General features: G+C 39.0%; 3 protein-coding genes across 5 annotated transcripts; all 3 read left to right on the forward strand.

The window, feature by feature from the left end:
- Positions 1-20,422: 20,422 nt before the first annotated feature.
- Positions 20,423-23,597, forward strand: LOC117830311 (bone morphogenetic protein 2-like). Of its 3 annotated transcripts, none has more exons than XM_034708373.1 (6): positions 20,423-20,487; positions 21,238-21,632; positions 21,917-22,056; positions 22,291-22,407; positions 22,534-22,720; positions 23,050-23,597. In XM_034708373.1, the coding sequence occupies exons 2-6, from the start codon at positions 21,317-21,319 to the stop codon at positions 23,463-23,465; spliced, it is 1,176 nt and encodes a 391-aa protein (XP_034564264.1). In that variant the 5' UTR covers positions 20,423-20,487; positions 21,238-21,316; the 3' UTR covers positions 23,466-23,597. The 3 variants fall into 3 exon arrangements, with proteins under 3 accessions (XP_034564264.1, XP_034564262.1, XP_034564263.1); XM_034708371.1 differs by lacking the exon at positions 20,423-20,487 and adding an exon at positions 20,598-20,717 and having other exon boundaries at positions 21,146-21,632; XM_034708372.1 differs by lacking the exon at positions 20,423-20,487 and adding an exon at positions 20,598-20,717.
- A 5,241-nt stretch (positions 23,598-28,838) lies between these two features.
- On the forward strand, positions 28,839-29,882 carry lrrc18b (leucine rich repeat containing 18b). Its single transcript, XM_034708227.1, has one exon. The coding sequence runs from the start codon at positions 28,981-28,983 to the stop codon at positions 29,290-29,292; it is 312 nt and encodes a 103-aa protein (XP_034564118.1). The 5' UTR covers positions 28,839-28,980; the 3' UTR covers positions 29,293-29,882.
- Positions 29,883-43,280: 13,398 nt separating this feature from the next.
- Positions 43,281-59,827, forward strand: LOC117830485 (rho GTPase-activating protein 22-like). The gene is made up of 3 exons (XM_034708624.1): positions 43,281-43,336; positions 53,508-53,707; positions 59,708-59,827. Exons 1-3 carry the CDS (start codon positions 43,294-43,296, stop codon positions 59,825-59,827), a joined length of 363 nt encoding a protein of 120 aa, XP_034564515.1. The 5' UTR covers positions 43,281-43,293.
- The last annotated feature ends 1,121 nt before the right edge of the window (positions 59,828-60,948 follow it).

The following is a 60,948-nucleotide window of genomic DNA, read 5'->3' on the forward strand; positions in this document are numbered from 1 at the left end:
AGTCTCAGGCCTGCTGTGCTGGTTGCAGTGATATTTCACTTTGCGAAAACAGTCTGGACTTAAGTATCTTTACATAATGTCACTTTAAAGCTGACAGTGGGGGATTTTGCAGCAGTTTTACAGCTCAAAGAAGAAACAAAATTATCTTTAATCTAAAGGAATAAAGTAAGGGTACTGCACAATTATCTAGACACAAACATCGTTAGCCAAGTCAACAAAAACACTGATCATACATCATATGATCACACATACTGGCCTCATTTCACCCATAACTGCTGCATGAACTTGCTGCCCTGTTTGCCTCTCGCAGTTTGAACGTTTATTTTGTAAATTTTTGATTCTTGACATTATATTGCTTTCTCAGGTCCCCTCTAGTTCAGGTACTCATAATCCTGCTCTTTCTCTTTACAAAGAATGTTTTGGCAAACTTTTGTAAAAGTTTGTTCCCTCCCTTATAGTTTGCTTTCATGTGCATCCTACATGTTGCAGCATTACTTTGCCATTCACTTTACTTCTGCATATAGAGCCTTGAGTCCCTTTCTTTCCACTTCTGAGGCCTTCCACTGCTGTTTTCTGAACTGTCTTCTGCCTTATAAAAGTATTTACATTTTCTGGACTGGGCTGATGGTTCTTGCTATGTCCTTTTTCTTCACCTCTCTGCCCCATAGTGAGATATATTGTGCCCCACTTGTTAAGATGTCTTCTGCACATCCCTCCAGCAGGTGGACAAGCTCAAGTGTTGCTGGGGTCTCAATCTTTCCTCTGGCAGGATTTAGGCCATGCTTTCTAGGGCTTCCATTCTTCTGCCGTATTCCCAGTCAGTGGCAATGGTTGTTTGGGCTCTTATCTTATATCCTTTGTTGGGTCTGTACTTGATGGAGCTGTTCTGAGGGTGCTGATACCTTGTGGACTGTAGTGGTTCTTATGTAACTGATTTTCTCTCGATTGACAGTAACTGTGTGGCCCCTCTCTGAGCTCCCTCAAGCTCTTTTTCCTGCCCTTGGTCTTATCTGTATTCAACAACAGATGCGATGTTGCTAGTCTGTCAATTGCTTGCTGGGAGTCTGATTCATAGTTGTTTCCATGTCTTGGTATGTTACTGCGTGGTCTGTGGTTGAATTATGTTGTGCCCTGCTATCAAATGGTATGGGTAGCCATTACCAGTCCACAGTTTGGGTCTGTTCCCTGCAACCTGGTCTTCTGAAGGTATCAACCTAGTTGCTAAAAAATATTTCACAGAGGTCAATGTTTTCACCAGGTCATTAGAACGATAAGTAAGATGGGTTGTTACTATCCCAGAGGTTATTGCGCTGCAATAAACATGCAAATAATTGTTCTTGTAGATGAACTTTAGGTGGATTACTTGATGGCCTATCTGCTATGGAGAAATAAAGCTAGCCATTAATAGTTTGGTGTCCTTGGAGTCCTTCTCTGTAATAAATTCAGGGTGAACCATTTCATATTTGCCGAATTTGGGCCTTGACACTAAAAAGAATACAAATCAAGTTGGAAATGTTTTGGGTTTTTCATGACTGGATGTCACACTCTAAGGTTTCTGCTCTGGTTGTTCTCAGAGATAACCATGAGCTGATACTGTTACCATTATGATTAAACATGTTGGGATGCTCAGCTGTGATAGTTGCTTATCGGCATGAAGCAAGCCAGATGAGCCAGGTTTGAATATATGTGATATTAGAAAGTTTCACAGGGTTGACTGTTACATTGTTTGATTTATTGGTATTGAGCCTTTAAATTTCAAATTGTCGTCAATCCGAGCACCAAAGTAATCTTTTAACCAGTGTTGTCAGTAAAGAATCTTCGAAAAGTAAACCATCATGAAAACCATATTCAGTGTTTGAACACGTTTTCTTCTGTTAAAATAAGCAAATGATAATTACTCATATTATTGTCAACACAGGAGGAACTTGATGTACCCTGGCCAGTAAGCCAAGTGGTAATGAACATTCCTACAATGCAATTATACATTAATGGAGTCAAACAGCAGTAGCTGCCGAGGCCAAAGCCAAGCCTCACACCTCACCCTGACTCACTGATGTCTATGCATGTGCATTTCTATAAAAAAAAGTGGGCTTGGCAGAGCCAGAGAGATTTTGGTCATTAATTAGATGTAATTTCAGTCAAGCCAAACTGTTATCAGCTTCTCCTCACACAACCATTTTGGTTGAAACTCAAGATCCTTGGCTCATTTGGCGCCAATTATTCTGCTTGCACTTTATATAAACACTTTATAAATCCTTTCAACCAACAGATTACACACACACACACTCACACACACATGCACACACATGCACACACACACAAAGTATCTTTTAGTTCCAAGCAATTGAGGCACTTATTTATAAATGAGGCCTGTCTCAGATTGTTTTTGGGTCTTTGCAAAAAAACTACAATCTGCCCAAAGTGAAAACCAAAAATGTTAAGAGCCTCAGCCGTGTTTTTTTTTTCTTTTAAGCCTTTGTCAATGAGGGGAGACCTTGCATTGAGTAAAATTTAATTCATTTTTTTATATTCTAGCATTAAACCAACAGTAGTTATTAAAGTGTAAATCAACAACCTTAACTTTTGCCCTATACAGGCCAGTTACCTTAAAGGCTGAATGGTCTTCAAGAAATCATTACTATAAATGGTCATATTGTTCTAGCAATTTTACTTTAAGGACCTTTGAGGCACTCCTGTGTTGTGTTGACTCTGGTGACCTCTGTGGACAAAAAGGTAGTGTTTTTCCTGAATGAAGACTGCATTTCCCATGAGCACCATTACCCACTGTCAAACATTGTGGCTCTTTCCAAATGTGCATTTGTTGTAGAAGAAAATGAAGAGAATACAGATCTACTTTTTAATGCTACTTTTCTTTGTTAAGGACATTTTTTTGCAGGATGCAGAGTGACGAGGTAATGTGTCTGTACTTGCACAAAATGATTAACCGTAAACTCAGATTTATGTCCACTAGTCAGCTTACAAAAGGTGACGAGACGAACCGGTTTAATATTACCTGTCACAGCCCCAGTGTCATGATGTGTGCCACGTTGTCCCAATAAACGTATGACTAATGTTATTATTTACACAGTTTAACTCCTTGAATAAATTCAGTATAAAGGAATAATCTTGTTTCGGGTGGTCTCAATTTACCATGTAGGTCATGTAGAGGCATCAGTATAAGAATGGAAGTATTTAAAGCAGTATTTAAAAAACAGGTAAAAGCTCCTTGAAGTCCCTTAAACCTGGCAAACATTTTGTGAACTGTAGAACTATGTGGTCAAGTGGTAAAACAGAGACATATAGTTTATCTACAAAGTAAGTGTAATTTGTTTAAGTATTACATGTCTGTTAATTTGAGTTATGGCATAAAAGATTAACTGGTCATGTGTAATGCACTGTCAGAACAAGCTTTGTGTTTTGTAGCTGTGACAATGTTTAACCTCTGCTTTTAGTTTTGGGGAGGCCACTTCATTTAAATGTTTGCATGTTGGTAACACGTGTGATTTGAGGAGATTAATGAGGATTTAGAAACCAGGTTTATCCATAACATACAGACATATACAGCTTCATTTACGCAGAGAGCTGGATGGTAACTTAAACATAAATACCTCCTCTTGTGGGGTTTGTCTTGGATTGTTTATCTGGGTGATGCCTCACTAAATGGTTTCAGAGATTTGCAGTATATACCTCAGTGTCACACATCTTGCATAGGTCCCTGCTTTGGCCCAGTTCTTTTCAGTCCTAAAGGTTCATGCTTTAAGGTTTATTGGTGCCTTCAATGGAACAGGCAAAGGTAGTAAAAGATCAACTTTGGGGTTTTATGAATCTATTTGTTATTGTTAAAATAAAAATATATTTGAATTGGAAATCTTTTTTTTTTACCCAGCTCTATAAAAAACGAACGCTCCAAATGCTGCAGCAATGAGGATAAAACAGTGCAGAGCATTTGGCATAAATAGGCCCACCATTCAACCAGAGTTCCAGTAGGAACTTAGCACAACAATGTAGGAAAGCGAGGAGGGCGATGATGAAAAATGGATGAATGTGGTAGATGCATTCCATATGCCGCTCTCCTCTCAGACAGGGGCAACAGGCCTGGATCAGGTTCCCCTTCCTAAATCGCAAATCCCAATCCTCGACCATCAGCAGAGCAGGAAAAACTCACCACAAATCAGCATCTGGGGTTTCTTTATCCTCTGCCATCCAGCTTTTATGAATTGCATTTTTACATTGACTTTATACTTTTATTCAATTTGACATCACAAGGAGTCTCAGTGCATAGAGCATTTTTCCCAAGGACAACCTGATGCTGTTAACTACGAGACCTTGTAACCCCAGGCAGAGAAGCAACCATCAAGCTTTATAAAATACTTATAGAAGCTATCTACTTAAATGTAGAGTTTAAATCTACTTAAGTAAGACATCACACTGAGTTAAGTGGGGCACAAATCAGTTGTCTCTTTGTTAATGGAGCACATAACAAATAACAACCACAGCAAATCCAAGACTATCTGGTGGGAGGAATCTGTTAATCTTCATCGACTGATAATAGCATGCTGTACGAGTATCTGTGTGAGTTGGAAAGCAAGAAAAGCCCAGTCTTACTAATGACAGGTGCACTTCCAGTAAGATTTATTTATTGATGCAACAAAGTCCACACTTTTCTTGCTGTGACATGTCAAGCTCTCTATCTCAGGAAAGGTCTGTTGAAAGCTCACTGAAGGCCATCACGCATAGTAGCTGTTACATGCCATCTAATAGTAAGGATTGTGATAAGAATGAAAGTCATCTAACACAGAAATGTCAGGTGTGTGTGTGTTTTTGTCCGTCTTGTTGGGACTTCAACTGGACCTGTATGAGGAATATTTGATCTTGATTAGAGGCATGAGTTTCCCCTTCCTTGTTTGCCTGTAGTCCTTTATAATCCTCTAACCTACACATTATCACAGCCTGAAAGTTTGCTCCACTGTGAGTTTGGTCAGCTTTTGGGTTGCAGCAATCAGACTGCTGAAAGACAGAAACGGACTTACTTTTTCCCTGTGTTTTTCTTCAGACTGAAGTCTCAGATATTGCAGTATCAGGGTAAAGAAAGTGGAAATTAGAGCAGATAGGCAAAGCTCCAGCTTTTCCTCGCACCATTTGTGCTCACTATTTTTCAAACCAGTGACCAGTTTATGCAAATAAAGAATACAAAAAAGGGAGCAGGAGATGTGTGGTTCAGATAGCTGTGTAATAAGTGGCTGGTAGCATGATGTATGAGCCAATTTAAATAACATAAACTCCCGCTTCATCTGGAAATCTGACACACACATGCATTCACATAATAATCATGTATCTGCAAAAAGCTGTACAGCACATCTGTATTCCACGTGCCTTTTTCCCTGGAGCCACTGGAGCCATTGCTACAACAACTTGGCTACTTCAGTCTATTTGGCCAGTCCACCCCAATCTGGATCAGTCGAGCCGCAGGAGCCAAAAGGATGTTGGCACACAATGAAAAAGACAAAGAGAAGTGCAGAAAATTTCCCTCTTTCTAACCGTCCTTTCAACACCTCATTTCTCCACTTTTGTTTAACATGTCTCCATGTGTTTCTCCAAGAAACAGTATGTCTCTATTCTGGTTTAAAGCTGCATATGTTCATTTATTTGTTCTGAACATGTTGGCGCTGGGAATAGCTGAAAACACTCCACTGAGATGTCGTCGTCTCCCTGATATGTCTGCAGCTAACTGTTGCTCATTGAAAATCCAGCATGCAATGTGCAATAATAGCATTATTTTATAGTACGTTTCTGGCCATCTGAAAAATGTATGTGAAAGATAGACTCAGTTAGCACTTCTAGTTAGCTACATGCTAGCATAATCTGCTGTTAATCAAAACTGTTTGCAAAAACAACCCAAGGCTGGAAAAACAGACACATGCAAAGATGTTTTATGTTGAATTGTATACTTTAGCATTATACACATATCCATCCAACCCTTTGTCTGATGAAAAAACAAACGTATTCCTTCAGTTATGAAGTTATAATGAAATTATAATGGCTTTATTAGTGTCACGCTAGCCACAAATGTTTGAAATTATTATTATTTTTTAAGTTAACCATCTCCTTCTTTTTCTGTTTGTTACTGTCAAACTGTATTTGTTATTCCTTTAATAACTTTTATAGTCATTTAATTGGTGTTTTTTTCTTTTTTGCATGAAATATATCAATCCAGTCACTGCCTCCTCTTTTTCCTAAAATGTACCAGAAATGTATCAAATTATACAATTAATTCAGTCAAATCTGATCATTGTTATAACCTGTGACATCAGACTTCCACCAGATCCATGTCCGGTTAGTCTCCGATCCACTGCAGTCCGGCTCAGTGCTCTCTCTTCCGTCAACACCCATAGGTTGCACTTTTCAGAAGGCAGCCCGGAGCAGATCCAGTGACACATTGACTCGAGTAGAAACCTATCAACTCCGGTGCTGTGACGGATCAGCGATGGACCGGATCCTGTGGAATTTGGCCGTAAGGTCTTATTCTAATTATATTTGCTTTGCGATGTACTTTAACTTTCTTTAACTCTTTCATATCCAGCCATCCATCTGTACTGCTTATAGCGTTTGAGTCTGCAGGAGGCTAGAGCCAATCCCAGCTGACATTGTGCGGGGGACATCCTGGACAGGTCTCCAGTCCTTCACAGAACTAACATATAGGCAGACAACCAGACACACTCACACTCACACCTAAGGGCAATTTAGAATCACAAATTAACCTAACAAGCATGTCTTTGGACCAGAGGGAGTTGGAGTACCCACAGGGAACCCACACATGCAAAGTGAACAGGAACATGCAAACTCCACACAGAAGGGCCGCGGCCTGGATTCAAACCAGGAACTCTCTTGCTGTGAGGCAACAACACTAACTGTTTATGTCATTTATGGTTTGAATCTACATGAAGACTACATTAAAATAAGTATTTCATCAGTATTTTCTCTCTGGCTTCTTGCATATAGACTCCGAGGCTGTTGTGATGGTTGAAAGAAAACTTGCAGACTCTTCATGTTTGGAGACCGACAGTTCCACCAGGCTTTAACTTCTCCTTTCTGCCTTTAATCTTACCCTCACTCTTTGCTTTCACCCTCCTGCCATCAATTCACACATCAGCAGCCTGTATTGCTCCATAGCTGGCACCAAACTGGCTGAACCCATTGGCACTGAATTATTTGCTCTTACAAACACTCTGGTTTTGTTTGTTGGTAGAAAAAAATCATATAAACTGGATGTTCTTCCTTCTAAAACTATCAAACTAAAAGGAGCTGCAGTGCAAAAATGAAACTACAGTGATGCCCAGCAACAAATATGAGAACTTAATAAAATCCTCAAGAAGGTCCAGACTACCACTATGACAAGCTAATACAAGCAAACTCTCTCTTACACATACACAAACCATGCAGGTGGCCGACCATGAAAACAAACAGCATAACTATGAACAGGTGAGCATTATGAGCCAATATTGGACAAATGAACACGGAGCAATGAGGGACACAAGTGTGTTTCAGCGATCAGGAATATCATCTAAACTGCAACAATTTGCCAGATGAAGTAGCGTCTGGCTGACTTAATGACAGAAAGGTGAGGTCGCTGCGCTGAACAAGGAGGAAATGGGATCTAGAAGTAAAAAAAAGAAAAGAAAATTGGTAAAGAGCCACATATAATACCACTGCCTCTGGAGCTCCAGCCAAGACTAAATGTTCTTTCTGTTTCTCCAAATTAAAGCTGCCAATTGAATGAGATGAAAGATTGAATTCAGATACTCTAAAAGCAAACTAAACAGTGCAAGACCTGAGAACAAAAGGCTTAAACTAAGGAACGAGAGGGAGAAGTTATTCACTATAATGTTTTACATTCTTGTCAACACATCTTGTACTTCAGAATTTTGGGAAATCAAGTAACGATAAGATATAAAGTTAATCTTACTGAAGGAAATTTGTCTTGGAAACATATAGTGAGTGCAGTTAAGTTATTCAATAAGTAATTTATTTTACTCTTTAGTATGAACATTAAACAAAATTAAGATTTATGTCAACAACTACATGTAGGTATTGGCTGATATGATGTCTTATATGTGATTCTTTATTCCTATTATTGCTGCAACGACTGTCATTTTTATCATAATGGGAAAGTAAGACAGGAAACCAGAACTGTCATCCAGCATTTTAGAAGCATAGACGGAGTTTGTTGCATGATGCAATATATCTCAAAAGGAGCAACAGAAGAGTACATTGAATCACAGGATCAGTCAGTAAACTTTGACTACAGCTAAGATACCAACCCTGAAATCTAAGTTCATGTCAGGCTGCTAAGCTTGCACCAGAGGAGACCTTGTTTTCAAAGAACCAGTTTGATCAAATGGAATATAAAAGATAGACCTAATGCCAACAGCTGTCTCCCAGTAGATTGCAAAGACTTGGTTTACTTTCATACTGTTAAAGAGGTACATTTTGAAGAAACCTCAACATCACAAACAAACTGTTCACAGAAAGTAACAGCTGCAGGTATGTTAAAGTATAAGTGCATTGCAAAATGATGGGGAGGATCACTGAAGATTTCAAAGCAGCTGACTTTTTTGGTGAACACAACCTGACCCCATGTATGGGAAAGTCCATTGCATGTCTGAGGATTGACGCCTTAAGACAACTGTACTGAAATATGGCTTATTCAAGAAAACAATACTGCAGAGAAACTGGCTTAGAATGAGACAGAGGCCCTGAAACTTGGACAAATAACAGTGAAAGCTCATGCCTTAACACTCACATAAGGGCCATGTAGTGGCATAGTGGCACGATCAGAGATAGTCAAAGTGACAGAGTGCCATGGATCTGCCACTATGTTAAGTGTTCCTTTACTCACAGATGGAAACATTGACAATTCAACAGCCAGCGACAACTTCCTCAAATTGCAATGTAGGATTTTGCTGACTGCTCTGCAGGGATCGTGGTTTTCCCAGTAAATACTTTAAAATGTGTCTAATTAGCCTGGATAATGTGCAATGTGTGATTTTCAACATTTCTTTTAGGTCAGTGTTTGAAATAAAGTTGCCCTGACTTTCATTTTTAAATGATTAAAAGCGAGAAATTAAGTATGTTTGCCGAAAATTTAAGAAATATAACCCTCAAGGATCAGATGCCCAAGATTGCTTTTACAACAGAGATAATTTCATTTTACCAAAAAGTTGGGATGCTACATACAATGTTAATAAAAAGCAGAATTTGATGGTTTGAAAATCATTTATATTATTGAAACTAGAGCAAACACAATATATCAAATGTTGAAACAGAAAAACCCCAAAAATATACACACATTTTGAATTTGTTGCTATCATCATGTTTTTAAAAAGTTCAGACAGGGGATGATTATTATGTTGCATCACCTCTTCTTGTAACACGTTTTTTTAAATGTTTGGGAACCTATAGGAAACTAGTTTCTAGAGTTTTGAAAGTGAAATGTTGTCCCATCCTCTCCTGATTTTCGTTTTATGATACATCATAGGTTTTCAGTGGCTGACAAGTCAGGACTTTAAACAGGCCAGTTTAGCACCTGGGCTCTTCTACTACAGAGCCAAACTGTTGTAATGTGTGCAGAATGTGGTTTGGAATTGTATTAGTGAAACATGTAAGCTCTTCCCTGAAAAAGGCATTGTCTGGATGGCAGCATCTGTTGCTCAAAAACCTGTTGATAATGTTCAGCATTAATGGAATCCCTAACACGGATGTTGGGCTTCTGAACTGTGTGCTTGGTGGTCCCTCTCTCTAATTAGGCCTGAGGATGTAGCGTCCATGGTTTCCAAAAGGAATGCCAAATTTTGATTCATCAGACCAGAGGACAGTTTTCTCAAAGCATGTCGATCATAAGTTCTGGATTGTGTTTATATATGGTTTCCTCTTCGCAGGGTGCAGTTTAAGCTGATTTTGTGGTGACTAAATGTGTTCACAGACAATGGTTTTTGGGAATGATTTTGTGCCTATGTGATGACTACCACTACAGAGTCATGTCTGGTTTTTAATGCAGTGCTGTCTGAGGTCCTGAAGATTATGGTCATCCAGTTTTTGGTCCTTGTCATTTTTGTACAATGATGTCTCCAGATTCTCTGAATCTTTTAATGATATTATGTACTGTAGATGATGCAATCTCAAAGTTCTCTGTCGTTTTATTCTGAGGAACCTCATTCAGAAAATGCTTACCTATCTGCCTACGCAGTGCGTCACATATTGGTGAGCCTCTTCACAATTTTACGTCTGAGAGACTCAAACACTCTCATTTCTTTCTTTAAATTTTGTTTTTTTTAGCATAAAAAATAATCCATTTCTCCATGTTATCGGTCAAGGTTTCATGATCTGCACTGTGCAAATTTTTGCTTTCATGGTTGTTGTACGCAGAACTTTTCAGTTTTTTTGTTTTGTATGTTTGTTTCATTGAAAACAATGATTTCAAACATCAGTTGAGTCAACTTCATTCTGTTTTTTTTAATCTAAGTTTATAGGCTTTATCAGCACAGCAGCTGATTCAGTTGTGCTTACATATAATCAGGAATGCTTTATGGAGCACATAGAGATACGTTTTGGGAGTTTCTCCAAGATGAAAATGGAATATCTGAAGGCCAGCCAATTCTCCATGAACAGACAGATTTAAAAGGAAATCTTGTAGTCTCTACCTGACCAGCACACACTCCTGCTCTCATCAGCTTTATTGAAGCTGAGGAGGATATCCTCTACTCATCCTAATGGCTCCAGTGAGTATTAATCTAATACTCCTGTCTCAAGTAGAGCGATGTAGGCTTACAGAAACCTGACTGATTTCATCTAAATCTTCAGTTTTCAAAGCCCAGCTCTGTTTTGTTTTTTTTAAACAGTCTTTCTATATCTTTTTTGTCATCCCCTATTGATGTCTGTAATCTCGCTCCGTAGTTTATTCCCAATGTATCTTTCTCTTAACACCTTAATTTCAGCTCAATCTGACTGAAAAATGTACTTGAACTATCTTAGGTCATTTTCATGATGCAGGGATTAAGGAGAAGGCATTACTGCTGAGACTGATCTTAAATGAATAAATACAGCAGAGGGGAAAGGATGAAAGGGATGACCAAAACTGACCTGTATTGAAAAAAATTCACATTCATACAATCTATGTAATCGCAATGCTCCGTTTGAATGTACTTTCAATATAAAAGTGAAACCAGAGGATACTAAGTGCTGGCAGGTGACACAGCAGAGCTGTGTGACCTCAGTATTTAAAGAGGAAAAAGGTGTGGTGTGGCAAAACAAGTTTTGTTCATTCAGGTGCAAACATTAAATCGAAAGTAAAGAGACACCAAGGAGGATGAAGCATCATGTAAGCTCTGTTTATTGTATTTATCTTCATTTTTTTTTTTTTTACTAACTTTCTTGATTTGGCGAAGTTACTTGATGTTTTAAACGTCTGTTCAACCATTCATCATTATTTCTATTTGATTGTGTTATTTATTCTGTTTTCTTCTACATGTCTTCTTTAAGACTAGAGCATCCTCTTTGTCTGTAGTCTGTTCCCTAAAGCTAGACATTTACAGGATTTATAGGAATTGATCAGTTTTAAACTACTTCCTATCCTGATTTCAAGAATACAGGTTTTTTTTATGAAATTGAGAGAAATGGAAACATGTTTTGAAATAGTACCTTTAAATGTTAATATGTGAGTATAAAATTTATTTGTTTTAAACCTCATACTGAAACAAAAGAGTGAGTGGCTTGTCATGACTCTTTTGAGAAAACACGGCTGCTCAAAACAATATTCCTGATTTGTGGGTTACCAGTTTCAGATTGAAGCAAGTGTTAGTCTCAGTTTCTTATTTGGGGTTAGGGTTAGGGTCAGTCCTGTGGGGGGAAAAAGCATGCTTTCTTACCTCTATGCTTGCTCCATCCTTAAATTCACTCCGTTTTAAAAAATGGTTTCCTGTGAGGAGGTTTTAACTCTTTATCAAACATGTAATATAAATTCTGAAGTGTCTTCATTACAAGAGCAAACAATACCTCAGTGAGAATACTGCCTTTTAGTTAACTTGCCAGTCACCAATGCCAGTGGGTAGGTGTTTCCATGAAAAACATTCATTTGAGTCACATGCTTGACTGTAAACAGAAAGCAAGATGGGATTTCCATCAGGAAGCACTACTTGTGCATGTACAGGACGAGTTAAGCAAAGCAAAAATGGGTTGAAAGGATAGACAAAAAACTTCCTCACAGTATTTTTTTTTTTAAAGTCATATTTTTGTTTATTCTTTCATTGACAGGACAGCTGAAAAGTGACAGGAAATGTGTGGAGTAGAGAGAGTGGGGGAAGACAGTCAATTGTCTAGGGTGGAATAGAACCTACGAACTCTGCGACAAGGACTATAGCCTCTGTGTATGGGGGCGCCACTTGGACTGCCAGGCCAATTGGTGAACCTTCCTCACAGTAGCTTTATCTTGTGATGTAAACCACACAACTTAAAATAGATCAATGTTGACTTTTGTTTCATCCAAAGGACAAATACACTGGTCTCCTGCCAAAAGAATTATAATTGACCCGCCCATCCATCCTGACCTCCTTTTCCTTGGCAGGCTCTCTCTCTCTCTCTCTCTCTCTCTCTCTCTCTCTCTCTCTCTCTCTCTCTCTCTCTCTCTCTCTCTCTCTCTCTCTCTCTCTCTCTCTCTCCATACCTCACCTGACTTCCTCCTTTGTTCCTGTGATTATTACTTAGTCCACAAGAGGGGGCTATAGTAATGCGGCCTAGCAATACATTTAAAAAATAAGTAAATAGATAAATACAAAACAAGACAAAAAAAGAAACCATTGGTAACATTAATCTGAGTGATTGGTTTAGTCCACCCATCTTGATGTGCCTGTATGAGGTCATTTTCAGTGTTAAACCTCTTGGGGGTGCTGATGTTTGATAACATACATTGTGCCTTTTATATTTGTTTGATGAATTAAGTGTCCAGAATCAATTTACAAAGTCAAAAGTAAAAATTGAATTTGTTTTTGTTGTTTTACAGAAACAAATTTGGTAAAACAACGAATTCAACTCATCTCATTTTATTTATATATCACCTTTCATACATCCAATTATAATGATAATAATTCATAAACATTCTTTCAGGTTGTGTCCAATGACGCAGTTTTTGTTTGTTTGTTTTTTGCTGGCTGCAACCATTTCCTGTTCAAACCAAATATTCAATGTTTTCAGCACTCAGTGTCCTCAGTGCAAAAATGCACACAGCTCCTCTCAGAGCTGGAGATATTGAGCTATAATTAGCTGATAAAACTGTAAAACAGGTGGCTGAAATAAGTCATTACGTTTTGGATATATGGTCTGATTTTGTGTTTAAATTGAAGGATGCATTTTTGATCTTGGATAAGGAAGAACAGGTTAAGTTTAGGATTTATATTTTACTAAATATGGTTAACTATAAGGTAATATCTGTGTTTTATTCGCTGCATCTTCTTAGGTTGTCTAGGTGTTCCTTTCAAGTCAACTGACTCCTGCACTGATGACATTAAGATACAAACATACTAAAGGTAAGGTGTAAAAATGTTTGTCTGCTTTGGATTTGTCACCATTTTAAAATGCCATGTTTCTATCTTCTTCTGTCTGATCTGTTCTTCATCTTTTAGAGTTGCTGTAAAAAAAACGACGTCTGAAGCAGCGAGTATCTCATCCAAGACTTTTCCGCGTGAGTGTGAGCTCACTCCTTCTGTAAACACACACAGTTCATAATGCATGTTTTGTTGCTGACTGTCATTTTTGTTGCTGTTGATTTAGGTGATGTATTGTATAAAACTGTATGTGAAAAGTATAAAAAAGTATTCCTAGAAGAAACTAACTTTGTTTTTGTTTTTCAAAATTGCAGGCCTTTACAGAGACTCTGATTGACAATCAATACAAAATACACCACACACCGGCCTCTGTCACCGGCAAGTCACCAAGTACAGCCATTCTTTGACAATACACTCCAACTTTTCTTTGACAGACGTGATCATCTGTTTAGAAATGGCAAAAAGAGATGGCGGAATCCCTCCTCATTTGTTAGCACTTCTCAACCGACTCTGTGAAACTGGGATGTTATTTATTGAAGTGCATAAATCAAAGGAAGAAAGAATGCAAGCTATTGCATGTGATCTTGCAGAGATATCTGAAGTAGTGGAAGAAATGCAAAAAGACACAAACACAACAAAACAGCTCTGGTTGGCTTTAGGGGGATTAGGATTAGCTGTGGGAGTGGGTGCAGCTTTCTTACAAGGTGAGGGGGGTGCAAAAATGGCAGTGCTAGGAACAGCTGCGGCATTAGTCGGAGGTGCAGGTGTTGTCAAAGAAAATGTAACCAAAGCAAACACAGAGAAAGTAAGTGTAGCAACAGTTGAAATGTTGGGGAAGGAGTTCATGACAATCATTGAACTACTCATGGATTTTGTCAAAGAAATCAAAGTGGCAGCAGCAGAGCTGGCGGAAAAATCATCCTGCCTCAGAGTAACTACCGGAGCTCAGGCAAAAGCTATTCTGTCGACAACAAAACATCTGCAGAAGCTTCTCAAGCTAACAGCTGATCTGGCCGAAAAGAGCAAACATGTTATGGATGTGAGTCAAACCACCATGAGGCAAGTGATGGAACTGTTAGCCTACATCATCAGTATGACCCAAATCATGCCGACCCCAAAAGCAGATGCAAAGCTAAGAAACTTTATCAAAGGTTCAGCCGTGCAGTGTGAGAAAACTGTGAGTGAGTTTGCAAAGATGAGGGAAATGCTCGCAGACTTTGAGGAGCATCGTACATTCTAGAAATGTGCAGACTTTAGTGGGGAAAGAAGCTGAAAATTACTATGGCTGTAAGTTCTCCATCTACTTCAAGCAGACTCTGCCACCTCTGTATGAATAGGGTGTGAATGAATGAATGTGACTTCATTTAAAAAAAGCACTTTGAGTGGTCAGAAGACTTCAGAAAGCTCTAAATGAGTCTATCTACCAATACTATGGGAATTAGGTTTTATCTTTATGAAAAATAAGTCGTGATTACAGTCTATGGTCAATCTTTACGTGGGTTGAAAATACATATCGGAGGATATAAGAAGAGCAGCCAGCCGTCTGCATTAAAATGAGGAGCGTGGATCATCTTGTGAAGTTAAACTCAAGAGCTCAGGACAAACAAGGGGTTATAGAAACCAGCATGAGCTGCCTGTTAGCTTGTCTTTATTTAACTCATTCTGTTGCACAATTGGTTCATTATCATACTTATGACAACATCATTCTTCATTTTAGGTCAGGTGGCTGCAGGCTGCTCTTCTGATCAATTTCTTAATATAGCATGTAGGCTAACCATAGCCTAGGTTAAGACTTTTCTCATATATTCAAAACTTTATTTTTGTAATATCACAAGTTTGTCTTATGAATTTTCTGAATTTTTACTTTTAAGACTTTAATCTCGAAATGTTCATTTGTTTTCTATGTTAGTTAGTTAGTTTGTTTTTGTGGGGCATCATAGACAGAACACGTTTGATGTTGCACTAAAGACTAAACTTTGATGTTATCTTGAGTTTGTGTCCTGTAATATACTTTGGTTATTGGTTTGAACACAGAACAGTACCTCTTACATTTGTTCTAGTTCGAAAAGTGCTTTATGATTTTTCCATCGTTTTTTCCATTGTATGTTTGGGTTTGATTACAGCATATCAATGTTTTATTGCATATGAGTTTTGGTCAGAAATCTGTTAATCAGCGGACTATTAACAATACATTACTACGAACAAGGCTGTTACACCCAATAAAAGTATGCTTGCTACGTCTTACAAGAGTACAATGATTAGTTTCATTTTTGTTTATGCCTCATTTTGCTTTTGTTTCGTTCCTTTTCCCATCCATGTGTCAGAAATACTTTTGAAAATTAATGCAACTAAAACTATTTTGAATTAGCCTTTTCTCTCTTTAAAAGCTTCAAGCCCCAAATGACTGAATTATAAATAAAGATATTAATATTAATAATATTATTATTATTAGTATTAATAATAATAATAATAATAATAATAATAATAATAATAATAATACCAATAATAATACCAATAATAATACCAATAATAATACCAATAATAATAACATAAATAACAAAAATATGAATAAAGTATTCTTCTTCTTCTTTTCTTCTTCTTCTTCTTCTTCTTTTCTTCTTCTTCTTCTTCTTCTTTTCTTCTTCTTCTTTTCTTCTTCTTCTTCTTCTTCTTCTTCTTATTGTTATTATTATTTATATAGCACTTTTCAAAACAGGGTTACAAAGTGCTTTACAAATGAGAAAGAAACTAAAAGACAACAAAAGAGAAATTAGAGGAAGACAAATAAAAGGACATAAAACAATGTTGGATGAATAAAATCAACAAAAGAAAAAAAATTTAAACAGATAAATTAAATAAAAATATAGAATTATAAAATTATAAAATAAAATTATAAAATCCTGCCAGTAATACTGCTTAAAAAATAACAAAAACCTCATGATTGAAACACGCTCAGGTGACATGTCCTGTAAAAGATATATACTGATTTAAAAAGGTTCTGCCTGAGGTATCAATGCACCTGCAAAACACAAAGCAACAGTGACAACCATTTTGGTCTTGATAGCCACTATCATCCATGCATACGGCCTCCATTTATTGCAGTTCAGCCCAACCAGCAGCCATTTATATGCCCAAAGCATGCTGAGAGACAGAGCTGTGCCACTTTTTCACATCTTTTCTCCCTCATTAGGTCAAAATCATGCATTCCAAGAAAACAGTGGTATCATACAAAGTAAATAAACCTTGTGGAGAGCTGGTTTGAAAAGACTTCTCAATTCAAGACAACAAGTGACCAGCCGAGTAAGGGGTCATAAGTGGTCACAGGCAGTGTGATCCATACCTCACGGTTATCAGTATGACTGTAGGCAGAGCCCAACTACTGTACCAGTGGCAGGCAGAGCTGCAAACTCCACATGCGTAACATAAAGGAGGATGATAACCCATAACATGCCAGAGTTATGTGGGTTAAGTTTGATAACCTGCAGCCAGAGCTTATAACCACTGAATGCACCGCTACAAGAAACCCTTCATGACTGAGCAGCACACGTCAACACAACAGGTGACACAACATAGCAACCACTGCTTTACAGAGAAATGCAACAGCAAATTACATTTAAACTCATGTTTAATGCCGCTGTTTTTAAACGTTACATTAGCCTAACAAGCTAGTAGTAGCTTAATTTGTTCCATTTTCTGACTGAGAGGTGGTCTCACGTAGAAAGCTCCTCTATAACTTGTTTTATATCTCTAATATTTTCAGTTACCAGATTTTTTTCACGGCTTGAATCCCTGAGAAAGACTTTGTTGCCGAGCTTTCAGACTCAATAGAGATGTATTTTTTAAACCCTGTTACATTGTGGTTGACTTCAACACCCCTGTCATGTGTTTCCACTTTGGCTGTGATTGTATTCCTCTTCATTATTCATTCAAACAGAGTTGCAGCAGTGGCCAGCACTTGTAGTAAATGCTTTCCATGTGTCTCTAATTGCCTCAGTAGAGGTATTTAACACAAGGTGAAGTCATTAACACATGGACACACTGTCAGAAGTGGAGCCAGGCGGCCCTGGGTGAAAGAGCAGACAACAGCACACCACGCTTTAACCAACGCACCATCCATAGTGCCAAAGGAGGAAATATAAGGGAGGAGGAAACATCATTGACATGCTGAGCAGAATTTTTTAGAGTAAGAAGCATTTATAAAAAGTGGTGGAGAGATTAAACATTAGACCGTCTTTGAAAGTCTAAACTTTTGATTTAAAGTGAGAGAGGCCGCAAATCTGAAAACAAGAAATTGAAAACGAGCTTTTATTTTCTACTTAGGAACTTGGCATACATTAATAATTTCAAATTCAACATCTGTTTCGTTTATTTGTGATTGGGTCAAGTATGATGTTACTGAACATCACTTAAATGTTAAAAAAAGGAGAATAAAATCAGAAAAAATACCAGCCAGTTGTCAAAACTAACCTCAGTCAATCATGAGCTTCAGGGTTTATCCTTCACAACTTTCTTGAAGATGCCATCAGGTCTGAGAGAGTCAAATCCTAAAACTGAAATGAGAGCAAATGAAGTCAAACAGGTTGTATTCATAAGGGTTTCAGGAGAGAATAAACAATAAACTGGGGATCCAGCTCTTATTTTCATCATCCCTTGGCCAATTGCTCCACCTGCTGTTAACATGAAAACACTGCATCCACCCGACAGCAACACAGAGAAAGTTTAGTCTTTGTCAAAACAGAGTAAGTTATAGTACAGAAAATAATACTGTGACGCTTGAACAGAACATGGCTGTGAGCTGTCAGTGAGTCTTGCTGGGCATTTGGCCGCTGCTGAAGAGTGAGGTTGTGTTTCTGATAAGACAGTCTAATAAGAAATGAAAATGTTGTTCAGATGGAGGAGTCATGTCTTTGAGGACTTGTCAGACACAGAGATACTCAATCCAGATTTTTCTACCTTTTTGGTGAGTGATGCTGCTCTACCATTTTTTTTGTCAAATTGAGACGTAACAATATCAGCCTCTCAATATGTGAGCTTTCTGACAGCAAAGTAAAGCGCAAACAATTTTCCAAATATTGCTTATACTGTACTTAGACCAATATTGGTGTTTGGGTTGGAGTTACTTAAAATTAGCTAAATTATGTGATAGAGTTGACCCAGTCTGCAGCTAGATAGCCGCGCTTCCATTCAGTTCTCCGGATGCTTTCACAAAGGGGCCAAACTGACCAGCATCCCCTGCAGCCAGTCCACACTAAAAATACAAACTATCCCTTTAAGTCTAGATAACGAAACTGATTTATGGCTCTTTTGAGAACAACCCTACCCAAGTTATTACTGCTTTTTGTTAGCAACAGGTGTAATTCTAGTCCCCTGCCTTCATTTTTGACAGCTGACTTTTATTCTGAAGACAGCCAATTGATGTGAAGAAGTATTCCACTCTTCCAAGAACAGCCAGAAGCCACCTTAGATTAGCACAAAGAATAGCAGGTGGAAACAATCAGCCATTTTTGTCAATTGGTAACAAAACAAAACCAAACAATTTACTGTTTAATTCCCCTATAGAACAACGGAGTATAAAAGCACTCAATTTCTTTGTTTTCAGATGTTAGGACGCAACAAATTATTGGAGTCATTTCTTTAAGGCTACCACCATAGCCTGCAGGAGGTCTCTGCTCTCAGTCATCTTACTCCAGGATACAGGCCCAAATAATAACTTGTCATTATGGAACTTCTATGTTTTTGTTTTGCGATTTGGAGTTGAATGCAGAAAGATGTTTTAGGTATCATCAGAGCAAAGCTAGTTATTTCCCTATGATACCATTCCTTATGCTAAACTAGGCTAACCGTGCCCTGCTGTAGCTTTGTATTTCACCAACAAGCAGGTTTAATCTTGTAATATGAAAGGAACAAAGTTCACTTGCAAAACTAACAACTAACAACCTTTTAGTCACATCAAAATCATAGTGAATCTTTCTCAAGAAATATTAGCAAAGAACTTATATCCGCTGCTCCAAGCTTCAAGTATCTTTAGATTTACAAATGTGCAAATGAATGCCTGTCCTTAGCCAGTTACGTGAAGCTCTGTACAGATCTACGTCAGAGGGCTTCCCTTTAAGTCTATCTGGGATCAGCACATGGTCAGTGTAAACATTTGAGGACATCCCACACTCACCAGCTGTCTCATATATGTTCATGGGCCTGATGTCACCAAGAAACACACACATGGTACACTTGAAAATAATTACAATCACATACAACACAAGGATATGCATTAAGCTTCACTCATGACTGAAAGTGCGCTTTACTTCACTTTAAGGGATGGTTTGACTGGAGTCTTGTCTCGTTTGTGTAGCAGTGAACTAAGAATTAAGAAAAAACAAAACATCAGGTTAACTGCTTCCCCTTGATATTGATATTTACTTTGAATTTGTCTTTAGATTTTTAAGGAAAATTACTTCACAATGTCTTAACTACTTGATAAAAGTGTGATTGACTTTTTGATTATAAAAAATACTTGAGATAGCATAAAATACAAAATAAAACATTAAAGTTTTATAGCAAATCTAATCATCATTTGATCCTCTGGTATCTTGTTGTTTACACTGTTTATTGCTGTAATCTATCCTGAGGCTTATCTGACAGCGTGGCTATTAAGTGATACAAGAGAGATCAGAAAAAAGAGGCATTTTCACGATGGGGTCTTAAACGTGAGTAATGGCCCCTAAATGAGAGGATCATCATTCTCCATCCAATGAATTGATTAACACCAGAGGAGAAACTGGACCATTGATCAGCATGGTGATCTTGGGAATTTGATCCCTTTTGTTTGACCCGATTGATTAGAGATCATCCCGGATTCATCTTAACGGAGGAATAAACATGTCATACTGAATTCTCTGTGAGTCACTCTCCAAACAGTAACGGAGCAGGGGATCAGGGGGGGACACTGTGACCGGCTTGCGTTTTGTTGAAATGTGCGCATTAACAAGCAGCTTTTGAAAACGCGCTTCATTTGCGTCACGGCTCGGCTGTTCGTTTGCTCTCTCGCAACTGGCCTCATACTGATAACAGACAAGTGGGCCGAGAAACACACGATGTGGAGCCCCCGCGACTAAACATCATAACAGGGTAACTTTGTTTGGTGTGACCGAAAACTGCTCCCTGAATAAAACATTATAGTAATGCTAATAAGAGCATGTTTCTTATCCACTATAATAGTTAAATTTGGTACCGTATACTTTATGATTTTACTGTATCCACTTATGATTTCCAACGTTTGTACACGTTTTATTGGTTTATATGCTATATTCATTTTCATAATTTCAATAATTTTAATAAATGTTAATTCTGCTTACTGGTTTTCCATAAAGACTTTAAACGATGATAGTTTTAAATATAAGATTTCAAATTTTCAAATGTGACACAAATTCAATTACTGATAAAAACCTTACAACATATCTCTGCTTTCTATGACCCACGGCCTCTAACACATCGGAACCTATAGACCATGAATAAAGGGAACTTAGTCATTTTTTTCATTTTTGTTATCTTTACAGATGACTCTCGGGTCATTTTCACCTTTCTATTGTGTTTCTTTCCACCATCACTAATCACGACCCAATCATCCCCTGGTGTTAACTGAATACAGGGATAGCCTGTCATCAAAGGGAGTGGGTTGCCCTTATCACCCCCGTCCCACCGGTCTTTGGCTCAGTACACTCAAGACAATGACATCAGGAGCAGGGGCTCTGTACCTCTGGGTCTTCCTCGTGCTCCAGCTGAGATGCGTCAACCCGCTCGCAATCCCGTGGGACAGAGGAACAGCAGGGCGACAAGAAAGTTTGGATGAGACGACTGTAAAGGAAAAGCTGGACAGGTCGGGGTATTTCAAGAATTTGCCACGAGGTCCAGCTGTGGCTCCCCACAAGAAGGCGCCTCAATTCATGCTGGATCTTTTTAACGCCGTTACGGTCTCTGATGGGACCCCGAAAAGCCAGAAGGATATCCTGGATGGAAACATAGTACGAAGTTTCGAGGATAAAGGTGCGTAAAACTGGCAAACAAATTTACATTTACGCAGGGACTACATTTATTTTCATTAACGTTTCTAAGGATTGTGTGTTAGTAACTCATATGTTCTTGATTTAAGTCAAAATGCAGCCATGTTATAGCGCTGAATAGTATGAATCAGACTGCGTAATAGTTGTATAGAACAACAGCGCACGATTACGCGCGGCTCGGCATCCCTTTAAATTGATACATTGCAAATATGTCTATATCTAAAACATTTTGAAAGTTTTAATACATTTTTATCATTTTGCCTGCAGGTCACCCTGGAGAGAGATTTCATTTCTTCAACCTGTCGTCTCTCGGCCGCGAGGAGAGAATGATTAAAGCGGAGTTTCGTTGGTTCAGAAAGAAACAGAAGTTTTACCTCGGGAAGTCAAATAGAGCACATTTCTACAAGGTAATACTTTTGGGGACAATTATCGAATATGTCTTGATGCAGATATCAAAGTCCTACCTAGATATTTGACATCATTATAATTAGTTGTATTCAGGAGTGTAATACATCTAATAAATCATGTTTTAATGTCTGCAAAAATGAATCCAATATAAGCCATCGAAGAAGTCTGATGAGAACAAGACATTCTTCATGCTCACTGAATAGTGAACTAACAGCTTCACTGTGACTGTTAAGGTGGATCTGTATGAGGTGTTGGACAGCCGAGTGAAGCCATGGAGAGGAAACCTCATCACCTCCAGACTGGTGCCTTTCTACACACAGGGATGGGAAGTTTTCAATGTCACTCAAACGGTAAAAAAAACGAAAAAAAACTCCTTATCTTTTGTTTTATTTGTTTTATTTGGGTTGATGTTTTCTTTCTTATCATAAAACTTTTTTACGATGCAGTTTTGATTCCGTGTTTAAATTGTTTGTCAGGTGTCAAAGTGGATCTGCAACAGCCAGGAGAATAACGGCATCCTGGTGGTGACTACACTTCCCTCTGGTAACTGGATGGAGTCAGTGGTGTCATCGAAACAGAACGGAGAGCTGGCAGACACCAGTGCCTACCTGGTCATATTCTCAGATGATGGCAAGACAGGGGCATCAAACCAGTCGTACCTGGGTAAAATAATCATAATGTTTGTCATATATTAAGTTTAGTTTCAAGAGGGTCTGTTTACTTAATCATATGCATACAGGTTTTATAATGTATCTGAAAATATTTGCTAATATATAATCAAGGAAATCAAGAAAAAATGTGCTCATAATTGTAGAGTGAAGTGTCATCATCCAGCATTACAATAGAATATCCTTTTTACAGACAGAAGACCTGCATGGTTGTTGACTTACGTACATGGTTCCTGTTTCAAAATGACTTAAAGAGTTGACATTTTGTTTGAATACAGCATATTAATAATCTAACCATATGTGATCTTCTTTCTTTTTCTGTAGGACAAACCAAAGCTGCAGCCGCATCACATGAGCTCCATGACCATCCCAGCAGAAGAAGACGTGCATCTCCAAGCATCTTGACACACAGCCGCCCTCAGTCCTGCCAGCGGGTCCCCCTATTTGTTGACTTTGAGGAGATCGGCTGGTCCGGCTGGATCATCTCTCCCCGAGGATACAACGCCTACCACTGCAAAGGCTCCTGCCCGTTCCCCCTGGGGGGAAACCTCAGAGCGACCAACCATGCCACGGTGCGCTCCATCATGCATGCACTCAAGCTGTCGAGTGATGAAGTGGGAGCGCCATGCTGTGTTCCTGACAAACTCCAGTCCATCAGTTTGTTATATTTCGATGATGAAGAGAACGTGGTTCTGAAGCAGTATGATGATATGGTGGCACTGAGCTGTGGCTGCCACTGAGTGGCACTGACTTTTTATCACTAGGACAATGAAGGATGGAGACAGATGATGTTTGCTTGAATTGACTAAAACACTGTATTTTTGTGCATATGTTTAAATGTTGTACTATTTTGTGAAATAAAACCATTACTCTTCAACCACTAAAGTGTGCTTTTGTTTAGTTTAGGGGTTCTCATAATTTAAAAAAAACAACACTGATAAATGATTACAAATTTAAAAAATACTGTCTACAACTAACTTAATAGCCAGGTATGCTCAGGTAGGGAAGTCATTATGTATATATGTATGTATTATGAAAGTGCATCTTTAGGTCAGTCTTCTTATCCAGAAAAAAAGTGAAAAAATGTAAATGCCACATGACAGACATTGCTTTGTAGGAATAAATATCGTTCATATGTTGATATGTTGAGAAGCATATAGCACCCTCTGCTGGCATATTTGGAAAGAGGCAGATGTGTGAGTGAGCAGCACACTGCAGATTATCTAGCTGTAAAAGTACCCTAGTTACCCTGATAGTAACAAAAGAAAAACAGAAACAAATTCTCAATGTGAGAAATTGAAACAGCCGCCCAGTGCTTCTGTGAAGGTTGATGAGAAAGTGAATCACACAGCCATCATTGAGCGGTCAAGTGTGTCTCAGGGGTGAGCATGTTGATTTTTCATGTGGTGGCTGCTAACCAAAAAACATTGTAGCACTTGAATTTGCTATTATATTAGTTAGTATTTTTTATTATGTTTTAATAAAAAACAGTCTTAATACTCTAAAAATGAAAATACCTGGAAGGGAGAAGTGAATAGCTATTTACACTTCATGATGAATTTTACTGGTAATATCAAGTGGCAGCTATAAGCTAGCAGGTGGAATGCCATGGTATTTTTAGACTTTTTCCTGTGCTTTCTTGTCCAAAAAATAATCCAAGAAGTTTCCTCTTTTATTTTTTGACATACTGTATGTTTAGTATGCTGGGAATTTTTTTTTAATTTCATGATACTGCTTATGGGATGGGGCTGATCTAGGAGTGACAGAAAAAGGGAAGTTCCTAGCATAACTCTTGATACCACCTACCATAGTTCCCACAGACATCAATACAGACTGAACTATCCATTATGCATGCACTACAAAAATAGCCATTAGTTCCTTGTCCTACCTTTCTCCAGTGTCACACCGGTCACACCACAACATCACTTTTTTTTTCTGATTACAGTTTTAAGCTTTTTGGGATATCAATACTTTACTTTCAATACATCTGATTATTGTGTAAAAATTGTTTAGAGTTCTTGTCTAATATTGTGGTTCATAAAAATTCGATCAGATTATGGTTTCTAAACATTTTAAAGTTTAGAAGCGCAAATGAGAGAAGTTGGGATTTAACAAGTCAAAAATGTGGAAGGTGAAATTAAAAAGAAAAAGAAGGAGCCACTTACATCTGCCAATATCTTTTGACAAACAGAAGGAAGGAGAAAACATAGAATATTCTGATTTCACTCTGACAACAATTGAATCAGAATCGTGTGACCTGCGTTTGTTGAGGAAATTGAATGTCTCATCCAGACAGAAAAGAATATTTAAACAAAGCATTTAGTTTTCAATTCTTACATGTGTTTGTGCTGATTTGTGAAGAAAAGCTACTTACAGATTCTTACTCACTTTTTTCCTTTACTTATGAAGTTACCATCTGACATGTTTTTAGAAATTGGGGTAAAATACAAAATAATTTTAAGTAATATTTAAAGACATTTGTTCATGAGCCTTTGATAAAAAACGGTGTTAAAGTAAAAACAACAACTATACAACAGAGATCTGTAACAACAGTTGTTTTTTTATTGGAATGGATCACAGACACAAACAGCCCTGCAATAGACTAGTTTAGAAAATTCCAATGCAACTAACTTGGCCAAACCAATTCCTCTGTCATGTCTCCTGCACATTAAAAAACAATTGAAGCAAAATTGCCTCTTAAAGCTTTTACACTGTAGAAATGAAAGTTGTGTCTTGTAAAATATACACACAAGTGTTTGCAGATTTAATTTTGGCATGCAAATTGTTTTTTAAAAATCAACTGTTTGGACATCTCAGTTTCAATCAACATTATAATCAAAGACACATTTTTGAATTTTCTTTCTTTCAAGTACTCAAAGCTCTAGTGATACAACAAACTCTGGTAAAAATAAAATCCTGGGCTACACATTCTTCAGGTAATAAAGTCATCATCCAAAAAACAATGAAGACCCCAATAACACTGCAGTTGTGTATAATAAACTCTGAGTGTACAATAAATATTCCTCATTTACATTCAAGCTTGCCCTCTCTCTCCACAACTAAATACATTATATACATGGATTGTCCATGTCTCTGAACTCTTCAGCATTGCACATTATCTTACATAAATCTGTAACAATTAAAAAACAGCATTTAACACCTATCATTTATTCCCAAGTCAGTTATCTTCTGCCAGTTACACGTCAGTCAAACTCATTCCTCAAAACACGTCCAGGACGCAATATCATCACATAATCAGCTTTCCTGTCTAGTTTAAGTTTAATTAAATAAAGAAGGAAGAGATACCAAACCTTGAAGAACCAAAGAAAATCCCCAATCAAACACTTGAAACACTTTTTCCACAAAGAGAAAAACAGGTGTAGTAGGTGTAGATGTACCTTGCACTGTTGGTCAATTTTGTTGCTCATGCTATTTTTTTCCTTTTTATGTAAAGGCCAAACATCACTTTTAAAATATCCCCATGTTTAGAAAACTGAGGGCCTATTCCTGTCTTTTCAAAATCAGAATTCATCAATCCAACATGGGAGAATTCATCTATAAAATGTTGCCCTTCTAAAATGTGTATTGCAAAAGTAGGAAGTCACTGACCAGAAAGTTAGTCAGTACACAAAAACAGAAACTGAAACACTTGATCAGAAATAATCCCTGAAAACACAATGAAAGAAATATTTTGATGGCAAAACTAAGCAAAAGCAGACAGGGAGTTCTTGTGTTATGTCCTATCAGCTAGGACAGTCTAGCTCTTCAGTGCCTAAAAACTCCCCCAACATGTGGTCGTGTTGGCCATAGACAGGCTCCAAATATTGCTGTCTGTCTGTATAGTGCATTTGCCTCGACCTTTCCAAGAGTCTCTGATCAAACTCCTCTGGTGCCATGTGAGGGGCTTGGATTGGAGCTTTTTGAGCCAATGGAGACAAACGAACTGGGACAAATCCATGGTAAAGAACCATAGGTGGGGTCAAAACCTCAAAGGGAGAGGCCTGAGGAACAGCACCCTCAGGTGGCTGGACTGGCAGCTGCAAATAACTCCCTGTTTCTGGGTCAAAGAAAGTTTTTGTCTTGACTTGTACTGGCATGTCCACAAAGAAGTACTGTCCAGAATCTGGATCCTGAAGGAGCTTTCGCTGGGTCATTGGGAAGGACTGTGTTACAATGGCATGCTCGATGCTTGACTGGCGAGAAAGCTGACTGCTGTGGCTAGTGTGACTTGACTGACGGGATAGGGTTGAAGGATGAGGAACTTCAGTGTTGCCAGAACTGATGCTGTATGCATCAATACTGTGACTCCTTCTCAATGGGTTGTCTCTGCGTGTCTTGTCTCTGGCTCGGCCTCTGTGCTGAAGCTCATCCATGATTGATTTCTCAATGCGCTGGGACCTCGGATCAGGCCTCTCATTGGCTACCATATCAGCGCTTAGCCTTCGTTCCAATCTATCTCCTAAGCATCTATCACTGCTTATTGACCTTTGGAATGGCCTCTCCGGTGTTGGTCTGTCACCAACAAAGGATTTGTACACTGGTACGTTACTGATGACCCGGTCACTGCTGTAGTGTCTCTGCAGTGGCTTCTCTCGAGTATGTCTGTTGTTGCTGCGACCTTGCCTTTCCATTGCAGGACTCGGTAGAGCTTCAGTGTTCCGGTTTTTGCTTTCAACCAAATCATGGCTTTGTTTGGGATTCTCTTGGACCATGTTTTTTTTGTCCAGTCTTCGGTCTTTACTGCTGTAGCCTCTTCTTTCATGAAGAAGTTGCTCACTGCAGTCAGTGCTGTCATTGCTGTCTTTGCCGTGGTGACTTTCACTGTGACTGTGACCATCTCCTGTCTTCTCTCTGTGTTTTCTCTCACTGCTCTTGCTGTTCCTGCTGCTGCTTTTCTGCTCAGATTTGTCACTCCTGTGTCTATCTGACCTATGTTTGCTGCTGGAGGACTTCTGTTGGGGCTTCTGGGCCTCCTCCTTTTTCATCCTTCTTGTTGCAATCTTTATGGCTTTGAGAACTGCCTTTTCAGATTTGGGCAAGACAGCTGGTGGTTTTGGTAGCCCTGTTTGGCTTTCATTACCACTACAGGTGGAGCCAGATCGCTCACTGGGTACCTTTGACACTTCATGCTCTAACAGCAGCTCATCATTCACTCCCATCTCATCAGCTGTGTCAGCTGCACTGGTCGTAAAGCTCTCCACGCCCTCAGAGGACGGACTCACACCAGAAAACCTGTCCTCCTCTTGTGGGACAGTGAGGAACAGTCCTATTTCTGGTTTCTTTAGATTTCCTGTTTGGAGAGTTGGAGGCGACAGTAGTAGGGGAGGGGAAGTTGAAATCTCTTCAGGTTTGAAAATTTCATCTTCTACTGGTGTGACTTCTTCGTTGGCTGGTTCATCGATCAGAGGAAGCTTTAGATGTTCCTTTACTTGATGTAACTCCTCCTCTCCTTTCATGCCAACACTCAGACTCCCTCTTGGCGACCAGGGTTGAACAGTCTTCTTCGACTTGCTGCTGAAAGTGTTGCCTACCAATACAGCATAATTAACTGTAAGTAAAGTAACATTTATTTATGTAACACTATTCACAGACAAAAATAAATAAAATAAAACAAATAGGCAGCATATAAAGTGCAGTGGTTACACGATCCATTAGAAGCATTACAAGTTGTGACAATTATAATCTTTTATCTATCTATTATTATTATTATTATTATTATTATTATTATAAGTAGTAGTAGTAATAATAGTTGGAGTATTATATTTCCTAAAAAAAATCTAAAGTTAAATATCAGAAATTTTGGTTTGTCTAAAAAAATGTACATGTATTTCTACGGATGAAGTTTAACTGTAATCAAGCTTTGTTGTGTGTTTGATTTGTAATTTAGCATCAGTAGCTCCATTACAATAAACATCACGCTGGTTTGCTTCAGTATGTCTGTTACCACTTATGTTTGCTCTGAAAAAATATTAACATTATAATAGTTTTGAACAAAAGAGGATGAAAAAAGTAAGAAAGGGTTGGTTAAAAGTTCCTGGTCATAACCGTAATGTGAATTTGTAATATTTGAATTGTTACATGGTTTCATGTTGTGTATGACTGAATGTGTCCCTGTTCTTACTGCAGCTGGAGGAGCTCCCTGTGAGTATCGGTCGTCTGCTGAATCTACTGGTTCTGAACCTGTGTAACAACCGTCTGACGAGCCTCCCCAGAGAGCTCGGCCTGCTGAAAAAGCTCCACACTCTCAACCTGGGGATGAACATGCTGGACGCTCTCCCCAGCTCCATCGCAGCGCTGAAGGAGCTCCGCCACATCGGCCTCTCTGACAACAGATTCACCCGCGTCCCTAGCTGCCTCTCCAGGCTCATCAAGCTGGAGAGAGTAATCCTGGACAGAAACCCCCTCCTCACTGAGGAGACACCCAGCCTGGAGTCACTAGCGATCTCAGAGAGGCTGTACATGGTGAAGAAGAGCATCCTGTGTGAGGACTGCCTCACTAAGTTTCAAACTGAGAGGAAGAAGCTGGAGGATGCTGAAAGAAATGAGTACAGCACAGTTGTGTACTAACTTCAAGGAACTGGTATTAACTGGAGTGTGATTTATTTCGGTGCTTGTGAATACATCCCTGTTTGACTGTAGTTTTTATGTGTATCTGATTTTTAACCACTAATCTATCCAGGACCTCACAGATTTTCCAAAACTTTTCCAAGTTTTACAGTCTTTCAAACATCTACAATGACTTTCAATGGATCTGTTACTTGTTTGGTTACAGTGCATAATATTTAGTTCCACTTTTGAGATTTTCTCTGTAAGGTGTTTGGTAGGTTATAAATAGAAATTCCATTCCATACTTCAATTTCACTAACATACGTAGGTTTTAACTGCAAGAAACACAAGAATATGCATTGAAAACTGCATGCATTATGACTGCTTTGGTCCTAGAGGGCAGTAAAGAGGAAGTAAAACTCAATACCAATGCTTTGATCAAACACCTTCATGACTGTCATTAATAGAGGTTCTTTGCACAAGCACTGATGCATAGGACATTTATTGTAGCTCATAACATAATGTGTTAATAATACATTTTGAGTACTGCAGTAAATGGTGATATGTTTTAAATGGAAAGATAATAAAACAGTGCTGAATGATAAAATGTCTTTTGAACTGTTTTCTTTTACCTACACTCAAAAAATATTGAAGCTATGAGAAGGTTGTCAGGAAACATCTTGTTAGTGTTGCACCAAAATTTTCTGAAAAATGGATGAAAGAGGACAAACAGACGGAGATCAATGAGGCCTATAGGTGCTGCAATAGACAACTGTTGTTGATAGAAAGATTATTTGAAGAACATTAAGGTTGCAGCTATAACCTTTGTTCCAATCGGATCATCTTAACTGTCTTTCACACCATCCTCTCATGCTCCCAACATCTCACCAAAAACTGTCAATACAATCTGAAACAACAAATTACCTCTGAAGCCAGCATCATCCTGTCTTCACTGCTCAGCTAAGCTGCAGAATGCTGAGTCGACTGGATTAAGATCTCCACAGATTGACTCATTAAGAAGCAAGCTGCCTGATATTGACTCAGCAGTAATGTGAGACTGAGCAACGTTTGGAAGAGATATCAACAGGCTATTTATTACCTACCAGGAAACGTTTTTTTCTTAATGAACATAATATCCATTATAATAGATTCAATGTTCAACCGTTAAAGTCAGGAAAATATGGTCGTGCTAGCAGAATTGTCTGGTTTGTCTGCCCTATGAGCAACAGATAGCCTGTGATTCTACTGCAATCCAGTCTCATGACAAAAGCTATTCAAATCAACAGATTCATCAGACAAGATTAAATCCTATTTGTCCTCTCTAATAAACAGTAAGAAATGCAAACACTAGTTGTAAATGTATCTGTTCATTTTCAGGTCTTTTTTGGATGACCATGGCTTGATTTACTCTCATGCAGCTGAAGCAGGACATCAGTCACAGCTGAACAGTCTAATGCTCTTTGGGCAATGCTCCACACATGCCTGGACCCTGTCAGTGCTATTGAAAATCAATTCACACACATGCACACACATACATATGGGCTGTCTTTTTGTTCCTCTCTGATTTTCTCCTCAGCCTTTCCAAAAAGTCACTCCATCCCCCCGCTCTCTCTCTCTCTCTCATGTGCCAATCACCCAAACACACACAGGCAGGCGAGATGAATGAAACAGAAATGCTGTCGAGACACGACAATGTGGCCACAAATAGAATCGTATTAATTTGGATTGCCTGGCCTTGACTCCTTAGTGGCTAAGATGAAGGACCTCTAAAAGGCATTGTTGGGTTTTTCATGAGACAAAGATTCTTCCATTATTAAAATGTGTAGGGTACATTTTGAGCCATTGAAATAACACAAAGATACTAAATTCATTTTAAGTAATTGTTCGGGTCTAATTTGGCTCATTGTTGATAAAAGCCATGAGACTGAATCAAAACAATTGAGGTATATTAAACTATAACAACAGGTTTAACCTCAATGTGATTCATCTTTGTTTTATTGCTCATGGAGAGTGTAGAGTTGGGAATTAGTCTCTCTGGATCTGTCATACTTATATCACATATTTCACAAGATGCTTCTGTATAGTTTTGTATTTTTTTTTCACGTGTGCTCCTCAGTTCAGTCTCCAGTGTTTCCTGTTATATTTTGGAATACATGTTCCTTCTGTGTCTGGTTTAGTTTTACTTCCTGTCCTTCTGTGCTTCCCTCCTTTTTGATTACACTAACTAGTTTCACCTGTCTTTTGTCACACCTGTTGTTGATTACCCTGTGAGCTATAGTTTATCTGCCCCCTACCCTTTCATTTCATCAGTTCTCTGAGCATTTTGTGGATTTTGGATTTCTTTATTAGTAAGTTTTGTTTATCTCTTGGCTTTTCTTTGTGAAACCCTTTTATTTAAGTCTGTATTTTGATTGCCCCTTCATCTTTTTTTGCTTCAACATCTTGCCATCTTTCAAAGAAAAATCCTTTGATTCAGTGAAATAATTAGTTTAGGCAGCTGACTGCGGGCAGTGCACGCAGGAACACACAAATAGACGCTCGCACGTACGCCAGTGTCTCGATTAAACAAGTAAACAAGGCCAGTATTTCGCGTTGCACACTTTAGAGCTCTATTTTTATCTGAAACATACATTTAGGCACCGTCCGCTCCACTTACCTGCTGAAGGTGCGTTGCATGCGCGCTCCGTCACATCCCGCCCTTTTTTCAAACGAGGAAACAGAGCGCATCATTTCCGCTGAATAAAAAAGCGGATATGGCGGGCAAAAGTAGTCACATGATTTCTGAAATTGAATCGTTTGGTTTTGTCATTCATGTCCTAAAAATGTGATTTGGGTTTAAATAAAATGCCAGCTAAAATGTTACAAAAATATCAGTATGAAATGTGTTTAAGTTTAAAAGTTTTAAATGCCTTAAAAATAAAGAAAATTTGCTTTTGCTAAAAGTTATGTACTTATTGGCGCCAAGTGGGAGGAGCTACAGGGGTTAAAATAGTGCTGCTTTGGCCTCTCTTGCCAGTCTTATTTTGGTTGCAGTGAAAGTAACTGACCAGCTGTGTTTTTCAATAATGCCATTTTCCTAGTGATGGCGAGATGAAGCTTCTTGAAGCATTGAGGCTTTCCATCCAATTGGTTCACTCATGGGCCGAAGCTTCATGGTGCTCCATTTGCTCTACTGCACCATCAAGTGGACAAAAATGTAAAATAAGAGCAGTGATTATAATGACACCATCCCTTTGGTGTGTGAAGCTTTGAATTGAATAAGTTAAAGATGTTTGTGATGCCAACACATAAGTAATGAACTTCTTAATATGGTGTCTGTCTTTATGATACAATGGCCGGGTCAAAAGGGAAAGTGGAAACAAATTGGGGATAAGGTTGTGACTGTGCGCTGCCCCTTATATTTCAAATCGCGCACCAAACCCGCGAAACTGGTTCCTGAATCAGTCACGTGGTACAGGCGGCTCGCGAGGCTTCGAACGTCATTGTTTTCGGCCCCTCCCCTCAAGGAAGCAAGCCTCGATACGCACTTCGCGGAAACGCCCCCTCAAATACTCGACACACGCTTCGAAGCTTCGGCACATCTCTAACATCCCTACATTGTCCCCCTGTGTGGATTTACGAGTTTCTATGGAACTCTTGTCTTGTTGGTTATTTCTTTGTACATTTTGTGAAAAGTATTTTCACTTTTTTAACACTTTTTGTAAATATTTTTGCATTGCACTTTGGGAGGACAGCAAACTAATAAATTACACCATCACTGCATTATTGACTGTGACTGTGTTTTCCACTTTAAGTGAGTTGTTGAGAAAATAACCTTTTAGACAGTCTTTAAAACTTAACATTTAGGAATCAAAATTACATGCAGATGTATTTTAATAACCTGTACAATGTCTCTTTTTTGCTTTTTTTAAAATCCATAAATCTGTAATATCATTCCATTGAGTGTCAGACAGACTCAGGGGACTTAGATGCTAGTCTGATAGGCAAATTTTCTCTATTGCTGGTTGCTTCAAAGTAACTTAAGTCATAGACTCTAAAAAATGCAATGGTTGTACAGATAAGTCTGGCCTGATTCAAACATGCCTGTGAGACTGCCATTAGGTCTGTTGTATTTGTACCTTTAAGTCTATCTTAAATGAAAGACAGACCCCAGAACAGTGCCTGTGTTTTTAAATGCTGTTTTGTAATCACAAACTGCACTTTACTTGAAAATAAGTTGCACTTTTAAATTATTATTGTTTGCTTCTACATACTGTCTGCATATATGTTCCATGTTGTTGAGTTGTGCCATTTATTCTGACGTGTGCTGCTGACCTCTTGGCCAGGTCGCCCTTGAAAATGAGGTCTTGATCTCAATGGGACTTATCTGGTTAAATAAAGGTTAAATAAAAAAAAAAAAAGGAAAAAAAATGACATGCGCAACATTTAATTTGTAGTTTTCTTTGTTTGCCGTCCATGTATTTTACCTCTTACTTTTTCTCCTCTGGTTTGGTCTCTCCTACATTAAATAGATTGACAGAAAATTCCACTGATGTCTCCCTGCAGATTGATTAGGTAAGAGTTAATAAATATAGCTGCATTCCTATTGTCTGCTCTTGAGAAATAGCATTTTGCCTCTGAATGCCAAAAAGAATCCTGTTTTCAACACAGCCCTGTAATACAGACATAATCACACATTAAAATATCCTTATCATGCAATATGAATCAACACAGACAAGTAATAAACTACAGTATTAGCTTCTTGACAAATATTAGAATCTTGACCTTCAAGGCTATATGTTCTCACTCACTGTAAACAAACGTAAAAGCTCACACAACAACAGTGTGAGGAAATGCAGACAGACAGAAATACAGTCAGACAGGCAGAAGACTTCCATCCATATTGCATACGCCATAGTCTGCTATCCTGTCAGCTCCTTTCATAACCATTAGTGGATGAAGTCATGGCCCTGTGCTAATTGTCTGTGACAGAGTATAGAGAAGGGTAATGGGGGCAGAGAGGGGTTAGAGAGAAATACAGAGGCAGACAGACAGGCAGAGAGACAGACAGACCTCAGGGAAAACACCTGTCTGCTGTGCATCTCTACATTCAGTCACACTTATCTCATAATGAGCACCGATTTAATTTTCGTTTTACTAATTAAAATATGAGATGAGAGTCTGATTCCCTGGATTGTTGCTGATTAGAAAAGGTGTTTTAATGAATATTCTTATTCCACAGTTTCACCCAAGCCAACATCAGCCTCCTCCAGGGGATTTGAGATTACAATAAAAGTCATTTAAAGAACTGTTAGACTTATCCTGCTAACATATCATTTAGATCATGCTAATGCCAGTTAAGATATCAAATATTAAAGAGAGTAAAAGAAACAGGATTGTCAACACTGTGAAACAGGCTAACATCTAAGTACATTAAAATCACTGTGACCTCTCATGGAGATCTTCAGGGTTATTAATATGAGACTTTGTGCAGAAGAAAAAAAAAACAAATATACAAATTATCATTTAAATGTTTCAAGATATCATATCATGTGTTTTAAAGAATAGATCCAGATACTTCTCACATCAGCGCAAGCATCTGGATTACATTTTATTTGTTTTCAAATCATGAAAACATAGATAAGGTGCAAACACGCTGCACAATTTCCATTAGGAGAAACAGGCTACAATTTGAAAATGATTGACTTAAGAAAAGAAAAGGCTAAAAGTCAAAAACAAATGCAAAGAAAGTTACATCTCGCAATTATAGTAATGCCCTGCAATGAAACAATGTTCTGCAAAAACACTGCATTAACACCAAACAAGCTGTAACAGTAAAATAGTGCAAATGATCATTCCTTGTTTGTCTTTGTTAAATTGATACAACAGACAGATATCTGATTTAAATATAACTTTTTGTAGATACAGAGTCAAAGTCAGCATCCTCAGTCAGTGCTGGGGACTGAACGATGAGACCCATCGCAGTCAGTCGATGGCGATCAATAAATAATGCTAAGTCAACAGTCACACCTTCAGCAGCCCCCCTGCTGCTCTGTTTTAGCACATCCCACCCCAGCCAATATGAAATATTTATCACCCTCAGTCTCAATAATTTAAAGCGTTTTCTAAACACTGTGGCTACTGAGGACTAGTTAGCATTCTGAGTGTGGGTCATCCTCAGTGACCTTATTTGACCTCTGTGGTCACAAGGGAAAGATGCATTGTTCATAAGAGAAAAGTACAGTTTTATTAACAACGCATAGAAGTTCCAATTTGCACAAATAGAATTGTTCATCTGCACGTGAGCAAACAATGGCTAGCTGAGTTATAGCCAGCCATAAATTATCTAAGAATCTTCTGACTCAGGTCAAACACAGCACAGCAGACTTTATAAGTGTGTGCTAGTGTAAAAAATGTGATGGTGTTGGCTAATATATTCAGTAACCTACTAATCGAAATAACCATAGTCTCTCAAATCTATAGTGAAGTAGTGGCTGATATCAAATACCCCAATAATACTGATACAAACAGTGATGTTACATTATAATACACTGAAACCTGACATTTTGCTAGGTTCAACAAAAATTACATTAACTGTTAGCGCTACACTGTTGTTTGTTACTGTAACACAATAGGACACCTGAAATAAGTCAATGCTCTGGGCTTATCTCAATTCAGTCAATCATTTAAAAAAAATCCATTTAGAATAATCATAATCATAACAAAAATTATCTCAGTTATCTAATGGGCAATTATAGACTGCAGTCTATATATATTGTGTTATTCAAAGAGACCCAATATTAACAACAACAAGCAAGCATTGGACATCATTTAGTAAGAGATGCAGAAAAAACATATTTTTAACAGGAAAAAATCTTGAACAGAACCAAACTCATCTGTACACAGCCATCTGCCTGACAAGATGGGCTGAGAAAGTGGGATACTAGGAGATACATGGATAGAGACAAACAGAGTAAAAACAACAGATAATACAGACGTATGGATATATTGCTAGTGATGGTCTGTAAAGTCATGTCAGGTTGAATACTCGGTAGTACCACCCCTGTTTGTGCTTCACCACAGCTTAAGTGATGGATTGATACACCAGAGATACAGTATCTGCTCTAAAAATTACAAGATGCCAATCTAATCTCTCATATTCATGCAGATTCTTCACAGCAGAGGAACTGTACATGGCCTGTCACCCAGAAATGGGTTAAAATGTGTTGACTTTTAACCTGACATTAGTTACTTCATATTAAACAAAACTTTTACTGCGGGTCTTGGTCATTTTTTTTTTTTTGCCAGAAACAGCTGATGGTTTGCTTGTGGTAACAGTACTCGCTATCAGTAACTTTATACCACAGCATGCTGTAGTCTGTAGATGTTGAGGGAATAATCTAATGTTAGGGGATCCATAGGCTATTCTGACTGGCTGGTAGTTCTGGGCTCCTCAGTTGAGAAGTCTACTAAAGGACCTCTATTTTGTTTCCTTAGGGAGGCTGTAGTCCAAAAAAAGAAGTTCAGAAGTGTTCACATAACTGAACACATATGGCCTGATAAACATTTACTTCAGGCTGTGTGGGGGGCTGCCAAAGAGGAGAACTTGTTACTCAATAGTGTCAGTGTCCAGCTGCTACGTCTCCTCCTCAAGGTCAACATGTACTGCCCCATGTTTATACCCAGGTTTGACAGAGTCCAAAATACAATACCTAACAGTTTCAGTTTCAAACCAACACAAAACCTGCTGCATCCATAACACTGATGCTACAAGTACCATGTAGTCCAATCACAGGGATAAGGACATACACATCGAATAGCCCAAAGTAACTAGGTTAACTAGGGTAACTAGGTATTAGGTAATATTTCATAGTAGTCTGCACATGTAACCACTTTGTACAATTAAGCAAGGATTAAACAATTGAAAATAACAAAGATGTATTCTTGTTAGGAATTAGCAGCCTCTGGCGAACTAATTGAACGCCTAATTTTGTCAACAGGATTGTAAAAGTAATCCAACTGTGATATTAGTCATGATCACTAATTAGTGTCATTTTGACAGCCTTTTAACTGTGACACAGGTACCAACAATTCTCAGCACATGGACTAGCTGTGCATGGCTGATGTTTTTTTAGTTGTGACAAGGTTAATTTGCATATAGAGATCAGTTTTGTCCTGAATGAATGCATGATGGCTCATTTAAATCCCCAGAAACAGTGCCAGTGCACAGTAATGCTATTTTTCCTGCAGTGCAGTCCGGGGAGGGTTTAATCCTTTGTGCACGTTATTAGACAGCATCTATTTGTCTTTTTTTGCCCAGACTTAGCAAGCACAAAATCAATGCAAACCTTTTTTCTGAATTAGACCCATAGTATTTTTCTATATTTCCCTTGATCTTATTATATCAACAAAGACTGTAAAAAGTGTGACGGTGCTTCTTTTCTAGCTTATGAACATTTGGATAAAGCTTCGAAACAGACAGCAAATGTTACTTGTGCTCTCTTGAAACACAATGACTTGGTAAATTAGTTCATCTTATGAGTCGCTTCACCTCATAAGAAATTATTCAAATAATATTTCAATGATATGATTGATATGAACATAAATAATTTGGTTCATATCGAGGTCATTAGTCCACCTGCCTGCAACCTGTCAACAAGCATTTTAAATCTGTCCATTGTCGAGGTTCCCTGGCTCACACTGCAGCGAACATACACCAACCTTAAAACTCATGAAGTTTATATTCTATATTTGTGTACTGTAACAATTATAAACATAATCCTAGTTTCAGACTGCACGGGAAAAGCCAACTAGGTTTTCATTTACAGTGAACAGAATGTACTCTACATCCAGGATACATGAATTATTTTCAAAGGCTGATTTCCTTGTTAAGACATTTACAGGTGAAGACCTGCAGAGTTTCCTGAATTGTACGTGACTTAATAGAAAAGAAGGACTATAAATGTAGAAAGTCCAATAAAATAAAATTGATTTATTACTATATGATGAATAATGCATGATAAAAACTATATGATAAATTATGGATTTAGTTAATTAAACTGTTGAGTGTTCATCCATCACTGGAGGTGAAGGTAAATGTCAAGGACATACACAGTCCGAAAGAACCAAACACTTTATTCAAACCAGAAACACAGCAGGTCTATGACAGCTTCAGAACATCCAGGCTTTGTGTCTAGCTCTGTACTTGCAGTCATATGGTTCTTGGTGATGATAGGAAAAGGCTTTTTGTACTTTGAGTCAAATACTGTAGTTCCTGCTCATGCTGGTGAAATTGGTCCTACTTTTATGTATAACAAGGTTCCTGGTACTTTGAGTGAGATTTGACCTGATAGTTTTGTTAAAAGGTTCCTGATACGTTGAGTCAAATGGTTCCTTTGATTGTTATGGTTCCTGATAATTTTTGAGGAATTTATGGGTAACAAGGTTCCTGGTGTTTTGAGTTAGAAGATTCCTCATTGAGTCAAATAGTTCCTGGTCTTGTTGAAGGAATTTGGTCCTGGTTATATGGGTCACAAGGTTCTTGGTACTTTTAGTCAAACAGTCACTGGTTCTGTGGATTCAACTGTTTTTGATCCAGTTGTTTCAGAGGTTCCTGGGTTGAAGGGATCATTTTACTTTGAGTCCAAAGTTTCTTGACAATCCCACGATTCCTTGTGTTTTGAGTTAAAGGTTTTTTGTGCTTTGAGTGAAATGGTTCACGGTCATGTTGTTGGAAGAGATCCTGAATTTATGGTTAAAACATTTTCCTGGTTCTTTGAGTGAAATAGTTCCTGTTACTGTGGATTACATTTTCCTTATCCAGTTATTCAGATGGTTTCTGCAACCTGTCAATTAACTTTGTCCTTGTTTTATGGGTTAAAATGTCCCTGGTACTTTGATTCTAGTGGTTCCTGGCTATGTGAGTGGAATTGCTGCTGGTTTTCTGGCTAATAAGGTCCCTGGTACTTTGAGTCAAAAAGTTCCTGGTCCTTTACATTACATTTTTTGTGATCCAGTTATTCTAAAATTAGCATTTCCAGAGTGTCTTATGGTTACTGGTGTTTTGGGTTCCAAGGTTTCTGATGTATTGAGTCAAATGGTTCTTGGTTGTGCAGATTCGAAATCGTTTCTTATGGGCTGAACAGCATTGACAGTTTAGAGCTGACAGCCTCATTTAGCTTACATGAAACCTGAGAGCTATCAGTACCTGCAGGGCAAGCACAACTCCCTGTTTCTGACACTGCTTTAGGTTCAGGGAGAGCTCTTTGATTCATTCAAACAGGACTTACTGGACAAAATGAACCCTTAAAATCTGCCTACTGTCTGAGTAGTCAGTAAAATCACGGATTACTCTTACTCATTTTAACACACTTCTATCAATAAACCTTTAAAACAGTTGTGGTGCCATCACCGTTTTCTCTGTGACAGTTCTTTTTTTATTTATAATACCTTGAATAGGTCGACTAGCCTAACTTTACAGACTTACACCTGCTCCTTCCTAGTAACAAAAGTTACACCCAGGTGTAACACAAACAAGGCTTAAGTCTAACTGATGCACAGGGCATAACTTTAGGTCAGTCATAACTTTCAGCGCTAAGTCCAACACATGGTTACACTGAAAGTGTACGCCAAACTGGTGCACTTGGCCTATGGGCATATGGAGCCAGCTTCAAGTGGACATTTGATGAACTGCAGTTTTTGGCAATACTGCATTAGCTTGATTTCAATATCTGTGGTTGTCTTCCACTTGTCTTGTGCATCACCTTTAAACATTCTGTCTATTAGTCCATGTTTCCCTCTCTACTGAGCCTTCTTTCTCCTTTTCTTTTTCCCAACCCCTCTCTGTGATAAAAAATACCAAATTATATGCTCTGGTGATACAGTCAGAGGGAAACAACAACCAGAGCCACACCCAGCATAATAGGGACACATTGCCTTCACCAAACCTCAGTCCTAGAAACTGGCACTGAGGACTTTTTATTGCTGTCTCATTTTGGCTTCCGGGTGTGTTTGTGTATGCATGTGTCGCTCCTCACTTGACTGCTTGTGTGTTTGTGTGTTTGTGGGTCTGTGTGTGTATTCTCTTTTTTTTTCTCTGTTTCTTTTCAACTGTGACCCTTATATCTGTTTCTGTCAGCCTCATTTTGGCTCAGTCTTGGCTTATTTGATGGGTGTGTACGGTAAATCCATCATGCCATTTGCTCCTTCATTTCAGCTGCTTGTAGGTCTGTGTGTGTATACATTATGTGCTGGTACACACACACAAGCATACACACACTCTTCCACCCCCTCTGTGTCTCTCTCCTCTTTGCTCTGTAATAAGAGCAGCTGTGGTTGACGTGAGGCCAGCCCTGATTCAATTGCAGCTCAGGACTCAGAGCTATTATCTTCTGTATACTGGAGGAGGAGGGCGGCCTGGCTGCTGTCGCACAGCTGCTGACAACAGCAACAGAATGTCGACTTACAAGATACAAAAAATACAAAACCTCCATATCTGATTGGCACGGTTTAAAAAAACACAATGAAAGCAGAATTTCATGCAGAAAAATCAAGAATAAACACTGATTTAAACTGGCTCAGTGAGAGAATAAAGCTTTTTGGTGTATTTTTTCTTCCACAAACAAAATAACATTTTCACTCAAATGTTGGACATCTTTGGACCTAGCTTTCAAATAACATATTCTGCTTTTCTTGAAGAAATGGTTAAGGAAGATAAGATTTTTTAAAAGGTTTTTATGATAGTTTAGTTTATGTTGAGTGTTAATGTTTTAAGTACAAATCTTAAAATATAAAATGTAACTGATGACCTAATTCAGATGAAACACAGAGAAAATCAAAAATAAATCGAGTAAATAACAATAGTTCAATGTAAGGAGCTTTTTGTCAAAGTAAAATAGAAATTGATAAGAATGAAGAAGGCTGATATGAAATAAAAGATGCACTTCAGCAACCTGGTGAGATTGTTAGCATTATCATTATCATTTACGGACCCGTTTATCCCAGCCCCTCTTCCTTCTAACATCATCACACCGGCTGTGATGATTGGACAGATACCACCTTGTAGTCTTTCATGTTAGTCATTCAAGTTATGCTGACATACTGCAATCGTGCAGCCAAGGCTTGCACAGTAGCAACCGAGCTGGAGCAACACAGGACTGATGTCCCACCAGCACCGTTATAAAACATCAAAGGTACCTCAGGTGGGTCCAGTCCACAGCAGAACAGATTCTTGCGTCAGTTTGAAGCAGACATTTACAGTTATTGAAAGTTCAATGACTCTTGTGTTAGTGTTTGTTACATTTTCTCATGCAGTTTCTCCTCTACTCTGATAATCCAGTAAAAAAAATGTTGCAGAAGCCTCATTTATCAACAGAGCAGTTTATCATAGTGTCATATCCTCTCTTCTTAAAATTAAAAATGATTCAAACTAATCTTGTCAGAAAAATTAGTGCTCAGACATAAATCAGCATGATAAGAACTAAAACCATGTTTGAGAAAAATGTATTCGACACATATTTCATTTTTATGGTTTCCCCTCTTCCCCTACTGTTAAGGTGACAGAGGTGGGTTTGTGACCTACTCTGTGCCAGTCACCAGGGGGAGCACTAAATCTTTTGGCTTCAAGGCAAGTTATGGCATCCATTTGAATATACAGTCCACTGCATCAAACATCTCAATCATCCCTTAAATTTAATTTTTCATGGTTGAATATCACTGCATCAATATTTCCTCATATGTTACCTTAAGCTAGTTGTCCCAAGCTAACCCACACAGCTTACTGTATTTGTGTGAATGATCAGGGAAACTGGAAGGTCATGCTAGGTATGCATTTCAAACAGCCAAAATTAAGAACAGACAGCTGGATTAGAGGAGTGAATCAAGACAGGCAGTCGTGCTATAATTTTAACTATTACAAACAGGTAAACAGACCAGCTAGCCAACAAATATGGTCACAGCTATATCCTTTAGGCGCAGAAGACATTAATATTTTACAATTCACACCACTGACTTAGCTCTGAAATAAAATAAGAATCAAGCCCCAAAAAGAACCCATCTAAATTCTCAGTTTTCAATTGCATCTTGTTGTCTGTAAAGGACTCCACATGTGTCACTTACAGGCCACTGTAGCTTGAAGCGACATGACATTGTTTGTTTGAGAAGGAACATTGTCTTTTTTTTTCTCCTGTTGTTTTTTCTTAGTTGTGCCACTGGAATGCCTGAAGGAGGTAATTATGTCCTACTGTATGAGCTGGGAATTTCCCATGTCCGACTTTGAATTGAAGGCAGCATCATTCTTAGACAGCAGCAGAGACATAAATAGTTAAAGGAAGTAACACAAGGGAAAAGAACATAGAATACAGTATTTTGGATTTAATGTTGAATTCAAGATAAATTAGCCTGGAGGTGGTGGCCGAGCAAAAAGAATAAACTAATATAGATCAAAAAAGAAATGGTGAGAGGCAGAAAAAAATGAGCTAGAAAGCAGAAGATGGATAGAGTAAAAGAGTAATTAACGGAAAGAGGTGGAGACAAGCTTAGGTCCTCTACAACTTAATTAGATGTAGGAGGAGGAGACACCTGCCACATGAACACCCCTCCCCTCCTCCTTCTCTCCCGTTAAACCTGCAGATCTTTGTGAAAAAGCAATCATTGCAAAAAATAACAACACTGACAATAAGTCAAGTCCATGCTCTGTTAGTGGAGGACCCACCCCAAAACCCTTTCCTCCATCTAACCCAGGCGGATGTACAGCTATGAATAATGTAACAGGGAGGGTGGAGGTTGCTGGGTGTGTGTGTAATGAAAAAAAAAGAGGGGTAGCCCCTCCTCCTCCTCCTCTTCCTTCTCATTCCCCGTCACCACCCCCACCTCTTTCCATTCTCCTCCCCTCCCCTGTTCACCCAACCCCCTTGCTGCCGGCCGCACTGCAGAAGGTCAGAGGGAGAAGAAGAGGAGACGCAGAGAGAGGCAGAGGGAGAGACGGAGAGGGTGGGGTGCTTGGATGTACAGGAACATGCCGAGAGGAGTGTGTGTGGACAAGCGATGACAGCCATGCTGAGCCCAAAGATCAGACAGACCAGGAGAGGTAGGACACGGCTTGTTTGCTCCGCCTTCACATCTACAGTACCTGCCAGCTGCATGAGCTGCCCATTCACCCATAACTCTGTAGTGACACTTCATGTCTTATGTGACAGGGGCAATGATTGAACTTCATCAGGTCAGAGGATGTCAGTGATACTATGATTGTAATGGAGACATTAATATTTATTGCATTTTTTAAAAGTGCTTTTTCTCAAGGCATTGTTGTTTTACACTCAGAACATTACTTTCTCTCCACTCCATCCATTTTCCACTACCACAGTCACATTTCTGAATAAAACACGTCAGCCCATGTAGGAAGGCTCTTCTGTATATTCTACTCCAGCTGGCAAACGCTGCCACTTTGAATTCTGTTAAGAGGAGCGATCGACATCTCTAGTTTCATCACTGCAATGCTCAGCACTATCAGGCTGCTGTCAGCTGCTGCTGTGAGCGTGTGTGTGTGCTCACATTCAGACATGTACAGAATGTGTGTGTGTAACTGCACAGATTGATATATTAATATGTCCATGTGTGCCAGTGTGTGTGTCCTTCCTTCCTTCCTTCCTTGGCACTAATCTCCATGACTGCAATTATACAGCTGGATCTGATTAGGATGAAATGAATAGTTCCCATGAATGGCAGGCTGATGTGTAAATCTGCTGGAGGAGCATGAAATTGGTAGCGAGTGGATTAAATCTGTATTTGCATTTATTAATACACTAGGACAGACTAACTGGCTTGATGAGTGTGTGGGATTCACTGTATGTGTGTTATGAATTTGCACTTAATTGATAACAGCAAGTTAGCAAGTGGTCTTAATTAACATGATGATGTAGCATTTAATGTGGAACTCTTAGGTCATTAAGTAAAATAGGAGGTTGAACTAACAGAGTGGCCAACTACACAAAACATTTATGGAGGTGGAGATGTGACTCAGCCACCTGCATTTCTGTTAATACGTTGTAAATTAAAGAGATTAAAGGGACTTATGATTCTGTGTGAGAAACATTCCCTGCATACCGTCTCTAAATGAGTGCTTCACCGTTGACAGTTTCACATTTGTTGAACGAAGTCCATGAATAAACGGGTATGTGACAGATGTAGTCATGTAGTACGGACTCAGCCAAGGTTAAAGTGGGTCAAGAAAGTACACGACTGTAACTCTGGACCATTTGACATATGAGGTGACCAACTCTGACTGAGTGGCAATCTATAAGGTCATGAGAACGCTCCAAATATGAATCAATAATATAAATGTCATCGAGTCTCTTCATTGATCGTTGATGGCTGCTACATTCATGATGCTTGAAGGATGGTTTACAAGCAAACTTGACATGGTAGAACTCTGAACTTAACCAGTCACATGTTTATGTGCTTAGCTCAAATAGCTAAATATCACAGTTTTAGGAGTAGCACAAAGCTACGTTAGCTAGCTTTCACTTTATCCTTCCTCGTCTCTGGTCATTTTATCCAGTAGACTCTTAGTAAGAGAAACTTGACATTTTACTCTGAAAACTTCTTTGTAGAAGGTTAGATGAGGAAATGATCGCTATCATACCTTTAACTTAAACACGGAGATTTGTCAAGGCAACAGTGAGCTTAGTTCACAAAGAAGCAGAGGCTTTGTACGCCTTTTATTCAGTGCATGAAGAGGAGCAATGACAGTACTTCCTTTCTGGCATGTGCATCGTATCTCTACATTTCCATTTAATAAAATATAAAAAGATGAAAGATGACCTGTGTAATCATCCAGCTCTGCTTTGGTTTGTGTCCTCTCTGTGCCCTTGGCCAACATTTCTGTCCTCCTTCTTTTACTCAGATTTTCTCGTTCATCCATCACTGCAAAGACTTTGAAGTTGACATTAATCTGACATTACTTTAGACAAGTGGGCGCTACATGGTGTGGCATGTGTGTTGTATTTCAGATGCTAATATGAATCTGTGAGAGAAACAGTAGCATGAGGAGGACAGGACAGGGTACTGGCGGCTGGTAAGAAGTCCTGTATGATGAAAAAGCCACGGTACACCAAGGGGTTAATATTTAGAAATGGCAGCACTGCTTTTATTACAATAATGCAAGTTATTATTTACCATTTAAAAAAACATGTCTTTAACAATTGCAAGCAATGGTACAATACAAGTAAAAGTACAATATCATTTTGTTTGGACAGAGCTAGGGATCTGTTTACTCCTACCATTGTGCAAAATGTAAGCTAGTCCTCTGGCTGCTCTTACCTTGTATTTCCCATAAAGACCTCATAGTTGTGTCATTTTTGTCATTTAAAAAGGCAAAAAAGCAATTTCCCAAAATTAGATCTAAATAATTGACACAGCTGATTATGTTTAAGTGACCCCGAGGTCCAATTAAATCAGAGCAGTCATACCTTTAGGGAAAATCCTCAATGGAAATGCTAGTTCAATAAAAACCCAATTTGCCGCCAGGCTGAGACACCATGTGACAGATTTCTCAAACTTTCCATTCATTAATCTGCTCAACAAAAAGAAAACCTGACTTCTGTTCTTTTGCAACTGTTACAATATCTGACATATTATAGCTATAATAGGGTTCTGTTTGCAGTTTTCTCTTGCAGGCACCAGAGATGTAGTAGCAGCTTTAATTGCCCACATATCAGCTGCTTCCTTCTCTTGCACTGTCTTTTTGATCAGCGTTACCATGGTTTTTATGATCAAAGTCCTCGATGTAGCAACACTCTGACATTCTGCCTTTCCAGGGAATATGATATACCCTCACCGCTAGGTACTGTAAGCATCCTGCAGAGATAAGAAATTCACACTGACACACTAAGGTAATGAGCATGCTCAGAAAATGCACAGATATGCACACACCCACTGCTACAGATCAGTTCTGCTCCACTGCAGCTTTCACATATGGGCTGTACGTTATTGGCCACGCCTCCAGTCTGTCAAGGAAGGCTGCTACACGCGCACACACACACACACACACACACACACACACACACACGCACGCACACACACCACCATAATGGTTAACACATTAATCAACATTGATAGGCTAACTGGAAGTTATGCTCTGATGCACCTGTAACTTCTCTGCCATTTTCCACGAGGCCATAAATCACTGCACAACAACCGGATTAATGAAATTGAATTCCTCTTACGTGCCTGTGTGCATACTTGTGTGTGAGAGAGTGTGTGTGTGTGTGTGTGTGTGTGTGTGTGTGTGTGTGTGTGTGTGTGTGTGTGTGTGTGTGTGTGTGTGTGTGTGTGTGTGTGTGTGTAGCTATCAGTGTAGTATTGTCTAGCTATTGTGGAGTACCTGCCTTGCTATGATAATGGATGGGCTCCTGAATGATGTGCATAAGAGCCACACACCCATTTCCTGCTGATGATAAATACAACTCCAAACTGCATTAAGTGACATCACAGGCAGTTATAGTGTGTGTGGGCAGAAGCGTGTGTGTATGAGGATGTAGCATCAAGCGTTCTTTGATGTGCAGCGTTATTGTGTTTTTATTCATGTCTGCAGATGATCAGTTGTTCACATTGTAAAATATCTATACTCAAACGTAACATCGTGAGCTTTTCAGGGGGCTTAAAGGAGACTGTTTGAATGTCAGTTCTGTATTTTCATATTTGAATTGTAAAAGTCAAAGCATCCATAAAAATCACCAATTATATTGTACATGGGGCGCGTGCTTAGACTGCTATAGGCCAATGGCGCCCCCAATTATATTATCTTTAGGCAAATTTGCTACAAAAATAGCATCAAGTTGTTTGGATCTGTTAAACCCTTGCAGCCTTTTAAGGGTTAATTTACCAAAATATCTAGTATTTTAATCTAAACAAGTATTAAGTTTCTATCTATTAAGGATATTTTAATATACTAAAATAGATGCAGAGAAATCCGTCTCAGGTAATCCAACCTCCATTCAAGTATAAGAGCTGTGAGTTGATTATTAAATTAATTTTACATTTTCAAATAAGACAGCAGTGTTTTTCTGCAGTTATGTGATTGCAGTCTTGATGGTGGACAAGATAACCATGTTTACATATTTACCAGTGTCAACACTGTGCCAATGCATGCATTATGATCTTTGGTCGAGATTAGGATGAGGGGTGTGTTGTAATTTGAGTGAAATGAGAAGCTTAGAATCTAAACTGGCTCTTTCAAAAGTCAGATTAAAGTACTGTAAATTAAATGAGCACAAAACTGATTTCATGAGCTCTTATTGGTGATGAAATTCGCCATAAAGTGGCACATGAAACTTACTTGCAAATCATTGAGAAAGAGTCACTGGAGGCAACAGTCTTTTCACATTCAGCTATATTACCGTCTGTGTGCTGCACCATCACTATGCATTTGTATTTTTACAATAAACCCACAAAGCTGTAATTTTGGTCTCTGAGTGTGTGATTTTCCACAGCGTCATGGTACTGTGGAAGGACAACATAAAAAGAACATGTAGAGAAACTCAACAATCTTCCATATAGACATTAACAGTGACGCTGATTTGTCTCCGTTATCCTCTGTCACTACTTCCAATACCGGCTCGACTGAAGGACAGCTTCATCACACCATTGTGCCTCTGACATTTGGCAGTAAGGCGTAACAGAGGGGTAACAGTCCCATCCTCAACAGGCAAAGTAAAATGAGTTAATGATAAATGGCCGGTTGGTGAGAAATCTGTTTTTTTCAGGATTGAACAATAAAGACTCTGAACCAGTTAGTTCATCTCTCAGTTAACATGTTCTTAAGCTAAGTCCCAAATTGACACGTTTTTCTTCAGTCATTCAAAAGTCTTCATCGTACTATCATTTACTATCTCATGATGGTCTAATATGTCTTTATGGAGAAGTTAATACTCCTGAAGAGGAAATTCAAAACAGTAAAGCTGTGTTCATTTGGACTCTCAGATTGTCTGTTGCCTTTAAATTCAGTTTGTTTGCTTTCGGATAACACCCCAAAGTTTAAAATCATGAACTCAATCATGAATTAAATTTTCAGATTTACTCTTCTCTATTAGTTAATACACTGATTTAAATCATTCAAAACAAAGTTTTATTTTTCTAAATTCTGTTGGTCATATCTGTCAGGACTTTCCTGTGTCTCCGTTTATTTCAGTCAGCTTTTGTTTAGCTGTGAATTTAAAGTGAAGTCCAAGTTTTATCAATAATAACTCAATGAGTCGCCAATCCATTAGGTCTTCCTGGATCTTCAGCTCGATTACAATTATTCATCCATGTTCCTGAAATAACATGACACAGACCAATTTACATAAATTATCAATGAGGCTTGTAATGATATACAAATGTGGGCGTAATGTACGGTACATCAGTGCACAGATCAAGGCTTCATGTTGAACCTCTATATTGGATTCAGCCCTTCCCTAACTACTGACTACAGTAAATGCATCAGCCACAATTATGCTCTCTGTTTAGGTGGATTGCAGTGATTACGCATACAGCACGCTTTTACAGTAAAACAGCCTCTATTCTGCATTGTAGTTGATAGTTGGAGAATTGACCACAGCAGCTCCACCCAAGCCAAGGAAGGTCTGAATCACACTTAGCAGAAGGTCCAAACTGGCGCTGAGGGTAGTTGTGCTTGGCACACACACACACACTCACACATTTAAAAATCAGTTGTTGTGACTCATGCACGAATCATAGGCCAGTGTATGTTCCATTCGGTCCATAATCCAGACAGCTGATGTGTTAAACAGTGGTGCCTCTTTTGAGCGAACACTGGCTGTGTGAGGAAGGATGGAAAAACACGAGGGAGTTGTTGTGGTGAGGAAAAACAGAAGGGCCAAGCAGGACATGGATCTTTCTCTTCTCCCACTTTTCCAGCAAGAGGAGATTTTAACAATCTCTAAACCTATTAGTTATCTTCAGATGACAATATAGCTTCTTGAAGCAAAGCCGACTTATTGGGACATCCAGTGAGGCCAACAGTTGTGATACAGGACTTCTGGCCAAGACTTTCTTTTTGTGTTCTGTCTTGAGAACTTGGGAGGCAACATCAGAGTTGGGGTAGAAAACCCAATATCTAACACCTTGTTTTCACTTACGTGTGTGACTGGTGTTTGTAGATTCATGAATAAACAGATGATACCTCCTTAGTCCAACGCATTTCACAGATGGGAAGAAATGTGAAAGACACTAACTGTAGCCAATGGGAGTGGCTAATTCTGTCTGATAACTGATCAATCTGACTGTATTTCATATCAAACTGATAAAGACAATCTGACAGTTTATAACCATATTAAAGCAGAATAACATCACTCAGATTCACAATGTGTTAACATTATATAAACAAGTTATTTTTAATCATATAAACTCACTCGATAATCAGCATAGGAAACTGAATTGAAGGAAGTAGCCTGCTAGGAAGTTAGCAAGCTGTTAGCTAAAGTAGCACACTGTTACTTGGTCTCTTAGAAATCCACCTGCAAATATTTACATTTTTGTAACGTACTTGAGGCAGATTCCAGACTGAAATATTGTCGAGTGGAGGAGTTTCTCAGGCACATTAGACATCACAGAGATTCCAATAGGACTGAAGGGACTTTCAGTTGTTTCGAGGCATAACAGTAAATTGTTAGCTGCACTTGTCTGCAGATGTCTGTTCTGAGACAGTACATCCGGCTAAATCCACGTTATTAGACTGCTGATGGCTTCCAGGAATACATTATGGACAGTGTGTTTGACCTTTTAAGCCACAGGACAGTTTCACATTCAATGCCCATTGAAATGCTTCAGTATGGTACTCCTTGTAATAGATAAATGGAAATCTAAACCATCCTGATATCAAAATCAGGTCCCACTCGTACGGGTCCTTCATTTTTTGGCAGATTTTGTAAATTGAGATTAAGTCTATGAGGAGCATTTTTACATTGAGAGACTTTCCACCCCTCAGCAGATAGGAAATTAAAGTCAAATCCAAGAGCTGTATCTTGGGTTTATACTGTACCTGCAGAATAATCATCTGTACTATACAGCACTAACTATACCACTACAATTGAACTATTAGCAGTAATAAGTAAACCATGATGTGAGTAATGGTAAGTTCTTTGTTCAGGAATGGTTGATTGTGTACAAGAGAGCTGCAGATGTAACATGCTGAGCTTGATGCTGTTGTTATTTGGGCCAACTGTACGCTAACAGGCAGAAACAAAACCATATTAAAACATAACCAAATACCAAAAAGCAATTAAGACTGCTCTGCAATGTGTACAAAAAATAACACAGTTCTCACAACACTGGGAGTAATTATATTTAAATGTGCCTCTTATCCAGGAACTCATTTATTGGACAAAAACTGGCTTAATGAGGTGTCAGGGGGGGGAAATAGGATACTCTTTTGTGTATGTGTCTGTGTGTGTATTGTGCATGTGTGCTTGCACTAATAACAGAGCTTTGATTTAACAGGACCAGCAGTGCTTAACATGAGGAGGGTAAGAAGAATCAGAGCGATTCAAAGTAAATGAGAAAGAATTGAGAAAATGTGGGACAAAGACGAGAGGAGAGGCAGGGGGTTTACACTGCTGGGGGAGACTAAAATAAACTCCACATGTATGAATAAGAAAATCCCAGATAGATGATGCCAAGGGTTTACAGAGAGAAAGGCAGGAGAGGGGAACAAGATAATGGGAAAAATGTCTTGGCTATGAAAATAAAACCATTATGGATACAGTTGCAGGAGAAATGACTAACAATTGAGGTTGTTCCATCAGATGGTTTAAGCTCCTAAAGGGATTGGTTTTGTGGTGTTTGGTTGCTTGAGAGATCTGTCACATATCACCCAGTTTTTCCATGTTTCATGCATTTACAAAATACCTTTCAGTGGTAGCCAAACTGAAGTATCAAGTACCATTTTTTTTGTAAACTTTAGACATCACAGACAGGGGTGCACTCAGGCTGTTTGAGGGGCGGATTTTTCAAATCCCTGATATCCACAGTGTAGGGTTCACTGAATCAAACTGAGGCAGAAATAATAGGACGAAGGTCTCTGGGTCCTCCCCTGGGAGATTTTAGTGTCTTACATGTAATTCCCTGCATTACAGCGAATATATATGCAACAATCTGAGGCTGAAATTGAATTATGTAAAAGGGAAACACAAAATAATGAATACATGGTTTCCAAAAAACAGGAATTATTCTTCATACACAAAGCTCATATTAATCTGTAATTTTTCACAGTCATTTTAAAACTGAGTCACTAAATTATAATTTATTGATATAATTAATAGATTTAAAATGTAGATAGAATTCCAAAAAAAGTATCAAGCTTAACCCTCACAAACCTTGCATGGCAACCAAACATACTGTATATCAAAAGGTTAAGTTACCAAAGGAGAACCCTATTATGTTTTATCCAATTGGTGATCTTCTGAGAGTTATTTTATGATAATTTGTTCACTGTAGGGTCATCAAGTAAGCCCCTTTTTATGTTTTAACTTCTGGATGGGCATCAAGTGAGGATTTTTTTTAACATTTTGTTCACTGGAAAGGCATCCAGAGGTTACTTTTGAGTTTTATCTTCTAGAGCATCAGCCAGAGGTCACTTTTTTACTTGTTTATTGGAAATGCATTCACAGGTCACATTTTTACATTTTATCCTCTTGAAGGACAACCTAAGGTCACCTTTGACATTTTGTTGTATCAACTTAAAAAAAACAACTTTGAGAGCATTTTTTACGAGTATTCCACCTAATGGGCACCAGAAATGAAAAGTTAAAATGTTTTATTTACTACAAGGATATCTAAGAGGGTACTTCTATAATGTTTTTTTCTGACATGAAGTCGCCAGGTTGGGGTGATCACACCTTGCATCATTGTTCCAAACATGGAAGCTCGTATTTCACTGAGCTATATCAAAAACCATTTTCACACAAGGTTCCCACCTGGCAGTTCCCTTGAAATCAAACTGACCACTTTGGAAACATGGCTAAATATCCTCAAGATTTAAAAAAAACAATCCCTCAAACCAACCTTCAGCAAATATCTGGTGTTCAACAGGCCTTACTGCGTATCAGAAAGGATTTGACATGATATAGGAATGACATGACCCCTGGCCCTGTCCTATATGTATGCTGGAGAAAGAGATGAGACAATAAAAAGGAATAAACATTGATTTTCTTCTTCGTTCATCCATCCCCTTCTCCCCTCTGCACCATACAAACATTGATCATTTCAGTGCGTGTGCGGCACAAAACACACACCAGCAGGGAGGATGTCTGCACAATTGATTTCTATAAATTATACATGATCATCAAATTGCATTGCTCTTGGCCTGACCAGAATATGGTCTTTTTTTCCAGCCAAACCTCTGAAATCCTCAGCTTTGTCAGCGTGCATTCATTTGTTTCTACTCTGATGACACATTTTCTCTCTCTAGCAGTCAGATATCATCAACTGATGCATAAAATATTAAATACAACACTGAAGCTAATGGTACACTTGGCAATAATCTTTTATTTTCATTTTCAAGTGACAGCTGGTGTGATCTTATTATTAAATGCTGTCAAAAATGATGTACAGAGCACCCGTAAATCCATTCTTTTTCCACAGTTGATGTCATACAAGGATAATATGAGTAACGCAGTGGGATATAACCTGATGTCATCTATAAAGCTGCCATCCCCACCCTTTTAAACCTGTCCTTGACTGAGCTCAGGTTACACACATTTACTGAGAATGATTCAGTCAGCCAGCCAGTCACTCAGCCAGTCAGACAGTCCCATGTGGTCCTATTATCTCAGCTCAAAAGCCTCTGCCATCTATTGGGTCGTGGCAACACACAATAAGTCTCTCCCAAGGACCTCTGAAATGGAAGCGGGGATCCCTGTCACCTGAGGCTATATGTGTGTGTATGTGTGTGAGTATTCCCCCTCCACAGTCCCTATTTTATCTGCTCTCTGTTATTACTTGTGCCTGCTGCCTCTCTGTGCTCCCTCTCCCCCTTCATCTTGAGGCGTTGGAGCCTGGGGCAGAAGGTTGTGTGTGTTCACAACTGAAGAGGCCGGCAGAGCATGTGTGTGCATACAGCATACAAAATGAGAGATAACACAAGCTTCTATTAAGGAAAAACTGAAAAGACGAGAAGTGTTAGAAGTAAATCAAGCAGAACCAACATAAATCCTCTTCAACCCACATTGACATAAAAATATCTTACATTTTTGTGTTTGCAGCAAGGTCCAAGAGCATGGTGATGGGCGAGGTGTCGCGGGGCCCTTGCCGGCCTGCCTCCCCCAGCCTGCAGGAGGGGGCTCTGAAGGCTGGCTGGCTGAAGAAGCAGCGTAGCATCATGAAGAACTGGCAGCTGCGCTGGTTTGTGCTGCGCTCAGATCAGCTCTTCTTCTACAAGGATGAGGAGGAAACTAAACCACAGGTAATAATGCAGACATTTGTGGAACACACTGACAGGAGGATGAATATAAAACCCAGATGAGTCCTCTTTCCTTCTGCTTTGTGATCACATTTACACAATTAAATGACAGTGTTTTATCTTTTATGCCCTACTGGTGCCGCTTCTTCTCTCTGGAGGACTGATTTTTACAGGCTAATGAGTCAGACAATTCAGAGGCACTGATGCGATGCCAGTGTTTAATTAATGAACTGTATGCTTCACTGTGTGGATGAGACTGGGATCATTAAGGCAAGATTTACATTTTCTTGAAAATGCCTTGAGAATAACTGCAGAAATTACATCAGTATCAAGCATATTCTGAACAGCTGAAATATCTTCAGTGCTGGGAAAATGAGTCGCATAGCACATGTAACATAGGTTATGTTGATCCTGTTGAAAAAGAGGAGAACCTTATGATTCGCCATAATTGCTTTATCATTTTTTTCATTTATTATTTTGTAGTTTATTTAATAAGACAACATAAGATAAGATATTACTTTATTGATCCCAGGGGAAAATTCAGTTGTTGCAGCAACCCAGACATGAGTACAATCGAGACTAAGTTTCAATAAGTAAAATAAAATAAGTAAAAATAAAAATAGATAAATAAAGATAGAATACAAATTTACAATTGTAAGTATGTGGTCACCGTGATGCAGTCCGTGGCCTCCATTGCTGTCTAACAGTCTGATGGCGGTGGTCACAAAGGAGCGCCTGAAGCGTTCAGTCTTGCACCTAGGTGGGATGATACGTTGACTGAACGAGCTCCCCATCAGCCACAGCTCATCATGGAGAGGGTGAGAGGGGTTGTCCAGCATGGCTCGCAGTTTGTCCATCATCCTCCTCTCAGCAACTGACTCCAGACTTAATGACTTAATGTTAGTTCTGTGCTTTCTATTTCCTGTATCTTCTTCATAAGCTCACTAAACTTTATTTCCCAGTTAGAGCTAAATCCCAAATTCATAAATATTCAGTTCAATAGATCACTTCCTCTTCAACCTTCATTCAAACAAGTAGCATGGTGTGTCAGCGTCTGAGACAGCGATTGTTTCAAGGGAAGGATTTAGGTCTGTGTTAGATCACTATCAGCCGTCAGGTTTTTGTGCATGCGTTCGAATAATTCAACAATCTTCTTCTGGACACCTGGAATCAAGAAGGTGGTGAGCTAACCCTGATAAAAGAACCAGTATAAAATATTTATGCTATGGCGCAGGAATATAAATTGGTCTTTATGCTTTATTTGTAATAGACAGTAGTAAAGATCACTCACTGCAATAAGAAGACATTTAAGTGCAAACAGCAGATCATTTTGTGTTTCCTGGTTTCCTCTTCCATTAGAGAACCATCATGAAAACATTCAGCTAAGCCTTTAATTGATCACAGAGCTTCTCTGTTGGGGGATGTCTTTTGTGCCCAGGTGCTGACTCACATCTCCCCATTGTGATTCTTTGTGAAGAGCTCTCAAGCAGTACAGCAGTACAGCAGTCGTCCTGGAATGACCTCACATAGACACACAGAACACACACACACACACACACACACACACACACACACACACACACACACACACACACACACACAGTGTCATATAAACATTATCGGGATGGACCTTCATCTTAGCTGACAGGATTACATAGCTGTAACACAAGACGATGATGTAATCCAACAACAAAAGCAGGAGAACGTCTGTGACACACACACACACACACACACACACACACATTTGATTCATGCGTGCACACAAACTCGACCTTTCCAGCCTAATAATCATCTCTTTACATTCCTGGCTGAAATCTCGACACTTTTATTGATTGCCTCAGTCTTCACTCTGCATGACTGCTGCTCATTGAATAAAGACAAGCAGCTGTCAGCCATCATTGTTGCCCAGACCACGGCAGAGCACACACACACACAGAGCAAGAGAGAGAGAAAAGGAGAGAGAGAGAGAGAGAGAGAGAGAGAGAGAGAGAGAGAGAGAGAGAGAGAGAGAATGACGTGGTCCTTCTTTCAGTCTCCTTTCTGTGAGGAACAAATGACTGAAGGCTTTGACAGACTCTCTTTAATCAGCCCTTGCCAATACCAATCCAGCCTGTATTGATTTGCAACTCCCTGCAGATTCAAGTCACATATATGGTTAAAGCACACACACACACACAAGCACACCTCTGCATATACACACACACAGATCATCCCTTCCCCTCAGAGAGCCTGATGTGCGAGAAAGTGTCAATCCAGCCTTTTTTTTCCCTCTCATCTTCTAATCGATCGGAAATTGGAGGCTGGATATAGCTAGGAGTGGTGGGGGTTTGAGAGGAAGGAAGGGGCATGTAGGCAAATTATTGAAGCAGAACAAGACCCCCAAACCCACTCAGAGCGAGATGAAAAGATGTGATAATTGGTGAAAGCGAAGGCAATACAGAATGAGGATCTATACAGGTTTTCTGTCTCTCTTTCACCATGTGAGGATAAATCCACTCTGAACAAATGGACCTCAGTTATCAGATAATAGATTTCTGTTGCTTAGAGGCAAACACATTGGTGGGGCGGGCCGGTGGAGGTGGTGTTCTCAGGTGGAGGAGGGGGGTCATTAGTGCTCTGAATAGAAAATAAGTCTCTGCAGCTCCAATTTAAAACACACTTACCAAGATGAGAGATTGAAGAAAGACTGTTTGCATCCACTTTATTTTGAACGCTGTTAATGTGAATCTAATGTGCAAACACCACCTGTCAATCAAACAGCATGCAGGACTGGGATGTCTTTTAAATGATCTCTTTATGGATTTTCAACATTCTTATTCAGCAATGATGCCTTACACTTGATACTCATCTCTGTCTTTATGAATACAAAATATCCTGTAACATCAAAAACACTCATTTAAAAAATAAAAAGAGTGTATGGTGTCTCTCTATTAAAAGCTGGCTACATGTTCTTTTTAAGGGTTATTTAGCATTATTTTTATTGATCTTCCAGTTGTAAACTGTAAGCTGCTTGATTCTGATTGGTCAAAACCCCTTGACCATGGTTATTAACTTTCGCTAACATGAGCAACGCCAGAGGCAACTGATCACAGGTCATGTCAAACCAATTTGTGTAAAAGAGTTCCAGCACATTTTGCTCCTGCTTGTTGACACCATAGACTGTAAGTAGAGCTAAAACCGTTTCTGTTTGCATCATGTTGGTAAACAATGTAGCTTAAATGCTAGTTTCGGTTGGCATACTAATTCAGCACGCTACGGACATTTTCGTATTGGATCCTGTCCAGGGATATGACCGGTGGTGATGATAGCAGCAGAGTTAAAAGTTATGACATTTGCCTTGTTTATTTTAAAGGTGTGTGAACTGCATAGCTCAGAGAAGAAGGAGAGCTGAATGAGGACAGTTTGATGTTATATCGACCTCAACAGGCAGATACAAATTGTCAACGTGTTTGTATCTTAAGTTAGTAGCCGGGTAATAAGCACGATAATGAACAGTTAGCACGTAGTAATGAGAAATAGGATCCTGACACGGCGAGTCAAGACCCAGACGCGGAGCAGAAGGGTCCTGCCTCACCCTGTTGGGATTCCATAACCATATCCTTTACCTTACTTACTTAACAGCATCATACATTTTGATGTAATTGTTTTTTGTTAGAAAAGCAAGGCATGATTAATTGACACTGGCACTGTGACATTTACTCTTGGTGTTGTATCTGGATTTGTCACTGATTAACTTCTCATGCTTTGACTGTGATCCAGTATCACAGAATCATTTATACAGTACGTGAGCAGACAGCTGGTGAAGGCTTAGTCAGAGCTCCACTGCTTGTGTTAAACAATAGGAGTGTGAAGTGTTTATGAGCCTCAATTTAAAGCCTACACACATGATACCAATCAATAGCAGTGTGCAGTGTGTGGGCTTTGGCACTGGTGGAAAATGTTTCCAATGTGAGACGTAAGTGAGAATCAGTCTGCAGGGCTGAGGCAGATGGTGTGGTCCAGGGTGATGATTGGGATTTATGCAGAAACTCAGGTTAAAACAGACGAGTCCACATCTGTTTGTGGCTGGTTGAATGCCAGGCATGTAGGCCTAGTTTCATTTGAATTGCATGAGCTGTGGTTGAAAGTCATTCTTTCTCTGTTTTAACACACATTAAAGGACAAACTACTATCTATTCTACATTTTCAGCAGACACTACTTGGCTGATTTGTGTTCTCAGGTTACGTGTTGCCTCTTCTTATTCATTCAGCCCCCCGCCAGCTCCTCATGTTATTCCGAGCACATAGCCCCCCTGGGACTTCTTCCCCCCCTCGGTTACTGCCCTGCCCTTGTGCTCCATCCATCTACAGCTCCCACCCCGTCCATTTGTTACCATGGCAACTAATGTTGGCGACAGCCCGGCCCTCTCGCTGAAGTGATTTGGCAGACTCCTCTTCCCCCTGTTTGATGGGGGCTGCCAGCGTGCAGATTAACGGGGCCGACTTGCAGACGCTGGCATGTCTTCACAGCTCACTTTAGTCTCAGTTCTCAGGGCTAAATGGGTATTGATCTGGATAATGTATTCTGATAATCTGTGTGGGTCCCTGTTCAATCACAAGAGTAGCTGCTTACAATTTTAGAGGGGTTAAAGTGGAGGGATGGAAGAACGGGAGACTGATGAAGGAGGGTAGAGAGATGGACTGAAAGGAGTCAGAAGATGAGATCGAGGCTTAATGTTGAACATTTTCTGAACAATACTGTACCTTTGATTTCAATTTGATATGTTTTCATTGATTACACTGAAGTTATGCATAGTTTAAATGCATAACTCCCTCCTTCCATCCCAACATGGTCTCAGCAGATGTGTGTCTAACGTGAGTCTGGTCCTGCAGGAGGTTTCTGCCTGTTAAAGGAAGTTTGTCCTTGCTGCTGTAACTTGCCAAATGCTGCAAAGTGCTCTGCTCATGGTGGATTAAGATGAGATCAGACTGAGTAAGATGGGACTGGATCTTATCCTGTCTTGATGTTGGGTCTTTGTTAATAATTTAACATAGAGTATGATCTAGACCTGCTTTGTTTGTAATGCATCGTGAGATAACAGTTGTTGTGATTTGGTGTTATATAAATAAAAATTGATTTATCATAAGAAACTTTGCTGTACTGAAAAACGTGACCTTCATCCAGGACCCTTTAGTATGAATGACCTCCTGGGACTGTATATCATACAGTATATGTATAGAGTCACAGAACCTTATTTATTGAAAAAATATACTGAACCCAAACGTAGTGGACAGCAGAAAAAGCTGCAAAGTGACCTATAAACAGTGAACATCAGGTGGCTCAACTCGAATGACCGAAAACATAATGGTTGGTAGAGTCTTGGAACTGACATCACACCCTTTTCTCTAACCAAAGCATGTGTATAATTTAGGATTAAGATGTCAAAGACCCTTCAGGTCGATGCAGTCCACTGCAGATCAGATTATTGTGTTTATGTGGAGAAATATTCAATGACTCTTGTTTTGGAGTTTGTTAAGTTTCTACTGTCTTTCCTCCTGTGCTAATCCTGTAAACTGCATTTGTCAATAGAGCTGTCAATCAATCATCTTTCTAAAATCAAGTAACTAGTTGAAATGAAAGTTTTCAGAAAAGTGATTAGTCAAGACATTAACCTGCACAACAAATAGCTTTGATGACAGAAACCATGTTGGAGAAAAATGTATTTGACATGTTTTTTGGTTCTATAGCTACACCCATGTTCCATCTGTCAACACAAGGGAGGCGGGTTTATGACTTATACAGCACCCAGTCAGCAGGGGGAGCTCTATACTTTTTTTTAATCTCACAGTCAGTGAACATTCATGGTGCCCATTTTAATATTCAGCCTATATCTGAAATTAACCACGGTACAGATATTTTATCCTTAGAGGAAAAATATGGTAATAAATAAAGGAAGAAGAGCCAGCTGTGTTGATCTGTGAATTTTCTACCCAATATTCATGCCCCGCCTCTCTGTGTTTCAGGGTTGTATACCTCTGCAGGGGTGCCAGGTCAACGAGCTCACAGCTAATCCAGACGAACCAGGAAGACACCTTTTTGAGATTGTACCTGGTGAGATCTCAGTTTTCATTATTCAACTTTGATTCAACTGTTGTATTTTTCCCACTGAATAAGAGAATATTTAGTTTTTTCCCAACTGCAACTCTTTAACTTCTTGCCCTGTTCACATCAGAAACAAGACAGAAATGGAAGCAGTGTATTTTGGTAACTTTGCCATGTTTGACTTTGGTTATGCATATCTGACATTTGCTGGCCTTACAATTTATAACATGTTTTGCTCTTCATGTTTATCTTTACACTTACTTTGTCTCCATGTTTAAGGATTAGATTGTTATTTTGGTTATTTGTAGTTTTAAAACAACTTTAATACTTAAATATCTAGTGTGGTAACTCGATATGAAAGTAGTTATATACAACAGATTATACATAATGCATTCAGGTATAGTTCAGAAATCAGCAGTCATCATACCACACATGCAGCATATGACAAAACCCTTAAAAACTGCTCATAAAAATCTAAGAAAATTCTGCATTTCATTAAACATCCATTGTGTTATTTATCACCATGGACAGAAATTCCAATGCTGATCTGCATACACTGACCTAAAACAAATTACTTTGATTCTCTGGTTGCTATACTGCACTCAGACAGCAGAGAGCACTGTTAGCCAAGGATTAGCTCCTGTAGTGGTCAGTCCTCTGTTCCTCACATGGCATGACCTCAAAGTGAGCGACATGTCAAGAACCTGTATTTCATTTTGAGCACCATCAAAGAGTCCCGTGAAGCAAACAGAAAACTAAGTGGTCTCTCCATCATGCTGAGCCGCTCTGGGGTCCGTAGATCTCAGGGCTGTTAGTGAGCCGTCATGCTCCATGTGCTACAGAGGGATTGCCTGAGGCTCACAATCAGGTTAGACTGACCTCACAGAGCTCTTTCTACTTGTACTTGTCTTAAAGTGTGTTGTTTTGTGTGTGGATGTGATGTTTTTAAGCACTTAACCATGAAAGCTTATTAAGGGAAAGGGGCCCGTTATTCGGAGATATAAGGGGGTTTAACCCTCACACTGGCCAACACTTTCACGTCTAAACCATTGACTGTGTATCAAGATGGACTCTGTCTCCTCATGTGTACATAAGCAGAGCCGAAATATCTCTTTTGACAGGCATGGACATATTGAGCTGGTTGCAGGAGACTGCACAGTCA

This window comes from Notolabrus celidotus, chromosome 18, assembly GCF_009762535.1.
Source record: "Notolabrus celidotus isolate fNotCel1 chromosome 18, fNotCel1.pri, whole genome shotgun sequence".
NCBI lineage: Eukaryota > Metazoa > Chordata > Actinopteri > Labriformes > Labridae > Notolabrus > Notolabrus celidotus.

Bases quoted from the DNA above. Each gene is read 5' to 3' on its own strand.
- LOC117830311 (XM_034708373.1), top strand. From the start codon at position 21,317: ATGACATCAGGAGCAGGGGCTCTGTACCTCTGGGTCTTCCTCGTGCTC. The intron at 22,057-22,290 runs GTAATACTTTTG...GTGACTGTTAAG, and splicing joins ATAGAGCACATTTCTACAAG to GTGGATCTGTATGAGGTGTT. The intron at 22,408-22,533 runs GTAAAAAAAACG...ATTGTTTGTCAG, and splicing joins TTTTCAATGTCACTCAAACG to GTGTCAAAGTGGATCTGCAA.
- lrrc18b (XM_034708227.1), top strand. From the start codon at position 28,981: ATGAACATGCTGGACGCTCTCCCCAGCTCCATCGCAGCGCTGAAGGAG.
- LOC117830485 (XM_034708624.1), top strand. From the start codon at position 43,294: ATGACAGCCATGCTGAGCCCAAAGATCAGACAGACCAGGAGAG. The intron at 43,337-53,507 runs GTAGGACACGGC...TTGTGTTTGCAG, and splicing joins GATCAGACAGACCAGGAGAG to CAAGGTCCAAGAGCATGGTG. The intron at 53,708-59,707 runs GTAATAATGCAG...TCTGTGTTTCAG, and splicing joins AGGAGGAAACTAAACCACAG to GGTTGTATACCTCTGCAGGG.